Below are 72,089 nucleotides of genomic sequence, written 5' to 3'. Positions count from 1 at the left end.
TTAATTACATTACTATGAATTATTGATAAAGATGGATAAAAGAGAAGTTATTAAAAATTATTTAAAATGTATCCTCATTTTCATTGAAACTTTTCTTTCCCAACTCATTTCCTTGAGAATAAAATCATGAAAAAAAGAGAAGTTATTGAAATGGATTGAAGTATCCAGCATACTCCTTGTTTTTTTTTTTATTCATACTCCTATTTGTTTGCTTATATAAAACTAAGTTGTATTTTAATTTTTCATATGATTCAAAAAAAAGTTTGTAACTTCCTATGCATCGATTCAACTCTATCTAGCTAGTTGCTTAAAAATAGTTAAATTACATTTGATCAGGATTGGGCTATGAAAAAGTAAAAGTTCTAAGTATTTTTTAAATCAAATGGGGTTCATTATGAAAGGAAGAAAGCAAAGTAATATTCTCTTAATTCCCTCCTAAACAGAAATTAAAAATTAAAAATAAGCTTTATTTTAAAGGAAAAAAGTTGTATTCACCTATAAAAAAATAAAGGTTAAGATGCCTATAAATTTACACAATTATCTCACAAGCAATCACTTGATTGGTTATCAATGATCCTTGGAATTATTTTCTTGTTCATATATATTAATTCTAATGCACCATTTGGACAAGTTGTAGATCAAGTTGATATTTTTTTAACTCATTTATTGTAACGTATTCACATTACATTCAATTAATCTAATTAACTCTATTGAACACTATTGGTTCAATTAGCACTAATGGGGTGATTTGAAACATTTTTATATTTGCATCTAGCGTAGTAATGGGAAACATTTGTAACTTTTCTAACCATGGAAGGTACACTATGCCTTAGTTAAAAACTAGACATGTCTTGTCCTTTTCGGTGTTTCAACTTGATAAAAAATCCAAATTTAGGGACAGATGAGTTCCCCACTTTGCAATTTGCATGATATTTGCAAAGAAGATCTCCCATATCAATCTTTAATATTAGGTTTTATTACTTGTAGTGAAATTCTGGTATCACTAGAATGATGTTGCCTAAGATGTCCCAACAACTACTTTGTGTATAATGTTGTTTTCTATTGTTGGCACATCTTATATAACATATAAAAACTGACAGAAAATAAATAAATGACACAAGTAATTGTTAACCCAGTTCAGCCAACTGCCTACTCTGGGGGATACCAATCCAGGAAGGAAATCCACTAATAGCTCTAGTTACTAAGACCTCCAGCAAACCCTAGGATTTACGCCTTACACTAAGACCTCCAGCAAACCCTGGTTTACGCCTTATAACCTCGACACTACTTATGCAACTTCTGCCTAGGAACTCCTAGACATGAGATCCCATCTCACTTCCACTCACACAACACAACCTGTGTTGTTTATAAAATGTTGGGAAAGATGTGGCGACAACTTGCCAAGACAACACTTCACTTTTGCTTAAAAGCTTCAAGTGAATTACACATGGTAAACTCCGTACTTCAAAGCTTAGGAGTAAACTTAAACTAACAAACTTACTTCTTAACTCGTGTTATAGAATCCACAAGCAAGAATTACAATCAAACAATAAAACACTCAACAAAGACTCAATAAAGACTCAATATATGTAACTAATATTTTTCAATGAGATATCTATTCTTGAGCTTGGTCTTCGTATATATAATGATTAGGCACGCTCCTCTTTCTTCACAAATGCTCAGACGCTCCTTGAGAATCATAAAGGATGATCTGATCCTTTTTCAATCTTCATTAAGGATATATCAAGACTTTCCAAAAGTGTTTAAAGGACTTTATATGATAGGATAAGTCATCCAGCTATTCCATTAAGTTAGTCTTATCCTTAAAGCTCCTGATCAGATCAAATCTCCATTGAGCGTGCTCTTTAAGTGGATTTCCATAAATAGCAGATGCTCTCATAAATGCGCGAGATTTCCTTGAATAATTATGATGTTGTAACATGTTTTCCAACATCTTGTTAGTATATTTGTTTTAGCAAAATTTAAGCCAATTCAAATATCCAACAATCTCCCCCTTTGGCAATTTTTGGCTAAAACAATTTCAGGCCATTACCTTTGAGAGATTAATAAGCGCAATCCTTCAAATCAACATGATCACACAAAAGAAGGAATGTTAGAGCATCAGTTAAACAAAATTTCACATATGTGAAAATATATGCATCAGAGGCAGCAGCAGCGGAGTTATCATCAATTAGCCTCGAGCAAAATAAAACGTGGTATCAGAGCAAAACATATATCATATGTCATCCAAGATGTTGTGACATATGGGAGCACATCTCCTAGCACATGTTCGTCCAATCAGGGCAGCATCCATTCAGTAGCAAACTCCCCCTGACTTTATCAGCTTGTGCATCATCTCAGGGTAAAATTTTTACTCCCCCTGAATACTTGCTTACTGCTACTTAAAAACATGTCATAACAAAAGACACAACAACATGTAGCAGACAAACAAATCAAAGTACTACTCCCCCTTTTTAGCCACAAAATGTGCCAAAACAGGAAAGTTAAGTATCCAAAGTGCAGAATTTAAAAGTACAGACCATGCACTCAGAAGGTGCTAAACTCCAGGGCACAAACAACCCACAAAAAACAAATAACAAAGGTGCAGTAAAAAGTTAAAACAGATTACAAAATCATTCATCATCACTACTGTCAGAGGCTTCATCCTCATCTGTAGCAGTAGCATAACCTTCGTCCTCATCAGCATTGTCTTTATCACTTGTAGCAGCCACATTTGCACTTGCTTTGACAGGCACCTCATCAGCCTCCAATCCTTCAATCATCTTCAAGAACACATTCTTCCTTTCCTCAAGCTCAGCCTGCTGTTTATCAATGTCCTGACATTGAACTTTCAAACCAGCAATAATCTCTCTTTTGGTCATAACAGCAGCTCCACCAGCAGATGTCCCAACATGTTCAGTAACATTGTGATTACCAAAAAGTTTATGATGAAAAGTAAAACCTGATTCCCTCTTCTTAGGTGTGTCAGTCACAGCCTTGATGTCTGGGTATTGGGCCAAGATGATTCCACATAATAGTGATGGAAATGCTATTGGCATCTTCACAGCAGTTGATCTAATATGCTTAATGGTTTGATCAAAAATAAAGGTTCCATAGTCATAGTCAAACTTGGTTCCTACAGCATATATAAATCTACCCAGGTTGGTTGCAACATTGGTTGCATGCTTAGTTGGTACCCAATTGGTTGACCCTATCCTATTGAGGATGGCATATTTGACATTCAATTTACTCGTGGGTATCAGCTTCTTTGTAGGCCAGACCTTAACCTTACCACCAGTTATCTCAGCACTCACAACATCATTAGCAACTTCTAATTCAGCCTTAGGTTCTACAGACCTACCTAAGTAATTATTTATCACAACAGGAGAAAAATTGACACATTTACCTCTGACAAAAACTTTGTGGTAGTCCTTGCTCAGTGGGTTATCACATTCTTCAGGGATGTTCACCAGAAATTCTTTCACCAGCAGCTCATAGCAGGGACTGAAGTCACAGACTGTCTTCATCAGACCAGCTTCTTTGATGTAGTCAAAGATGTCTTGACATTTTAGAGCATCTTTGTTCAGTTCCCTTTCAACAGCTAATCTTCTTTGGTAAATATAGTCCCATCTCAGTGCAAATGCAGCACGATGGAAAGATATGTTATCACAGGGGGCTTCTTCAACACCTTGAGGAGCCTTCTTCACAGTAGCTTTCTTAGGATTGGCAGATGAGATGTTAGCAACATCTTCAGCAACATCATAGTCTGAGTCACTAGATGACTCCTTCTTTCTCTTCAGTGTTTCCTTCTTCTTACTCGGAGGGGAGAGAACTTTGCTCCAACCTTTGACTGGTCCAACACCTTTTGTTTTCACTCTTGGTGCAGGAGTCTTGGTTGCAGTGGCCACAGCCTTCCCTGTACAGCTTCTCAATCTCTTTGTTATACCACCAGTTGATTTTTCAGCAGTCTTGGTGGTGACATAATCATCAACATCAACAACATCTTTCTCTTTCTCAGCTTCTGCAGGCTTGTCAGCTTCAACCTCTTGCTCATCTGTAGGGATGGACTGGTTGCTCTCTTCAGATTGAGTTTCCTCTTCATCAGCAGAAACTCCTTCATCAGCAATTTCAGTCTCTTCATCTGAGGTTTCAGATGTTGTGACAGTTGTCTCAACATCTTTTTCAGCAGCAACTTTCACAGGTTCTTTCTCAACAGTTTCAGCATCTTCATTCTCATTTAAGGATGTCTCAACATCTTGCATGACAACCTCTTCAGTAACAGCAGGGGTTGATTTTTCAGCCACCATCTCAGCAATTGTTGGTGATTTCTCAGCAATATCAGGCTCAACCTCTGTAGGAGTGTCTTCCATCTCAGTATCAACAGGCATATTATTCAGATCTCTCTTCTCAGCATCAGACCCCAAATTATCTTGATTAGGGTTATCAGCAATTGAAATGAGTGTTTCAACAACTTCAGACACAGATTTAGGGTTCTGAGATTCTTCTTCAGTTGTTTGCTCGGATGTTTTAACATTAGATTCAAAAACCAGATCAGACATAGAAAGAGGAATTCTAGACTTATAATCCCTTCTCTTCTTCTTAGAACTTCCTTTATCAGATTTATCAATAGAAGGGGAAGTATTGTCACTTACTTTTGGAGCTTTCATCTTTTCAACTGATTTTCCCTTTACCTTCTTCTCAGCAACACTTGATTGAGTTTTGTTTTTGGAAGCACGAACAATTGTAACAGGGACGGCGTCTTTGATGATCCTCGATGGTTCGATTTTTGCTTTTGATCGAGTTGAACGGCCGGACTTAGTAGTTTGTGATGATTCAGACATGTTTTGATGAAGGTTTTTGCGGTTTAGGAAGTTGAGAGGATGAAGGTTGAAGTTGGAAGTGGAAGAATAGGGTTCACGACAGAAAATTAGGATTTGAGTGGAAGTATATTGATTGCGTGTACAGACACATTTAAGGGAAGTTTGTAATGATTTCCCTAAATTAGCGTGCATTGAATGATGTGAGAGAGAACGGTTTCCTTTTGCACGCCTCAACTGCTGTAACTGCTATGCTTCTTCATGCAGGCAAATTCCCAATTTGCCCCTTAAAAATTCAAACTGATTAGCATCAAGCGCCTTTGTAAAAATGTCAGCTAGCTGTTCACTTGTACCAATGTGCTTGAGTTCCACACAATTCTCTTCAACAAGGTCTCTGATAAAATGATGCCTGATGTCTATGTGTTTGGTTCTTGAGTGTTGAACTGGATTCTTTGATATATTGATTGCACTCAAGTTGTCACAATATAATGTCATGACATCTTGGTCGACATTATATTCTTTCAGCATCTGTTTCATCCACATCAGCTGGGAACAACTGCTTCCTGCAGCTATATATTCAGCCTCTGCAGTAGACAGAGACACACAATTCTGCTTCTTGCTGAACCATGAGATTAAATTATCACCCAAAAAGAAACATCCTCCTGAAGTGCTTTTTCTATCATCAGCACTTCCAGCCCAATCTGCATCACAATACCCTATTAAAGTTGAGTTCTTGGTCTGGGAATACAGAATCCCATAATCACTGGTGCCCTTTATATATTTCAGAATCCTTTTGACTTGTACAAGATGGCTCATCTTTGGCTTTGCTTGATATCTTGCACAAACACCCACAGCAAAGGTGATGTCTGGTCTACTAGCTGTAAGATACAATAGACTGCCAATCATGCTTCTGTATAGGCTTTGATCAACATCAATGCCATTTTCATCTTTGGTTAGCTTTAGATGAGTAGCAGCTGGTGTTCTCTTGTGTGCTGCAGTGTCCATTCCAAACTTTTTGATCATGTTCTTCGCATACTTGCTTTGAGAGACAAATATGGTGTCTTCCATTTGTTTTACTTGGAGACCAAGGAAGTATGTTAGCTCACCTACCAAACTCATTTCAAACTCAGATTGCATCTGTTGTACAAAATGTTGCACCATCTTTTCAGACATTCCACCAAATACTATATCATCAACATAAATCTGGGCAATCATCAGCTTCTCTTCTTGTTCTTTAACAAACAAGGTTTTGTCATGGCCTCCTTTTCTGTATCCTTGACTAACAAGGAAATTTGTCAGCCTCTCATACCAAGCCCTTGGAGCTTGTTTTAATCCATAAAGCGCCTTCTTCAGCTTGTACACATGATCAGGATTGGCAGGATCTACAAAACCTTTTGGCTGCTCCACATAAACCTCTTCATGCAAGTACCCATTTAGAAAGGCACTCTTGACATCCATTTGGTACAACTTAAATTTGAAAATACATGCTATACCAAGGAGTAGCCTAATAGATTCTAGTCTTGCTACAGGCGCAAATGTTTCATCAAAATCAAGTCCTTCAACCTGAGTGTACCCTTGAGCCACTAATCTTGCCTTGTTTCTTGTTACAACACCATTTTCATCTGACTTGTTCTTGAACACCCATTTTGTGCCTATGACATTAACACCATTGGGTCTAGGAACAAGATCCCACACATCACTTCTCCTAAACTGAGTTAATTCATCTTGCATGGCTTCTATCCAGAACTCATCAGTGAGAGCCTCTTTTACATTTTTAGGCTCAACCTTTGAGACAAAACATGCATTAGTAACCACTTCATTTGTCCTTCTTGTAGCAATTCCCTGGTTAGGATTTCCTATGATGAGATCCTTGGGATGGTTCTTCTGTATTCTTATTGAAGGAACTTTGCTCACAGGGCGAGGTGTAAGAATGGTTGATTCATCATCTGAATCTGATTCCTTTTCTGCTATAGTTTCTTCAGATGTTGGCGAAGTTGTTGCAACATCATCTTCAGTATCAGATGTTTTAGCAGATGTCAAATCATCTATCACAACATTGATAGATTCTACTATCACCTTAGTTCTCTGGTTGTAAACTCTGTAGGCCCTGCTGTTTGTTGAGTATCCCAGAAACAATCCTTCTTCACTTTTAGGATCCATTTTTCTTCTGTGCTCTCTATCAGATAGGATATAGCACTTACTTCCAAACACATGAAAGTGTTTGACAGTTGGTTTTCTGCCTTTCCACAGTTCATATAGAGTAGTAGAGGTTCCAGTTCTGAGTGTGACTCGATTGTGAATATAACAAGCAGTATGCATAGCCTCAGCCCAGAATTGATATGGGAGATGTTTTGCATGCAACATCACTCTGGCTGACTCTTGTATTGTCCTGTTCTTCCTCTCAACAACACCATTTTGTTGAGGTGTGATTGGAGCTGAGAATTCATGCTTGATTCCTTCAGAGATGCAGAATTCAAGAAAGCTTGCATTCTCAAACTCTTTACCATGATCACTTCGTATCCTAACAATAGTAGAGTTCTTTTCTCTTTGGAGTTGAAGACAAAGTTCTTTGAATGCATCAAAACTTTCAGATTTGTCTTTTAGAAATTCAATCCATGTGAACCTTGAAAAGTCATCTACCATGACAAACGCGTACCTTTTTCCTCCAAGGCTCTCCACTTGCATTGGCCCCATCAAGTCTATGTGCAGTAATTCTAGAACCCTTGTTGTGGTAAGATGTTGCAACTTTGGATGCGACATCTTTGTCTGCTTCCCTATTTGACATTCTCCACATATATTTCCTTCCTCTATTTTGAGCTTTGGAAGTCCTCTGATAGCCTCTTTAGCTATTGCCTTCTTCATGCCTTTAAGGTGCAGATGGCCAAGTTTTTGGTGCCACAACTTTACCTCATCTTTTTTGCTAATAAGACATGTTGGTACATCTTCTTCTTTAGGGATCCAGAGATAGCAGTTGTCTCTTGACCTTACTCCTTTCATTAACAGCTCTCCTTGCTCATTTGTAACTAGACATTCAGCTTTCGTGAAGTTAACTTTCATGCCTTGATCACAAAGTTGGCTTATGCTGATTAGATTTGCTTTAAGCCCTTTTACAAGCAGCACATTATCTAGCTTTGGTAAGCCATGGTTTGCAAGTTTACCAACTCCCTTGATCTCTCCTTTGGCTCCATCTCCAAAAGTCACAAAGCTGGTAGCATATGACTTCAAGTCTTCAAGATAGTGTTCAACACCTGTCATGTGTCTAGAACAGCCACTATCAAAGTACCAGGTTTCTCTTGAAGAAGCTCTTAAGGATGTATGAGCTATCAGACCTGTGATCTTCTTCTTTTCTCTCCATTCTTGTCTTGTTGTAACATTAGGAAAGACAGGAGTATAGAATTCTTGATGAACTCTCCTTGGATATCCGTGCAGCCTATAGCAGAAAGGCCTAATGTGTCCTTTCCTGCCACAATGATGACATGTCCAGTTGTAGAACCTGGGCATAGAATGTCCCATCAGATGTTGCGACAATCCTCCTGACACAAACGTGCTACTGATTGGAGTATGTATAGTAGCATTGTTGAACTTCATCTGCTGCTTTACTCTTTCATGTTCAAAACCAATGGGCTTAGGTTTCCCATAGTTTTGTCTCTGTAACATTTCCTCAAAAACATCAGTACCTTTGGTCATCATTTTAGCCACTTTTGTGACTTGATCTAAATCTGCATTTAATTTGGTTACTTCTACATTCTGTTCAGCAACTTTACACAGGAGGTTAGACTTCTCCATTTCCAGCTGTTGAATTTGACTACTCTGATCTTCAACCTTAGCATTGAGATTATCAATGTTTATGAGTAAGTCATTTTTCTCAGCTTGTAGTTTACCATTGATCTTCTTTTGTTTCTCTAATGCTTTGCACACTTCTATACTTCTAGTATGAAGATCTTTATAAGTAGCAGCTAGTTCCTCATAGGTTACCTCCTCATCACATGACTCTGAATCAGATTCACAGACTCCTGTTAAAGCATTAACATATTTGGCAGATTCTTCCTCCTCTGAATCTGTATCAGACCATGAAACAACAAGACTTTTCTTTTGCCTTTTTAGAAAGGTTGGACATTCAGGTCTGATATGGCCAAAACCTTCACATTCGTGGCATTTCACTCCTCTTTCATCTTCATTTGCCTTTTTCTGAAAGCTGGACTGTTTGTTGTTGTTGAGTCGACCATTTGGCTTGTGCCTTTGATCCACTTTCTTCATCAACTTGTTGAACTGTCTTCCAAGCATAGCCATAGACTCAGCTAAGCTTTCTTCACCTTCAGATTCAATTTGTAAATCATCAACAGCACTTTTCGAAGCAAAGGCTAGATTCTTATCTTTCTTTTCATTTCTCCTGTTTAGACCAATTTCATAGGTCTGAAGAGATCCTATGAGTTCATCTAAATTTAGACTTGAAAGGTCATGAGCCTCCTCAATAGCTGTTACTTTCATATCAAATCTTTTAGGCAAAGATCTGAGTATTTTTCCAACAAGCTCCTCATCTGAGATGGGTTTTCCAAGTGCATCAAACGAATTTGCAAAGTCAAGCACATTCATCTGAAAGTCATGAATGGTTTCTTCCTCCTTCATTCTGAGATTCTCAAAATTTGTTTTGAGCATCTGAAGTTTAGATAGCTTAACTTTTGATGTTCCTTCATGAGCTTTTCTCAGAATTTCCCAGGCATGCTTAGCAGTAATACATCTCTTAACAAGCCTGAACATATTTGCATCCACACCATTAAAAATTGCATACAAGGCTTTGGAGTTGCCAAGTGCCAGATCATCCTCATCTTTAGTCCATTCATCATTTGGCTTCTTGACATCAGTTTTATTGCCATCTTTGTCAAGAACCATTGGTGGTTCCCATCCGCGTAACACAGCCTTCCATGTCCTGCTGTCAATTGATTTTATGAAAGCCTCCATTTTAGCTTTCCAATAATCATAGTTCTCAGGACCTGTCAGTAAGGGGGGTTTAGACACTGACCCTCCTTCTTTATCCATTGTACCAGAAAGTACTCTCCCTGGAGCTCACCCAAAATAACAGAACAGGGTGCCTGCTCTGATGCCAATTGAAATTCTGGTATCACTAGAATGATGTTGCCTAAGATGTCCCAACAACTACTTTGTGTATAATGTTGTTTTCTATTGTTGGCACATCTTATATAACATATAAAAACTGACAGAAAATAAATAAATGACACAAGTAATTGTTAACCCAGTTCAGCCAACTGCCTACTCTGGGGGATACCAATCCAGGAAGGAAATCCACTAATAGCTCTAGTTACTAAGACCTCCAGCAAACCCTAGGATTTACGCCTTACACTAAGACCTCCAGCAAACCCTGGTTTACGCCTTATAACCTCGACACTACTTATGCAACTTCTGCCTAGGAACTCCTAGACATGAGATCCCATCTCACTTCCACTCACACAACACAACCTGTGTTGTTTATAAAATGTTGGGAAAGATGTGGCGACAACTTGCCAAGACAACACTTCACTTTTGCTTAAAAGCTTCAAGTGAATTACACATGGTAAACTCCGTACTTCAAAGCTTAGGAGTAAACTTAAACTAACAAACTTACTTCTTAACTCGTGTTATAGAATCCACAAGCAAGAATTACAATCAAACAATAAAACACTCAACAAAGACTCAATAAAGACTCAATATATGTAACTAATATTTTTCAATGAGATATCTATTCTTGAGCTTGGTCTTCGTATATATAATGATTAGGCACGCTCCTCTTTCTTCACAAATGCTCAGACGCTCCTTGAGAATCATAAAGGATGATCTGATCCTTTTTCAATCTTCATTAAGGATATATCAAGACTTTCCAAAAGTGTTTAAAGGACTTTATATGATAGGATAAGTCATCCAGCTATTCCATTAAGTTAGTCTTATCCTTAAAGCTCCTGATCAGATCAAATCTCCATTGAGCGTGCTCTTTAAGTGGATTTCCATAAATAGCAGATGCTCTCATAAATGCGCGAGATTTCCTTGAATAATTATGATGTTGTAACATGTTTTCCAACATCTTGTTAGTATATTTGTTTTAGCAAAATTTAAGCCAATTCAAATATCCAACATGTAGTTTTTCATTTATTATGCGATCAAAGCTCAGTTGGTTGGAACATTACATGTAAAATGTTGGGATCGAAGTTTGAACTCTGATACTTCCACTGTTTCACCTTAAAAAGTGAAATTCTAGCCACTAAGCTACATGACAAAAAAAAAGAAGATGTAATGTAATTTTATTTCAAACGTCTCATTCACTAAATATGAAGGTCTCTTTTAATTGAAATTTGAACCAAAATATTATGATCAAGTGGTTAAATTAAATGAGTTCCCCTAGAATGAATTGTTTAGAAGAATTCGAGTTTGATTTCTTTTTTTAGTTCAAATTCGAGAAAAATTCGAAAAATACATTCCAAAGTTTTTTTTCAAGAAAAAAAATTCAGAAAACGCGTTCCGAAATTTTTAATCAAGGGCAAATAATGGGAGAACAAAAAAAAAACACGGGGGTTTGAGTTTTTTTTCCATCCCTAGGCGAAGTTCATAGCAACCATCATGGCATATGCCTCCGCCATAGCACCGTCGACGAAAGTTCATTAGCCAATCCTTAAAATTGACATTTGTGGTTGACCTAAATTTTTTAGTGAGAGATGATCCAAACCACACCTTTACCCTAGGAAAATCAATGAAAATGTAATTTAGAGGTTTTTAAAATTTTGATTGTTTTAAAGTTTTTTTCTCTCAATTACCCTTAAAGAGTTGTGGATAATTTACCCAACAATCAATAAAAATCAGCCACGTAAAGAAATATAATGATGTAAAAATTAGTTTGTGTGTACCACTTGTAAATTAATCATATGACTAATTCTCATTGATTATTAGGTAAATTATCCACAATTATTTAAAGGATAATCTATGACATACTCACATTGTTTTGATATAAAATTCATGGTGAGAAAGACATACACATAAGACATCCCTTGAAGAATTATGGGTAATTTATCCAACAACCAATGAAAATTCGCCAAATAAATAAATTTATTAGTGGTACCTACAACTACAAACTAATTTTTACTCCACTTACAATCTAATTTTTATTGAATGTTGGGCAAACTATACTCAATTCTTTGAGATCTAGAAAAAAAATAAAAAAAATTCAATGATTTAATGTAAACCTACCCAAATATAATCATGTTGAAAAATAATACATGCAAGAGTCTTAAAGATAGAAAGTAAACCGAAAAATAATACAAGATAAATTTAGGTAAGACAAGTCGAACACCCATAAACAACCGACAACATTTCCACCTTAAAAGCCTTTTTTTATTATATAAATCATGTGATACCAAAAATAAGATTTGTGAGGATTGCCAAGACCAAAATATTTAAATAGTGTACGACCAATTTTGCAATTAATAACAACAGATTCTTCCTCTTACTACGACAGAGGACGAATATTGTTAAAGATTATATTGATAGCACTTCTAAAAAAATTACCACAACTATCCCTCAAGAAGTTTTACTTAAAAGAAAATGAAAAACTAATCCCTCCTTTAAAAGGCCATTGAGAGCATTTCCATATTTAAAAGAAAGCGACCAAGGGGTTTTTTATTTATTTATTTATTAATGGTAAGAAAAAAATGAGTTGTAACGGTGGAGAAAATTGTCCCCAATCCACCGAGGAAGTCTTATGTGGGCACAAACATAAATAAATAGTGTTTGGGCACACATACATAGAAGTATAAAAATAAAAGATAAAAGAATATAATGATGGATATTTTTATAATAAATAAATAATATGAATGTTTATGTGTGTGCACGTAAGCACTATTTATTTGTGTTTGTGCCTATATTAGACTTTCTCCAATCCACATAACTATGTCTCATTGTAAGTTACTATATATAGAGATTTACTTTTACCACCCTACGAGTTACTCGTGCGCCCTACACTTTTCTTATTTTACCTTTCTGCTAGTTACGTACCAGACGTTATAAAATTTTGTTTTGTTTTTTTTGAAAAATATCGTCTTCTACAAGTACCAGACGTTATAAAGGTAGAGTGTTTTGAGAGTGTATTTTGATAATTTCGTAGGGCGCGCGGGAAATAGGGGAGGATGACAAAAGTAAATCTCCTATATATAAGTCAGCATGTTGGGCTCTCTGAATCCAAAACTAAGTGTTTTTGTTCAAATAAACAAAGAAAGATGCTCATTGCGCCCCAGTTATTTCTTATTCAACACCCTCTTTTTATTCTTTTAAATATGAAAGGAAGATTTTTTTGTCCGAATGTTAATGTTTTTAGGTTGAATTGAAGGTTTTCCAAAAAAAGGTTGAATTGAAGATGGAGGAGGAGAGTATTTCTTTGAAGGATAGTTATTACTCCCACCGTCCCATTTTATAAGAGCTCCCTCCGTCCCATTTTATAAGAGCTGTTTTGACTAAATGACACTATTAATTTATTTTGTTTTGATCATATTTTTTTAATAATATATAAATATAAATATTAGCATATAGATCTTGTTTGATTTGTTTTGATGATTATTTTCAAAATATCAAGTTTTCATAATTTTTACTAATAGATAATTAAAGATATTAGTGATCAAAATTATACATTGACATACATGCATTAATTAAACTAGCTCTTATATTTTGGGACGGAGAGAAATATTATTTATGTAAATACATTTATTTAGTATGCCTTAAAGACAAAAATACTCAAATTTTGCCTAAATGTAGGAAACTATTACTTTAGGACATCTAAATCAAATGTTAACATACGCCCTTAAGACAGATGTAAACGTAGCAGGATTTTCTTAAAACTTATGCATTTCACTTTTTATACATTAAATATATTATATATCATTTAATGTAAAACTACTATTTTTAAATACCTTGATATATGTACCTTTCGAGAAAGAATTATCTCCCGTTAGTTTTTCCTCCAGTTAAATCTGGACCACTCTTTTTCATTTTTTGCAGGCAGATCAAATCAATAAAAAAAGAATAAAAGGTGCAAATTTGCACTGTAATCCCTCCTGTGAGATTTTCACGTAAGAGGATAGCACTTATTATAGTATCATCGCCTTCAAAGAGAGTAGGAATCCTCTCTATTTTCTAAAAAAAATGAAAATATCCGTTATAAACGAATGTCAAAGGAATCAGAATAGGGATGCAAATTATGCAATAGATGTAACTAAAAGTGTGCGTCATAGTTTCGTAGTTAATATTTTTACACTATTTAACTTGGTAATCTGTTATTATATGACTTTATTTTTTTTTTCGAGAAAATATATGACTTTATTTTAAGGAAAATGCTAAACAGTGCCCCCGGGGCACTGTTTAAGGATGCAAAAATAGTAATTTGGCATTGGAGTTTGTGCAATCAACTCCTCAAAAGTTTAAAAAGTGTTCTTTTCTTTTCAAAACTTTCTTTTTTTGGTTTCCTTAACCAGTGCCCCGGGGGGTACCGGTTAGCATGACCCTTATTTTAATTATGAATTTTTATCCTTTATCATTGTACTCTAAGGGTATGTTTGGATGTGTGTGATTCTTTTGTGTCGATTCAATCTATTTTATTTGTTAATCTAGTTTCTTGGAAGTTGCAGAGTTAATAGTTCATTTGGTTTTAATAGGTTTCCGCTAAGCTCTTCAAAGTCTCTCATATTTTTAAGGAGGAAACTGTTGTGTGATATATTCTAAATGTTTTAATTGACGGGATTTAATCTTTTATTTTGCTAAACCAAACATTTTTAGTCAATGTTTCGTGTTACCTTATTTTCAATTTTCTTAATGTTTGTGTTTGTCAATTTAGATTAGCGTTCATTCAAAAGTTTGCTTATGCAATGAGAATGTCCAACCACATAGGTATATCCAACAATTCAAGAACCTTAATAATATAAAATTTCAATACAACTTCAATTGCGACGACTCTCCTTGTATATTGTAACAGCATCATTTTAATATTTTTCAAAAAATAAACATTTCAATCACACATGATTTATTTTAAAAATAATTTAATATATTGTTTAATTTATATAAAAGAAATAAGTCATTCCTTCAATTCCTCCAAAAATTATCCATCCAAACATTCCATAAAACTCTTCATCATACAATTATATATCAAATTATTTTACAGTTTTGTTAAGGAGATAAAAACAAAATACAAAGAGAACCTAATGATAAACACACGACAAAGCAACTTATAAAGAAAAAATAAAGAATTCCACTGTGATTATATTCAAATTAAATGAACCTTTTCCAGCTAAGATTCTTTGTTTAAAAATTACTAGCTTTGATTTAACTTTCATGATTTGAATTCCGTGTGTTTTGCCTGTCAATTTCAGATTTGAACTTTTGATGCATCATAATTTTTAAGACCCTGCACATAAAGTTAACAAAACCTGCTCATATAATTGTTGATTTATTGGGATTCTTACAAAAGAACTGAGATAGCCAAAAGCTTACACGAGGACATAACTCATCAACTTTATTAATTTATTATTTTGTCTACAAAAACTTTATTCTTTGTTTTATCTATATAGGTCTCGAGTTGATTTCCTATTGTTTATTATTTTTTTTCATTATTAATTTTTTTAGATATTTTGGATGTATAAAAGATATGTAGACCAATTTTTTTTTTGTGAATAGATATGTAGACCAATTTAATGTTACATTTTTATATTTATATTTCCAAAACAATATAATAATATTAGAGCAAATGGAAAAAATATATTAAAAAATAAAATTTAATAAAATTTTGATGAAAGATGATAGAATATGGTGTGGACATTTTATTAGAGTCTATGGTAGACTTTTGTGATCTAATTTATTTCTCACTATGGGGAGACCTACATTTCTTTCCCATGCTAGATACCGTAAATATGTTTAAATTATGAGAGATAAAGAAATAGGAGAAGGATTGAGATAAAATTGAAGATTTTTTTTTGTTATTGAATAAAATTGAAGAAGATATTCATACCCTTATTATCACATATATGTTGCAATTCATCAAAAATAAAAACATTGGTTTAAATTAGTTATTGTATTTGTTACTTTATATAATTAGCCTTTCAAATTTTAGAGGAAAGAATCTTTTGATAAGTAAAATTTAGTTAAAAATTGTTCCACCTAAGTTCATTAACCATTAAGCTTAATCACTTAGATAGTTTACATTACTATATTAGTTATACATTAATTTATGAGTAAAATATTAATTTTTGGGTACATGTGTTATATATACAGTTATGCCTCAATTTTTTTACTAAGTTTCATGCCAATAGCTTAATAAACTTGCAGGATAACCATGAAGAATAAGATCAACTATAACCATCAATTGGAAATCAAAAGGATGTAAATCAACATATTCTACATGTAAGTTTGATTTTTAGATTTTTTTTTTCACCTTTGTTATTGTACATGTACACTTTGACGTGAAATATATATTACATTAAAATAAAATTTTGGCATATAAAAATTAATTTAATAATAATAATATATAAATTAAAAAATAATTTTGATGAAAGATGATAGAATATGGTGTGGACACTTTATTATAGTCAATGGTAGACCTTTGTGATCTAAAAGTGAAATTTTATTTCCCACCATGGGAGACCTACATTTCTTTCCCATGCTAGATACCGTAAATATGTTTAAATTATGAGAGATAAAGAAATAGGAGAAGGATTGAGATAAAATTGAAGGTTTGGGCGGCTAATGTTTGAGCTAATTTCCATAAATTTGAGATTATTCCCTTATGTATTGAACATTTATTAGTTAATATGAATTAAGTTTGTTTGGTTAAAAAAAAATCATTTTTTTTTTAATTTGCTATTGGAGAATCCATTTAAAACAATTCAAAAGGTGAGATAAACAAATATAGCGAGAGAAGCAATTATCAAAAAAAAAAATATAGCGAGAGAAGCAAGTGTCCTCTCTCTTTGGGCAAGTGTCCTCTTCTCTCTCTTTCTCACATCACACTCTCATGAGTTCAGCATCATTGTGACTCAAAATTTTTATCTTTCCCCCTCGGAGGTGGAAGAGGAACTTAGAAAGACAGAAAGTTGATTCCTTGAACCCAGAAAGACAAAAAATTTAGTGAGATTGAGATGCCCATTTGATTAAAACTCTAAATACAATATTTGAAAAGACCAAATAAATCATCAAAGGTAAGATTGCATAATAGAAACCATATCACAAACCTTTTTTTGTTGGGGTTGTTAGATAGAGAGTGAATCAGAAAGGATTGGTGTCTGAGATTGAGAATGGCAGAATTGGTGTGTGAGATGAGTCTCATAATAATAATGATCGTGTTGACCAGGAGAATGCGATTGCACCGGCGTTGAAGGTGGTTGAAAGCATTGAAGGTGGTTGAAACCCCTGTTGGAGCGGAGGGAGGTTGTGTACCTGCAGGCACTCCAACGCTCAAGTCAGTTTGTGTGTGAGTAGGTTTTCTATGCTAAAAATATGCGTACCTTGGAATGAAGTGGAGTCACATATATATAGCCCCCAGCGCAGGGCCAAGGCCCTTGATGGCATTAATGGCCATCAAGTGGCTGCCGGAAAACGGCTTGGAAGCCTTGATGTGCAGTAAATGCCCATTATTCCGGTTTACGGCCGTTACGATACGTAAGAGTATCAGACCGTTGGAGAGTCGAGCACGTCTCGCGGGCTCTTCATGGTAGCTAGTTCGGGATGTTGCCTGTTCGACGCTGTCACTGGCTCGAGCATCTGAGCTCGACCCAGAACAGGAGCCCCCCAAGTTGTTATGCTCTTTTGATGAGGATAATGACTTGAAGCTTGAACGATTCATCTTGTGTAATTTGGATCTTTCGTTTGTCGAACATAATTATTCCGAAGTGGCCTGTCGTGTCCCATTCCCTTAAGGTTCCGTTATTCCCTTTGGTCAAAGTCAAGCTTTGGAAAGGAAAAGCGCTTTTTCCAAGGGGTCAACCCTAGGGACTGGTAGTCGCCTTTATGTTTATGGGCCGTTAAACACGATGCTGGGCTTTTTGGGGCGGTAAGTTTCCTATAAATAGCCACTTCTTCCCTCTTTGCTTCTCACAACTGTGCTTTTGAATTTCAACGATGGATAGGAAGAATACCAAGAAGATGGCCGTCGAGAGTTTCAAGTCCTAGAGAGGGAAGAAGGTGGAGGTGTCCACGTCTAGGGTTACTCGTTCCAAGAAGGCAAAAGAGGCTGAGGTGGAGACTGTCATTCTTTCTTCAGATTCCTCCAACTCATCTAGTTCCGATGACACAGATGAGGATTATGCGGTGTTTCTGAAGACTTTTAAGTCTGAGGATTTTTACCCTATCCTCCCTTCCTCTGACGAGGGGGAGTCCCAGATGACGGTGGAGTCCAAGAGGAAGCCAGCGGAGGTGTTGAAGATTGATTCGGATTCCGAGCATGAGGATTAGATGCTCGGGTCCTTTGTAATTTTTCTTTTCCTTGTATTGGCTTCCCATTAATAAAGAACGTTTGAGCTTTAAATGTTTCGAGCACCTTTTATTTGTATTCGCGCTTTATTTATGCTCTTAATTTAGTAACGTCATGAATTTTCCGAACGATGCCGAGCGGATTATTCGAGCGAAATCATACCCTTTCGAGCACGTTTCCGATTTTGCGAGCTTGTCGAAGAACACGATGTTCCAATTTGGTATTTGTGGCCTTCCCCGTATTTGTAGTGAGAACAAGGGGGCGAAATCCCGATGATCTCGCATTTCCCTTTTGGGTTGCGATTTTCTCGGGATGTGGCGTCTTGGATTCTGCAAGATTTACGCGAGCAGGCGGATGTGACTTGAAAGGACGAGTCGCTTCGCTTTCTCTCGCCACGTGTAAAGGCTATTCAAATAGCACTCGAGTGGCTATTACTCTGAGATTTGAATCTCGAGGTCGTCGCGGGCCGTTAGATATTCGCGCCTTTTCGTTTTTCTTGAGATTGAATCTGGGCCGCTTGTTTGCGATTGATCAAATCGACGGTCCAGATGAGGATGGCGTAGATTTTCCTGTACGGGCGCGTTGGCCTATATATAAGAGGGAGGTTTTCTCGTTTGAAACTTTACAGTTTCTTACTTATTTCTTCCATTAGCTTTTCCTGCTTCCAGTCCCTCTGGCGATTCACGCTTCTCCTGCTATCACACTACAAGCTTCCTTTTTCGTCTTCGTAAATCAAGTAAGTAGCTTTATCCATGAATTTTTACTTTGGATTTTGCTTAAACAAGACATAGTTAGTTTCATGCGGTAGGTAGTTTGTAGGGTGTTTTTTGTGTAGCATGCGTAGTTTTTTGAGGGCTATAGGTGGTGATTAGCACACTTTTCCCCCCTAAACAAGGATTTCACGCGTCTTAAGGCGAAAATTCGTTGTTTTTACCCACGGACTTTTGGGTTTTTACTCAAGAACAACGTCGAGCATCGCATGCGTTTCGTGCCTAGTTGCTTCATGAACTTAGCGTTCGGAGGGATAGCCTTGTCATTTCTTTAGTTTTTTCTCGTAATTTTTCTAAGTTACTTGTCGAGATCCTCGCCCTTTCACTTGATTTGGCGGTGCAAGGGTGGATTTGAATATCGAATTCACGTTTCCTTCCTCTGCTTTTTCAGGTTTCTAAATGGCTGAAAGGTCTCAACAAGCCCCACCTTTAAGGCAACAGCCGTCCTCTTCGGTTCGCGTCCCAGCCGATTATTCGTGGGTGGCAGACGAACCCCAATTAACCGAATCGATCTACCAAAATTGCCAGGACGACATTCCGGACTCGATGTGTACGGATATCCAGACCCCTCCTACTGAGGATTTCGAAGTACGGATCCCAACTGCTCGTCACAGGATTTGCAGTAATTGGGCGTGGGGAACGATCCCCATGTACGAGATCGCGTTCAAACATCTGGGCGTGAGGCTGCCGTTTTCGGATCTCGAGGTGTCCATTTTCCATCATCTCCACCTGGCCCCCTCCCAACTACACCCAAACTCTTTAGCCTTTATTAGGGCTTTTGAGATGACTGCCGAACATCTGGGTTTGGGTCCCACCCTGCCCTTATTCTTCTACCACTTTGGTCTTCAGCGAAGCTGTCCTCGCGGGGAGAAGGCGAAAGGAAAGCGCGTAAAGGGGGCCCCCACAGTTGCCACCAAGCACGGTTGGGTTTCTTTGAGGCAACGACAGCGCCTCTTTGACATGTATGCGGAGTCGGTGCGAGGGTTTAAATCCGCCTTTTACGGGGTCAGAGCGATAACGACAAAAGGTTGGAATAATTTTGTCCGCCCAGGACATCGCTTAGACGACCAGGGGCGTGAGGTTCTGAACGAGCAGGGACGCCCTATCGAGGAGGATTTCGCGAAATTTCCCTTTTACTGGCGCAAGGAGCATTATTCTATGCCGTCCAGTGAGTTCGTGTATAAGTTGGGGGAGCTTACTGCTAAGGAGAGATTTGATTATAAAAAGTTGAATGAATTTGTGGAGGGTCTGCCTCCTTACCTCTTGAGCGATCCTGATGGCGAGCCCTTGTTTGGGGCAGATGGTCAGAGGTTGACCTGCACGAAAGTGATCGCTACGAAGGACTTGATCGTTTGCGACACTCCAGAGAAGTTGACTGCTTTTTGGAGTATGCTTCGCAGCTCGCTTTTCTCTATTTTTTTTAATTTTTTTTTATGCTTTGCCTTTTTACTTTGCGTGTTTCGGCTTTTATTTGCTCGTCTTTGTTCGCTAACTGTTGATCTGATTTTTGTGTAGGTACAATGACAAGTGCTTATGCCGCTCTCCGCCAAGCTCGTGCCGCAAAGAACAAGAGGGAAGCGAGCAGTGCCGCGACAACCTCCTCAGCTCCTCAATCCCCGACGGCCTCTGCTGTGGACTGTTCAAAAAGGATGCGGCTGGTTGGGGAGGAAGACACTTCTTCTCGACAGGAGCAGGAGGTGGTGGATCTCGTTGGTCAGGATGACCCTCCAATTCTTGGCCCTCATAGGTTGTCCGCTGGCGTTCCCGCAGATGACTTCGTCCTCCCTCCCATCTATGCCCATGGCACCCTGCTGACTGGAGATACTAAAGTGAAGATTAACCCAGCGGATGAGGCAATCCTCGCAGATATGGGTCCCGAGACTCCGCGGTCCGAAATTGCTACCCAGTCCATGGCTCTGCTCAAATTAGTCGAAGTAGCGACTTTTTTGAATGGCCGGGAGTGCAAGTATTTGAAGGAAAGGGATGAAGCTCGTAAAGAGTTACCAGTGTTGGAGCGGAGGCTAGCAGAGTCTGAGGCCTCCTGCGAGGGTTATAGGGAGGAGCACAAGACTCTCTCGACTAACCTTAAGGAAGCGGAGGACAGGCTTAAGACCGTGTCGGAGGAGAGGGACAGCGCCGTGCAGAAGGTTGAGGAGCATAAAACTATGATTGGTGAGCTGGAAGGGAAGCTAGCGAGGCTCCAAGTCACTGGGGTTGTTGAAGAAGGGGATAAGGAGCTCGACCCTCAGGGGTGTATGCCTCCTCCACTCGTGCAGCCTTAATCGCGAAGATCCAGGAGCTCGAGTCCAACATGGTTGCTGCAACTACCTTCAGTTTCAACAATGCCGTGGCCCAGCTTAGGATCCTCAACCCTAACTTGATCGAGGAGGGTTTGAACGAGGAGAAGGAAGTTATTGATGGTCGAATTTTCTCGCCTCCTGCTACTGATTAGCTGTTTATGTATTTATTTGATTTTGCTTGGGCTTTGTGTTCGCCCTTTTTGGTTTGTAACCTTTGACAATTTACGATCCTTGTGATCGTTTTATTTTATTTCGCACTTTGAATTATTTGCTTGCGCTCTTCACCTTTATCTTCGTACTTAGATTTAGGTTTTATGTGGCAATTTTTGTGCGATGTTTTTGTTTCTAGCCTTGACTGTCTTTGCTTGTAACTTTAGCTTAAGCAATTTTCCAAACATTCTATACGCCGAGCTATTCGTGTTCTTCGCGCTAGTGTGTGTTCGGATGATGGTCATCGTTATGATAGCTGGTACCATTGATGCCGAGCTTAGAAGGTGCGGGGAACCATTCTAAGTGTTTGGAGATGTTTATCCAAACTAGTAACGAGGAGAGGGGCTGTTGTTAAGCTTTCCTCCTCGGGGTGTGAACATCCCATCGCGAGCTGGGGTTCTACCGGGCGTGTACTACGACGATGGCGTTTCGTGGTCTAGAACTTTCCTCGCCAACATCATCGAGCCCCCAATGTCTCGATTTTGTTTTATATTTTAAGATTCGTGCCCGTACCTAAGCACTCCTCCGTTGTATAGGCGCGTTTATCATGGGCGAAGGCACAACCTTCGTCGAGGGATGGCTTCTGAGCTCCCCTCAACTGTAGTATTGTTTGAGCTTTTCGACATTCCAAGGTCGGGGAATTTCTTTTCCGTAAAGATCTTCCAAGTAATAAGCACCGTTTTCGGTTTTGGCTCGGACTCGATAAGGTCCTTCCCAATTTGCTGCGAGTTTGCCCTCGCGGGAGTCTTTTTGATTGCGCCGTAGTACTAATGTACCAACGTCGAATTCTCGCTTGATGACCCTTTTATCGTGCCGTTTTGCTATTTTTTGTTTCAAAGTTGCTTCTCGGAGGGCCGCGCCATCTCGGAGTTCTTCCAAGAGGCCGAGCTCCTCTCTGAGCATTTCATGGTTGTCTTGCCCTTCGAGGGGTATCTCCGTTCGGAAAGAGGATGCCCCGGTTTCTACTGGAATTACGGCCTCTGTTCCGTATGTTAATCGAAAAGGCGTTTCTCCCGTCATAGAATGTGGGGTTGTTCGGTAGGACCAGAGTACACTGTGTAGTTCTTCTGTCCATTTTCCCTTTGCTTCATCCAATCTCCTTTTGAGCCCTCGTAATATAACCCTGTTCGCAGCCTCGGCTTGGCCGTTCGTCTGAGGGTGTTCGACAGAGGTGAAATGCTGAGTTGTGCCTATCTTTGCCATAAACTCTCGCACTTTCTTGTCTGTGAATTGAGTCCCGTTATCTGTAATGACAACTTGAGGGATCCCAAATCTCGCAAGTATATTGCGTTTGAAGAATCGCAGCACATTGAATGTTGTGATGCTGGCGAGAGGTTCAGCTTCGATCCATTTCGTGAAGTAGTCGGCAGCTACTATTAGGTATTTATTTTGTCCTGCTGCCGTCGGAAACGGTCCTAGGAGATCCACCCCCCACCAAGAAAAGGGCCACGGGGACGAGAGTGCCTTTAGCTCGTTTGGAGGGGCCAAATGCATATCCCCGTGGTGTTGGCATTTATCGCATTTTTTGACATGCTCTTTTGCATCTGCTTGCATGGTGGGCCAGTAGAATCCTGCTCGCAAAGCCTTCCTGGCCAAGGAGCGTCCACCAATGTGTTGGCCGTTTATTCCTTCGTGGATTTCGCTGAGGATCGAGCTTACCTCGCTTTCCTCGACGCATCTCAGCAGAGGGATGGAAAATCCTCGGCAATACATTTTCCCATTAAGGATTACGTATGCGCAGGCTCTTCTTTTGACTTTAGCTGCCTCTTTTTTGTCAATTGGGAGGTTTCCCGTGTTCAAAAATTCGAACACGGGGGTCATCCAACTGTTGGCGTTGATTTCGCATATCAGGAATACCTCGGAAGGCTTCGCTATGCTTGGTTTGGATAACATTTCCTGAATAAGCGATTGATTTCCGCCTTTCTTTTTCCTCGTGCTCGCGAGCTTTGATAGGATATCTGCTCTTGCATTGTGCTCGCGGGGAACATGTTTGACTTCGGATTGCTTGAATTTGGTTAACTTTTCTTTGATCAAGTTTAAGTATTCCGTGAGCCGCTCGTCTTTCGTTTGGTATTCCCCGACTATTTGTGATGCGACGAGTTGTGAGTCTGTGAATATCTTAATCTCCTCGGCTTCCATATCCTGAGCCAACCTTAACCCCGCCAAGAAGGCTTCATACTCGGCTTGGTCCTGCCGATGATGCAGTTGTACAGCGAGGGGCAGTCGACGACCATGAACTGTGTCCTCACGGATTTCATTGTTTTGTCCTCGCCGAAGGTGACAATGAGGTCCACGTATCCCCAAGGTTTGGTAGTCGAACCGTTGAACCCCTGGAGGTCAGGTCCTACATATGGAATCAGGTTCTTCTCCGACAGCTGCAGTGTTTTGAAGAGCCTTGAATACATCACGTCGCACGAGCTCCCCTGATCTACGAGGATGCGGTGGACGTCGAAGTTCTCCATGCGAGCTCTCACCAGCAGTACATTTTGTATACTCAAGCAATGAAAGAATCAGAGTAGCATCAGATGATCATAACAATAGCATCACAAGCTTCATGAAGATTTTTAAAGGATGTTGTTTGAATCATAAGAAGTTTCATTTGAAGATTCAAACAAGAAAGCAAGTTTCATGGTTAATAGTCTTCCTCATCACCACAAGGTTCACAATGAGCTTAAAGATTCAAGGAAGAATATGAAGATCATAGTTGATGGAAATACTTGCATCACAAGCTACACAAGAACATATTTGATGTTATCATGTCAAAACTCACATTGAGTTTTGTTACATGCTTTGAGGATTTACTACTACAATTAACATCAATGGAAATAATGCATATGTTGAAGATCTTCAAAACCTACTCAAAGTTTCATCTTAGCTTCTCAAGACAAGAATGATCTAAGAATGATTTTCCATGAATTTACAAAGGAGCTTATGCACCACAAGGCATAAAAGTTTCAATCATTGTCTAAGCTAGAAAATGATAATCCTCATGATGAGTACTCCCACGCCTCCACTTAAAGCATCTCAAAGTACTCAATGAACAAGCAACAATGTGTGCAAAACATCAAGAGGAATTGTGGAAAGTTTTGCAGCAACATGAAGATCCCTCTTTAAGAAAATCTTGAGATACTGTTTCAAGAATGATCTGAGAACATTCTTAACAGACAGACTGCACTTTTGAATATAAGCACATTTTGGATTAAGTGCTTTCTGATTTTATAAGTCAACTTTGGACAAAACAAATAAGCACTTTACAAAGGAAATATGGATCAAATCTCTACAGAAGATAATATCTTTTTGGATCAACACTTTTGATGGAAAATGAGCATATACCTTTCCTAGTCATAATTCATGCAATGAATTATAAGCTTGATCTTTCATGATCTTTTATGGTATTGATCATCCAATAAAAATACCTGATCAAATATCATAGACCAATCAGAATGCAACAACACATTGTGAACCATGAGTTATGATGTACTTGCAAAAAGACTATGTGGGAACATTCTTCAATGGTGGTGTCATAGAAGTACTTTTTGTCTCATATGCTCTTGTACTATTCCAGCTGGTTTATTCCCAAGCTAATGCTATCTCTGAAGTGTCCTCAAGCCTATTTGAACAGCTGCACATCACAAGGAAGGAAGGATGAAGGTTCATCACAATTGGTTGGTGCAGTCAAGACTGTTTCAAGACTGATGCAAGACTGATCCTGCACACAGTTTTTCAAAACCATTTCCAACTGTCATAAGTCCTTTTCTGAGCATCCAAACGGCTATATCTGATACATGACAGTGGAAGGAAGTAAGAAACAACTCATATGTACTTGGTAACAGCTCACACACATTTGGATCTTATGGATCAAAGCCAAATGGAAATCAAGACTGGTTCAAGACTGATTCAAGAACGTTCCTGCACACAGTTTTGCAAAACCATCTCCAACTGTCATGAGTCCTTTTACTGAGGTTCCAAACGGCTATATCTGACCTCTGACATTGGAAGGATGCAGGAAACAACTCATTTGTACTTGCTTACAGCTCACACATATTTGGCTCTTGTGGATCAAAGCAAAATGAAGTTCAAGACTGTTCCAAGACTGAACAGAGAACCTGTCAAATATGCAGAAGTTGTCTGCTGCTTGTGGAGCATTGAGTAACAGCTCTTTTTTGCCCTCTAACTGATATACTTGAAGGCCAAGCTTCAACCTCAAGCAAGCATCTATAAAAGGCAAGCAAATCCAAGAGAAAGAGCAAGAGTTCAAGCTACAAATCATCAATTACTTGTTTTTGTCTACAAGTCCTAAAGCTCTTCTTTCATCACTCAAACTCAGGCTCTTCATTCACATCATACTTCAGAGTTTATTGAGTGTTTCTATTTGCTTCTCAAACAACCTTTGAGTTTCTACAAGCAAATTTCTCAAGAGACCACTTTTCAACATAACCCACTTTTAAGTGGTTATATCTTTGTCTCTCAATTTTACCACTCACACTCCAGCTCTCTATCAACCTATTGGATCACAATATTAGTGAGTGTATTTTGTATAAGCTTCTCAAACTAGTTTTGAGTTTGTGTAAAAGCTTAGATCCAGAACAACTTCCTTTGTAAAAGAAGGTGGCTCAAGTCAATACGTAACTATTGATTGAGTGACACCTCTGTAAGGCTGAGGTAGATCAAGCTTGTAGGGCTTAGAAGTTTTTTGATCTTGGTTTAGATCAAAGAAGATTTGTATTTGAGATCGGTAGCATCTCAAGATCATAGTGAAAAACTCACAGGCGTGGGGACTGGACTAGCCCAGGATTTGGGTGAACCAGTATAATTTTTGTGTGTGAATCTCTCTAACCTTTAACTCTTTATTTTCTGTAAACACGTATCACACGAAACACTTCATTTACAATTACTTTGAAATTCTCACGCAGCTGAGATTGTTCTTAGAACAATCTGATTTTTAATTCACTAACATTTATCCAAGTATACACTTGAGATCAATTTAAGAGATTGCAGGATTAATTTTTAAAAGGGTCACAATTCAAACCCCCCTTTCTTGTGACTATTTCTTCCACTTCAGGGAGCACCCGGGGGAATAGCCATTGCCGGAGTCGCCTGTGGCGGGGTAGCCACATGAATCTGCGGTTCTTCTGGATTGTAGGGCTCATCGTGCATGTTTTGCCCTCCTTGGCTATCTTCCGTTACGGAGGCGAACTGGCCGTCCTGCGGGTGGTACGACGCGTAGTCCATTGGTTGAGCGTTGTTCTCCGCCACGTGCTCCGGGATTTGGTGGTTGTTTCCGCCAGCCATTGGTCGCAAGATGGTTGTTTTGAAGGAAGTTTTTTAGTTTTTGGTTTGAATAAACAAGGAAACTATCGTTCCCACAGACGGCGCCACTGATCGTGTTGACCAGGAGAATGCGACTGCACCGGCGTTGAAGGTGGTTGAAAGCGTTGAAGGTGGTTGAAACCCCTGTTGGAGCGGAGGGGGGTTGTGTACCTGCAGGCACTCCGACGCTCAAGTCAGTTTGTGTGTGAGTAGGTTTTATGTGCTAAAAATATGCGTACCTTGGAATGAAGTGGAGTCACATATATATAGCCCCCAGCGCAGGGCCAAGGCCCTTGATGGCATTAATGGCCATCAAGTGGCTGCCGGAAAATGGCTTGGAAGCCTTGATGTGCAGTAAATGCCCATCATTCCGGTTTACGGCCGTTACGATACGTAAGAGTATCAGACCGTTGGAGAGTCGAGCACGTCTCGCGGGCTCTTCATGGTAGCTAGTTCGGGATGTTGCCTGTTCGACGCTGTCACTGGCTCGAGCATCTGAGCTCGACCGAGAACAAATAATAATAATAATAATAATAATAATAATAATAATAATAATAATAAAGAATTAATTTGCCTCTTCTACTTCTTGCTCTTATGTTCCGATGTTTTTTAAGATTTGCTTTGTTCCATTTATTTTAATTTTCTTTGTTCTTGGCTGATGTTGTTTGTCGAAGAATAGTAACCTCCGTCGGATTACCAGCGACATCGAGGAGAGAGAGAAAGAAGATGCAGTGGAGAATTAAAGTTTGTTGAAGAAGTGATAAAGTGCAGAGGGTGTACCATATTATCTTGAGTAAGCAAATAATCTAATGAGTAAAAATACTTGTACACCGTGAAAGATATGAGTCACTCTTTTACGGTAGAACTCGCCTTTTTAGTAACCAAAAAAAATTATACAAATCTTTGACCATGTTGAAGGTTGAATTATGTGATGACTGCTCCTAGACATTTTTATATTATGAGTTTGTGTATATATAAATCATTGTTAAATTTTTCCCTCAAATTCGACACATTTAATTGTCAACCAAACTCAACAAATTAATCATCACATATGAAGAAGTCTCCAACTAATTTTAAATTGTTTCAATTCATTAACAACAACCCTACTAGTCAATAATAAATATGTCTTCAATATCATAAAATAAAAATATCTTCAAGATCATTATTTTAAAAACGTAGGGTATTCTTTTGACAATAAAAAAAGTATGATATTCTCTGTCAATGTTGTTTTTGCATGGTCACAGACTCACAGTATATCATGTGATCATTACAAGATATAAGCAACAAAATAAAATAATTTCCAAATATATTTTGATGGATCTTTGTCCTATTTGTCACAGTCACAGTATCCACGCACCATTCTGTGAACTGTGAAGTAGTTAGTTACATTACAAACACAAAGTTTCTTTCTGCATAAAAACATTATCATCTTCTTTATTCACATGGGTTTACCATAATATTTGACTAAATATACCAAAAAAAGCATTCAACATAATTTACTCAAAAAGGAAAGGGATCTTTCCAATATACATGTTCTGTTCCAAACATAAGATTTGTTACATACATTCTTAATTTTACAACATCAAAGATATACATATATGAACTATGACCCGACACATTGATACCAATAATAATAATAATTAAATAAAATGCATATTCAATGTAATCATGTGTCGGTATCGGATACCGACATGTGTTTGACACCAAAATGTTCGACACCAAGAAACGCCCAATTTGAATGGCGTTCGTGCTTCATTACTGCTTCCAAACTTTTTCTATTTTTATGAAACATTTTTCCCCTTCATATCATTTCTTACAACCAACCTTTCCACCACTTCTTAGAAATGAAATACCTGAAAAAACACATTCCCTAATCCTATTATACATATAGAGCTATTTTATCACAAGATGGGATAAAAGGCCAAAATTTCTAGACACACACATAAAAACCTCAAAAAAACACTAATCAAGAGGTTGCTGCATTGTCACAACCAAAGGACTTGTGACAATGTGTTTTCCATCAGACCAAATTATAGAACCACTCTTCACTAAAGAACTTCCAGGTGATAGCTTAACTTCCCTAGTTTGTACCCTAACAAGAAAATTCAATTTCTGACCAACCCTTCTGAAAGACAACTTATCTGGCTTCACAGTAACCACCATTCCCTCAGGTGGTTTAATTGTTACTTTATAAACTGAATTTGGGTCACCAACATTGGTCACAGTCCTAATAAAATGTGTAGACATTTTATGTTTACCATATTGTTGAAAAACAGCAGATAATGTTGGATAATTCAAGTTTCCAGAATGTCCAGCTTTTTTAGCACCACTACAATCAGCAATTTTCCTTGTGATCACTTTAATATTCTTGGTGGTGTAATTTGAGTTACACAAGAAATCAACATAATCATAGACTGAAATATCATAAACCAAACCAGGATCCAATGCTTTCTCTGGATGAACATGTCCAGCTCCGTAATCAAACACCGATGAAACGTTACCATTAGACTCATCCAACATTGGATCGCCCTTGTTATCGACAGTATACGCGGTGGTCATAAGTGCTGATTTGATAGCAGCTGGACTCCAATCAGGGTGAGCTGCTTTCAACAAAGCGGCTAAACCGGAAACATGAGGACAAGCCATCGATGTACCGGACAATATGTTGAATTCAGTCCTTCTATGATCAGAAGGAATGCCAGAAGGTCCAACTCGATCGGGCCAAGCAGCTAGAATGTTTAAACCAGGTGCTATAACATCTGGTTTCAAAATCTCAGGCGATTCAGGGTTAGGCCCTCGGGCAGAAAATGATGCCACCACAGGAGCAGGCCTAACCCCAAGCCTAGTTCCCTTAAACACAATAGTCGCAGTCGGTAATGACCCAACCGACAATGACTTATGTGCAGCGATGTAACTCCTGATTACATCGCCGCCTATGGCACCAACCGCCGTAGCGGGCAACACATGGCAATCGGCTACTAACCCTTCACCATCAAACACACCATTAGCCAAAATCATTCCAATTCCACCTGCTTTTTTCACTACTTCACCTTTATCACCTCTTGAATTAATACCTCTATCACAAACAACAATTTTTCCCTTTACAAACTTAGAATCCAAAGAATTTTCCAAACAAAGTGAAGATGAATAACCATCACCACCTTCACCGCTGTGTTCGCCGTTGCTACCGGCATACACAATCGGGTACATCCGACCCGGAGTTAAACCCGGTCCACCATAGATACTAACTCCAGGTATAATCTTACCATTTCCAAGCTTCACATCAGCAGGAAAATCTCTGTCAATTGTCCCTGCACCGACAGTTGCAACCCAAGGAGCTACATTGGTAACAGTAAGTCCTCCCGGACCACCGTTACCGGCGGAGGCAGAAACAAAAACTCCGGCATGAGAAGCACCAAAAGCTCCGATAGCAATGACATCGAGATGATACGGCACAACAACACCACCGACACTGAGAGAAACCACGTCTACACCGTCAGCCACGGCGGCGTCAAACGCGGCAAGAATATCGGAATCAAAACAACCGCCGTTCCAACAAACTTTATAAACTGCTAAACGAGCTTTAGGAGCCATACCGGCGGCGACGCCTTTAGCATAACCTAAAGTAGACGCCGGAGAAACATACCTACCGGCGGCGATTGAAGCAGTGTGAGTTCCATGTCCATCGGAATCTCTAGCTGAACGATACTCATTCGTCTCATTCATCTTCCCGTTAGTAGCTTCATACCCGCCGGAAAAGTACTTCGCTCCGATTATCTTCCTATTACACGACGTCGCCGGAAAATCTTTTCCGGCGATACATTGTCCTTTCCATTTCGACGGAATCGGACCAAGCTCACGGTCATTAAAACTCTGTCTCTCCGGCCAGATTCCGGTATCAATAACTCCGATAACAAGATCCGACCCGAAATCAGTTTCATGGAGTAACCCGGTTCTGTCGGCGGTTTTTAACCCGAGAAATTGAGGTGAACGAGTTGTGTGAAGAGTTCGAATTTGTTCGGGTATTATAGTGATGACGTGGCTTAATGATTGAAGATTTGTTGCTTCTTGTTGTGTGAGTTTAGCTGAGAAACCGTGGAAAACGGTGTCGTATGTGTGGATGATTGTGTTTTGGGAAGTTGTTATTGATGAGAGTGAGGATTCGTACCAGTTTTTGTGAGATGGGAAAATGGACGGTTTGGATTCGTGTTGGATTTGGATTATGAAGGTTTGTTTGGTTTGTGATGATGAAAATGAAGGTGGTGGAAGTGTGAGAGTTGTAGTGAAGAAAAAGAGAATGATGAGAGATGGAAATGGAGACATTTTTGTGAGTGGATGGATTATTGTTTTGGTTTGAAGAAAATTTAAAGAAGATAAAGTAGATTTGAGTGCATGTGTGTGAGAGTGAGAGTGAGAGTAAGAATGAGTAAGAATAATAGTGAGAGTGTTTAAGTAGGGAGATGGATCCAACACAAACACTTTTGTGTGCATTCAAGTTGCAATTAGTAGCTCTCAACCGTTTGATCAGTATCGGGTGGTTTAGATTATAATACAGTTTTAATTTTTTTAAATATAAATATTTTGATTTTAAAATTTAAATTGTTTAATCAAGATCAAATGACTGTGAATATGTGATTATTAAGCTCCTACATTTGGTCTAATGGTAAGGGGTTTGAGTAGTACGTAATAAGTCCTGGTTCGATTCCTAGCTTATTGTAAACAAAAAAAATGGCTGTGATTATTTCGACCGGATACAGTCACAGGTACTAACTGCACCCGATCCACATATGTGAAAGTATTATGTGTGAAGGAGGAAAGGTTACTTCGGTGTCTAAATAGAAGACTTATTTTAGAGAGAATCACGGTTCAATCCTCCTATAAGACTCATTTTATTTGTTATTATTTACTAAAAGATTTCTTTCAAATTTTCAAGAGCATTAATTATTTCTTTATCAACATACTCTTAATAAAAGTACACACCGCTTGGTTGAAGAATCACTTTGCAACTAGAGATATTTGGTTCGAAACTTGGAACTAGCCAAAAATAGTACACCTTTTTATTACTGTTAGTAATAAATAGTCTAATTCACCAAGAAAAGAAAATAGTCTAAAAAAATCTGAACTCATTTTCTCTAAATTAAAGGATAAAATTGTAAATCTATGTGATTTTTTCAATGAGGTCTTAATATTATTATTTTTGTTTGTTTTTTTAATTGCATTAAAAAATAAAAAAAAATAAAAGGAGTTTGGCGCAATAAATATCCATAATCGCTCATCTTTCATAGATTAAGGACTTGCCTAACATGAATATCTTGCGGGCAGATAAAAGATATATCAATCAATTTTATAAAGAGACGTGTTATATAAACACATTCCGGCCGACAAAAATACGACATCTTATTATAATATAAAAGAAAAATGTTATGCACGCAAATTGATAAGCATAATGTATTATTAAAAAATAAAAATTAGTATATTTGTTCAATTTGTGTTCAAAAAATGTGTTTAACATTTCTGTTTTATAAAAGATAAAAAAAATAAAGAGAGGTATGATTATGTGTTTATAATGATGACTGGTAAGATATGCAAGGTGTAAAGACAGATGTGGTACTGTAGCTGTAGTAGGAGAACAGTGAGGTGGAGTTCTGTTGTGAATGTGTTAGCTGGTAGTTGGTGGATTTGAAAAATAAATCATTTTCCAATTAACTCTAAATAGTGATTTTTGTAGGAATTCTACAATTCCTTTTACATTTATAATAATTTGTGTACCTTTTAATATGTATAATATATAATATTTGTTTGTTTATTGAGAAATGTGGGAGAATCTTTATTTTATATCCCAGTCTCAGTAAGCGCTATTGTAGACGTAGTATTGTTACAGTGTAAAGAAAGAGTGTGCTCGTGTTTTTTCTGCATAAACAGAAAGTAGAAAACATGTGTGGTACCGATTCTTTGTCATGTCTCGGTAAAAATTAAAATACAATCCAGCTGTTCAGATAACAATGGTACATTTTAAAAATACTACTAGTTGAGAGGTAAAAGTTAAAAGTGTCCTCAAAATATCAGTGAATATATTTGTAAAAATAGTGTTATTAGAAATATAATGTGAATGTTATTGAAATGTGTCAAATGTTATATACTTATATTTTTAAGCACATAACAATTAAGTAACAAATATAGATGACGAGCTGACTCCATAAAACAAACACGCAAAATGAACACGAGATAACACTATAGGATCAACAATTACCGTTTGTCTAAGAAAATTTTGTCGGATTAGAATCCTATCATGGATGGAAAACATCTATTCGATTCAGTTCATTTTCGAATTTCGATAGAATAACTTGTAAAATTATTGTATTTTTGTTTTAGTCTATTTATCGAGTGCGTTGACAAAAAAAGATCTATCTAACGCATAATTATACATGCTGAGACTCTTCCTAAGTGATCATTTTATCAAACTTTGCCAATGACATGGAAGAGTTTTATTAATGTGTTTGATTTGATTTTGGCTGAGATTATTGTAAAGCTGAACACAAGATTGAATAAAAGAGTTACTTGCATTCCAAGCCATCTAACTTCCATAACTAATTTGTTACATAGTTTGTTAGGATTAGTTTCATTTTGTAACCACCAATTAGTTAGTCAGAAGCTGATCATCACTTTCTATAAATAGATGATTCACATTGTAAGATAATCACTTTTGTGGTTAATGCATTTTCTCTACTAGCTTTAGGATCAAGTTGCGTCTAAGCTTTGTGCACAGTTTTGCTATATGCATATTATTTCTCCTAGTTGTTCAACAATGATGTTTGAGTGTTTCATCTTATCTTTTCACAAATATTAAGATTTCTTTTGGATAATTTGGCATTCATGTCATAAGATTCAAGTTGATTGGCTCTCCTCTTTTACAACTACGATTAAGTGTAATAATGATGGTGCAGCTTGTGGCTATCGATCCAAAATTTGTAGCTTGTGGGGATATTTTTCAAAGGTAGTCTTACTTTGTAAATTATTAAATAATAAATAAATCTTATATAATTATATATATCTATAATACATAAAAATTCATTGATTATTCAATAAATCTAAAAAATTATTTTTTTCTTCTTATATTTAAAAATCATAGGGAGTAGTTATTATTGTAGTCCTTTTTGACATAATAATGTACTACTACTACTATATAGTACCACTGGTTTGTTTGAATTTTCAACCGTGATCCTGCAGTAGCTAGCTTTTTTTATTAATGCACTAATATGAATAATATGGGACCATGAGTTACGTCAACAATCTTTTGTAAATGTGTTTATTGGAGTACTGGAGTAGTGCCTTAACTCTTCAAGACATTGAAGACCCACCCTCTATAACCTACCAGTCCTATAGTATATCAATGCTTGACTTTCGGCTGAATCCAATTATCCAAACTAGGGATGTAATTAGTGGAGGGAAAGAGATGCAAAGACATAATAGAAGAGAGAGGAGGAGGGGGAGAAATAAAAAATATAAAAATGTAAAACAAATACTGTAGAAGTTAATAATTCTTATAAATTTTAATGGCAAATATATTTATATACTCCCTCCGGTCCTTTTTATAAGAAACACTTTGTAATTTTTATTTGGTCCTTTTTATAAGAAACACTTTGACACAATTCCATTTGTACCCTTATTAAATACAACCAAATAATTCATTATAATGCTAGTGCATTAATTAGAGAAGTCTATTTCTCATGCTAGTCAAAGGTTAGTTTTGGAATATAACATAAAATATTAGAATTATTAATGAGAAAATTTACCTTTCTTGGTCTGTGTGATTTTGTCAAAATGTTTCTTATAATAAGGACCGGAGGGAGTATAATGTAAAAAAAAAAAAAATAACCCTGTCACATATGCATATGATACCATTTGGTCCTGGATTCGATTCATGGCTGGTGCGTATGGAAAAGTATCTGTTGGAGGAGATCAACCCCTTAAATAGATCTCAGTTACCTCGAGGGGGTGCAGTTACGTGCGGAGGATACATTTGATTTTAAAAAAATACATACACATACAATACAACTAAAAGATAGACTATTTTGTACCCAAAAAAAAAGATAGACTATTTTTTTTTTTGCCGACAAAGGTAAGATAAAGATCTAAGTACAAAGTTTTTTTTTAGTTGATAAGATAGACTATTTTTTTAAAATAAAGTTTACACCTCGATTCTAAACGTCCAAAGATAGGATAATATTTTAGTGGATTGGTTTTTCATACAAAAAAGTTAGCGGCGCATCTTATTGTCCGTTTACCTTTATTCAAGTGTAATTATCTTATATATATATATATATATATATATATATATATATATATATATATATATATATATATATATATATAACAAAAATATCTTGTTCCAAGATAGGACAATATTTTAGTTGGTAAATCATCTTTTATTGCTCCTATGCTTCATATTGAGTGACGAAGATGTATCCTCACCTTCTAAATTTGTGACTATTTCTCTCCTAATTTTCTCTCTCCTTTATTTTTATTTTTTTTCCTTGATCTTCTCTCTAAATTTTTAGAGAAGGATAGGAACAAAATATAGAAGAGAGATGGAGAGAATAAAAGAAAGAAGATGATCCAAGTCCGAACCATCTAATTATATAAATTATATTCTCAAAACATTATACTTCACTTTACATTTATAAATGTGAGAATTAGAAAAGCACACATTGGTAATTATGTTAATTTAGTAAAAGGATAAGTCTTTTAACAACTTTACTGCATTTCATAATCATATATAGTTTGCTATAGTATTTGGTTAGAGATGAATGATATTTTTTTTAATGAGAAAGTGCAAATTTGATGGAAATGGTTGGTGAAGTCAAAATGATGTTTTGGTCTTGACTCAATTAGTAGGGAAGGTAGACATTATAAAAAATTTACTTTGTCATATTGGGGGAATATATAACCCCTTATCTTACTTAGAAAGTGTGAATTTTCATTCTTCTAATTAAGTTCTAACTTTGTAATTTGTTTTGAGATCCGTTTAAGTTTCTTTTGAATCCTTGTTAGTTTCTTTTTTGTTTGGAGTATTAAAAAAAATTGCTCATTAAAAAAAAACTGCTCCCATAAAAAGAGAAAGAAAAAGAAAAAGATATATGTTGTGATTGACAAGAAAAAGATTGTAACAAAAAAAAGTTGTGATTGAAGCCAATCAATGCAAAATCGCAAATCTAAAAGTATGTAAGATTGTAACATAAATTTGAAATTATTTTTTGAAATGGACATAAATTTGAAATTAAGACAGCAAGTCCAATTGTGGAGCCATGAGCAAATGTGCAACTAGCTAGCTTCGCATGCATGTTTGGGTCCTGTTAATTTGGACGTGTCACCATTGACATTTTGAAGAAATAATAGAAAAAATCTAAACCTAGGTGACAATGTGCTCATCAGTTAATATCTTTTGGGAAAAAATGTTGAATGATAGACTTTTGAAGTTAATTTAGAATAAATGGGTTATACGCTCGCAAGTACATTAGTATATCGTACATCGTAATAAAAAAAATATCGAATTTATAGGACCGTACGCTCGCAATGTGCTGATGTGCACCAGACCACCGTGGCTTTTTTCCAGCAACATTTTCAAAGTGCAGATTGGGACCGTCCAACTTTAGATGGTGTGCAGTTTCCGATACTGTCAGATGATTGTAATAGCGAGTTGATAGCTCCGTTTACTAGTGAAGAAATTGAGGAGGCCATAAATGTGTGTGATGGTTCGAAATGCCCAGGTCCGGACGGATTTAACTTTGCTTTCATTAAGGAATTTTGGAGTCTAATGAAGCATCAGGTGAGAATTTTCTTTGATCAATTTCATGGCAACGACTGCTTTCCCAAGTGTCTGCTGTCCTACTTTTTGACGCTCGTTCCCAAATTCAAATCACCACATGGATTGGGAGATTTTCGTCCCATTTCTCTTCTTGGTTGCTGGTATAAACTTTTAGCAAAGGTGTTGGCTGGTAGACTTGCAAAGGTAGTTGGTAATTTGATTCCAAAGACTCAGTCTGCTTTTTTGAAGGGGAGACAGTTAGTAGAAGGGGTTGTGGTGGTAAATGAAGTTATTGATTTTGCAAAGAAAGCGGGAAAGAAGTGTCTAATTTTAAAAGTGGATTTTGAAAAAGCATACGATTCAGTGGACTAGAGTTTCTTGGATTACATGCTTGACAGATTTGGGTTTAGCGTAAAGTGGCGGTCTTGGATGAAAGCTTGTGTGTGTGGGGGAAATTTATCGATTTTGGTAAATGGTAGTCCTACACAACAACTACCCATAAAGAGAGGCCTTAAACAAGGCGATCCCCTTGCTCCGCTTCTTTTTCTTTTAGTAGCAGAAGGTCTCGGTGGTCTAATGCGACGAGCGGTGGAAATTAATAGATTTCAACCCTTCTTGGTGGGTGGTGGGTGTGTGTAACACCCAAACCCATTATTTATATATTTCTACCTTTAGTAAAATTTTTCTCAAAATACGCAACGGAAAGTAATGTTTGATATTATAAAAGTTGTGGTTCGAGTATTACATTCTTCAATCAAAATAATACTAATGTAGTTAATTAGTAAAAATACTTGTTTATACAAATCTTAAATCAAATAATGTATTTATTAACTATACAAAACAACCTAGATAAGGAGACTCTATATACAAATAAAACCCTTTTTTCCCGTGTCACAATCAGAGCAGAGCTTCACCGACGACTCGACATCGAATACCACAAAACCTGTGAATCTGGACCCCCAACGGTCCAGCACATAACACATGAAAGAGAGTTAGACAACATACTCAAATATATAAGTGTAAGTAAATGGTACTTAAACACTTCTTCATAAAACATGCATAATCATACATTATACACATACATCATCATCTATCATTCAATCATAAGTTCTAGATCATTATAATCAACATCACTTCAACGAATAGAAATAAGCACACTTAGCAAAATATGCGTCACTTAACAATTATCACATAAATGCAAACATATGTGTCACATATCAAATATCAAATAATGTACACATATCCTAATGCAATCTAATGCCTCAACTTCATGCTATGTCATCCTAGACATTTCTAATGCATGTGGTACCATCTTCTTTATTAGAGTATCTCACATCTAATATCCTTCTTTATCGGATAAATATAATCCGATATCCTTCTTTATTAGAATATCCAATATCACATATATTCATGAATGCATGTATGTATTTCATGAATTCACTCACAATTAATAGCATTAAGCTCTTCATTTATAATGTGGAACACTATCCGACATTTCGTCTTTATTAAGATAACATTATACCTTAATATACGTCTTTATCGAATAACATAATTCGATATACTTCTTTATTAGAATAACATACTCTAATATCCTTCTTTATTAAGTTGATCAACACCTTAATATACTTCTTTGACATTTAAACAAACATCATCAACACAATCAATAACAATTATATTCCACACATAAAATCAACAATTCGTCAACACATCATCACAATACAATTAATCATGGTTATAAACACCTAATTGTATGTTAGAATACTCTAATCACATGTTACAAACCTTTAATTGCACTTAGAAACATCAGCAAAATAAGTTCTAGTCTGTCATGGTGGCTGAGCAATAGAAAGCCAGAGAAATTTGAAGTATTTTTCGCCTGGGGCGAAATATTTTCGCCTGGGGCAGAAAAATTGCTGAAGCAACTGGTTTGCTCTCTTTTCTGCCGTTTCAGGCGAAATTCTGGCGCCTGGGGCGAAACTGCTTGCGTTTTCTACACCAAATCACCCAAAAATCCCATTTTTCATGTTATAAATCCCAAAAGAGTTTGTATTCAAGCATAACAAACATGGATAAACACAAAAGGACAGTCCATTTCTCAGATCTACATCATAAACATCGAAAAAGTAAAGATTGAATACTTTTTCATCAAAACTCTCAAGAACACAAAGTTTATGAGTTTAATCTTTCATAAACTCGTTTTTTAACCATTAAATCCGTTCATTAATCATGTTAAAAGCATGTTAAACATATTAAGAACCTTAGGAACGATTTCCATCAAGAAGATCCGATCTAAGCTAAAACGAAAATGGGGTGGAGGAAGTTCGGGTGAGGAGAAATCGACATTCTCCCCTTCCTCGAGTCACCCACGAATATGAAATCTACTCTCTTACATTGGATCGACGAACTCACGAAGATTGCTCCTCGAATCCCTCCTCCAAGCTCTTGCTCTAGCTCTCCTCTTGCTCTCCCTTCTCTCTACTTCTCCCAAGAACAAGAAAAATGAAACTTTCTCTCTCTAATGGGCTATAAGTAGCGCCCCCACTCATGAGACAAGGCCCATTGGGCCTCAAGCCCACTAACTTGGCCCAACTCGCGTTAACTCTCACTAACTCGCGCGTTAACTAAAACTCTCGATAAATAACTTAAAGTTACTATCTTACTTAAAAACCACATCACCAAATAATTAAACACTTAAATAGTGAATAGTAAATTTGGGTCGTTACAGTGTGCACCGGTATCGTTATTACAGTATGCCGATGACACTCTGTGTATCGGGGAGGCTACGATTGGAAATTTATGGGTATTGAAATCTATGTTAAGGGGTTTTGAAATGGCATTCGGGCTCAAAATCAATTTTTGGAAAAGTTGTGTTATAGGGGTTAATATAACAGACGAGTTTCTTGGTATGGCTTCAGATTCTCTAAATTGTCGAATTGGAAGGACACCGTTTAAATATCTTGGCCTACCCGTCGGTGCAAACCCCCGAAAGATGTCAACTTGGGAGCCTATGTTGGATTTGATTAGGAGAAAGCTTGGTTCTTGGAGGAATAAATATGTCAGTTTAGGGGGAAGAATAGTGTTGATAAATGCTGTCTTGAATGCAATACCAATTTTTTTCCTATCTTATATGAAGATGCCAGTGAAGGTGTGGTGACAACTAGTGACGATGCAACGGAATTTTCTGTGGGGAGGGTCATCAAATCGAGCTAAAATTTGTTGGGTGAAGTGGGATGATATTTGTAGACCAAAGAATGAAGCGGGACTGGGAATTCAGGACCTATGGTTAGTCAATATAAGCCTTCTTGCAAAATGGAGGTGGAAATTACTGACACATGAACCCGATGTGTGGAAAGATGTCGTGATAGCAAGATATGGTAGAGATGTTATTGGTAAGCGTATGTTGGGGTAAGTGGATGTACCAAGATTAGCTTCATCTTGGTGGAGAGATTTATGCCATTTGGATGGGGAAACTAATTGGTTTAGCTCGGCCTTGGGAAAGAAAGTTGGCAGAGGTGATTCAACGACTTTTTGGAACGAAGTGTGGATCGGTGATCAATCTTTACGACAACGATTCCCACGTTTGTTTGGTATTTCTATGCAGCAGCAGTCGATGATTCAAGATGTTGGTAGGATGATTGAAGATAGATGGCAGTGGGATCTGGTGTGGCGAAGAGATCGATTTCAATGGGAACAAGACCTTTATAATGAGTTTGTCGAGATTATTGCCCCGTTTGTCCCTGTGGATAATATCGATAGGTGGTTGTGGCTTGGTGATGGGATTCAAGGGTTTACGGTCAAATCAGCTTATCTTCGGTTGGAAAATATGGTGAATAATTGTCGAACTCTGGAACCATTAGAGGATTTTGTGTTTAAAAGATTATGGAAGTGTGCAGTGCCGTCCAAGGTACGTGCTTTTGCTTGGCAACTGTTACTAAACCGAGTCCAGACTAAGGAGAATCTATTTAAGCGCAAGTTGCTGCAGATGGATCAACAACTATGTGTGTTGTGTGGCAGGAAGACAGAAACTGCAATTCATCTCTTTCTGCATTGTGAGTGTGTGGCTAATATCTGGTATAAAATCACTGGTTGGCTGAGTTTTAATTTAATTATTCCACCAAGTCTTGCTATTTCTTTTGCTATGTGGGCTACTTGTGTTACGAATAAGAAAGAAAAGTCAGGGATGTGCTTGATCTGGAACGCATTTATGTGGACCGTTTGGAAGCGACGTAATGACTCCGTGTTCAACAATGTAGCAGTTACGGTGGAGGAGGTGGTAGAGCAAATTAAGGTTGTATCATGGCAATGGTTCATTGGGAGGATGGCGAAGGGTCCGTGTATGCTGTATGAATGGAAATGGAGTCCGATTAATTGCATGAGAAGATGAATTGTGTGCTTTTTGTATCTGTGTTATGGATGGTTTACTGCTTTTTATGTGAGCAGTAACTGGCTTTTGGTTTAGCCCTATTTCTAGCTTTTGGTTTCTTTCCTCTGTGCTTATCTCTTGTACTCTTTTAGTCCTCATAATATGCCTTATGTTATGCAGTGGCTGTTAATAAAAGTTTTGTTGCTCAAAATTTTTTTTTATAGGAACTCATGTTATAAAAAATATAAGTTCTTAAAGTTTATTAGGACGGAACGGAGTTTGATTGATTTTGAAGAATATTGGTTTGTTTTGATGAAAAGTTATGAAATTGATAGTTTTGAGGATTATAATAATAATAACCAAGACACCTTAGAGTAACGGTTCGCGTCAAGGTATCGATTATGCTACTTCCCTTCCTTATCCTATAAAGACTTCAATTGTATCTAAGAACGGGGTAGTGATTTGTTACTACGTACTTTCTTGAGTCAATTAACTAATCGAACGTTCCACATAGTGTATTCATATCTTATCCCAATCATTCGGCTAGAGGAATACTTTTTTTTTGAAGAAACTAAAATGGAATATATTAACACAAACAGCCTCCCCAGCACAAGGCGTACCGAGGTAGACTACATAAGTTTACAATAGAGTTAAAGAGATACAACCACAATTAAATCAAAGCAAAGCCCAAACACAACAATGGACTAGACAACCAGCTATGGTAGTTTAAAGCTAACGTGATACTCGTCATCCTCAACCACCTAAAAGAGAAAAGCTTGATCTTATCCAATAAAAGAAGAGGTGTGTCTGTTGAGCCTTTGAACAAACGATGATTTCTCTCTGTCCATATCACCCAAGCACAAACGAGCCAAAGAAGCTGCATAAAGGATCGCCGCGCTCGAGATACACCTGCAGAAACTGTAAACTGTGCAAAATGATCACGCAAAGTAGTAGAAACCACCGGAGAAACGTCAACCCAATCGCGAACTAAGTCCCAAAGAGATCCAGCGAAGCTACATGAAAGAAATAAATGGTGGGCCGACTCAGCCACTCCACAACCAAAAACACAAGTATCAGCTGTAGAAGACAAAACACCACGATTGACCAGATTGGCTCTCGTGGGCAGTCTATCCCGCAATAAACGCCAAACAAAAATAGACACCTTCAACGGAACCTGAGGGTGCCATATAAGGGTCTCCGCAGTATGCAAAGTAACTGAATCCTGAGAAGTCAAAATCTGATAAGCTCCCCTGACAGTATAACCTGTGTCTGGATCTGGGCGCCACTGCCACCTATCCAAAGTCTGATCCTGCAAAGAAATGTCAAGAAGTAAAGACTGACACTCCCCCAGCAACTCCTCCTCCCACGCCCTCAACTGCCTCCGCCACCTCCACGCCTCTCCACCTATCCCCCAACCTAAAGCAAACATCTCTGCAACCGAAAGAGTTTTGGTCTCTGCCAACTCAAAAAGACGCCCAAACCGCTCCCTCAACGAGATCCCATCCAACCAGGGTTCGGTCCAAAACAAAGTGTCAGAACCGTCCCCCACCCTCCTCAAAACATGATCCCCGAACCAACTGCCTCCTGACTCACTCACACCCTCCCTAATACGCGCTAACTCCCTCCACCACACCGAACCTCTCTGACCACCCTCCCGAAGTCTACCGCCCTCAACCCCATACCGCGCTACCAAAACTCTATACCACAAACCCTCTCTGTCCACCAACAACCTCCAACACCACTTACCCAACAATGCTAGGTTAAACTCCCTCAACTGTCTAACCCCCAAACCTCCAAACTCCTTACGCGAACAAATGGATTTCCAATTAACCCAACAGATTTTCCTAGAATCCTCACACCCCCCCCAAAAAAATTTAATGAAAAGAGATTCAATAGAGGAAATGATACCTGAGGGAGCTTTGAAGAAAGAAAGAGCGTAGACAGGTAAAGATGTCAAGACAGACTTTAACAGAACCAGACGACCACCAAACGACAAGAAGCGACTTTTCCACCCAGACAATCTATTCTTTATGCGAGACAACACCGGTTCCCAAAACACCAAACGCCGCGGATCACCCCCAATCTGAAGACCCAGGTAAAGAAAAGGAATTTTTCCCACTTTGCAACACAGGGCAGACGCAGCTTCGTCTAACCAGGACTCAGGAATATTAACGCCAACCAACATGCTCTTATTAAAATTCACCTTCAAGCCTGACATAGACTCAAAAAGCACTAACACAGCCCGAAGAGCCCGAACATTCGCCCAGCTTTTAACCCCCATCAATAAAGTATCATCGGCAAACTGAAGATGCGATACCATAATCGACTCTTGTCCACCAATTCTGTACCCTGTAAACAAATTACGCGCTACCATAGCTTCCATAAGCACATGAAGACCCTCAGCCGCCAGAAGAAAAAGGAAAGGTGAAAGCGGATCACCCTGCCGAAGCCCTCGCCTAAGAGGAAATTCATCAGTCGGACTACCATTAACTAACACAGAAGCTGTAGCCGTGCAAACACACTCTCTAATCCACTTCCTCCACAAAGTTGGGAACGACATTCTCCCCATAACGTCATCAAGATACCCCCAGTCCACCGAATCATACGCTTTCTCAAAATCTACCTTAAACAACATAAGATCCTTTTTAGACTTACGCGCCTCATCCACTATCTCATTTGCAATTAGAATACCATCAAGGATTTGTCTGTTCTTCACGAAAGCAGTCTGGGCCTCGGAAATTACACTGCCCATCACTTGACGCAACCTATTAGCTAGAACCTTCGCCAGAATTTTATAAAGGCTTCCCACAAGCGAAATAGGCCGAAAGTCATTCAACCGTTGGGGACTATCCGTTTTGGGGATCAGAGCAATGAAAGTGGAATTGATACCTTTAGTCAACCTACCATTCCGATGAAAATCAAGAATGAAACGCATAACATCGCCCCGCAAATCGGCCCAGAAATCTTTTATAAAACCGAAATTAATACCGTCGGGGCCCGGACTTTTATAACTATCACAATCCCACACAGCTTGTTTCACCTCACCCTCCGTGAAAGGTTTGATTAAACCACCAATCTCCCCCTGGCTCAACCGTTTAAACTGAAGGTCGTCAACCCCAGGTCTCTCCACAAAAGGTGCCTTAAAGTGAGACTCAAAATGAGTAAACACCGCCTGCCTAATCGGACACACGCCTTCTAGCATTACACCATCGACCTGAATAACGGACAAAGCATTCCTTCGGCGGCGGTTTGCCAAAACCGAATGAAAGTACTTAGAATTAGCATCCCCTTCCTTGAGCCACAACGACCGAGATTGTTGCCAACTGATGCTGGCATGCAGCTTAGAAAGCGAAAGAATATCATACGAAACTCCATGAAGCTCAGCTAATTCCGCCTCAGAAAGTTCATCATCCTCCCCCTTCTCATCAAGAGCTGAAAGCCTGACCTTCAGAGTATCAATGCGACTAGGAAGATTTTGAGCATGAGACGTATGCCACTCTCTCAGGGCCTCCTTTATCATCTTGAATTTTTCCTTAAGCACATATCCACCCCAACCATCAACCTGAAACGAGTTCCACTTTTCTCTAACAAACGTATTGTAACCGGGAATATCCTTCCAACACTTAAGCATCCTCGAAGGACGAGGTCCCCAATCTTCCTCGTTTGCAGACAAGACCAGAGGGCAATGGTCTGACAAACCCCTCAGCTTGGCTACTTGCTTGCAATTAGGCCACGTCAAGCACCACTCCTCCGAGAGAAGAAATCTGTCAAGACGGCTCATCGAGGAACCATCCCCTTTGAACCACGTAAACTTACGTCCAATTAAGGGAAGATCTATCAAAGAGTTATCTTCAATAAATCGATTAAACGGGATATGATCCGAAAATCGATGCCCGTTCCTAACCGACCTTCTTTCATCAAGGTGTTTGACAGCATTAAAATCCCCACACACGCACACCTTTTTACCCACCAGCAAATCGAGACGCACCGAGAGAGAATCCCACAAAACTTGCTTAGCCCCATCATCACAAGGCGCGTAGACATTTGCCACATGAAATTCGTCCCCCGTCCTAGAAAACCGACCGTGACACCACAGAACATGCTCTCGACTCTCAGTCGACCAAACCTCCACCTCAGAAGAATCCCACAGCGTTAAAAGCCCTCCTGACGCCCCAACCGATGGACGATAAGAGAACCCGAGAGATGAACTACCCCAGAGAGTCTTACAAAGCAAATCATCACAATTTTGCAATTTCGTCTCCTGGATACAAAGAATAAAGGGTTTCAAATCCCCCACCATCTTACGCACATCCTTCCTTTTTTCAGGGCCTCCCAACCCTCTAATATTCCAAGAGATAATCTTCATCAGAACACAACCCCCCACCCCCACAAACAAAGACCACAACACTAGCACCCGTTAACCTTCCGGGTCCCCCCCGCACCAGACATCTGCCCTGAAAACTGTTTCTTACCTTTGCTCACCCTAGAAAGAATATTGAACATATTCACATTATCTCCCTTAAACTTGACCCCAATGGCTTTCCCGATCCCCCACACGTCATCTACCGCCATTTGGTCATTGCCTTGAACCGCCACCCAATTCTCCCAATCGTTATTGACAGAACCCGGCGAGGATGAATCTCCTGAAGAAGCTTGACGACTCATAGAGCAAGATCGATTAATCTCATCCCCGCCCCTACGCCGGCGAACGCTCTTTTTTAAGACCTTTAGCACCTCACAACGATCTTTTCTTGGCATCCTAGCAACTTTTTTAATGCTATGAAGTGGATGACGAAGCGGCCCTCCTGCTTTCCTTCTCCTCGGGTCCTGTCCTCCCTTTTTAATAAAATTCGGCCCTTGATGAAACACCTTTCTGCTCCTCTTGCTTGCTGAAAAGATTACTCCCGCATCCCCATGATTCTGATCCTGCAGCCATTCCAAGCTCCAAGGCCCAGACAAAACGGAACGTCTCGCTTCTGGAGGGCAAGAACTGGTACGCTTGCTAAAAAACGGCCGTTTAGGAGGACGCATAGGAGCATCCTTCATGGGGGTAGACGCCTCTTCCTGACCTTCCTGGATTTTGGACAGATCTTGGGAGCCCTTCCTCGAAACTGATGGGGTCCCGGCTCTCGATAAAACTGGTCTAGCATCAGACTCTTCAAAACTCTCCTTATCCCGCATACCTTGAACTTCAACGGGCTCCTCCTCCTCCGGTCCTTCCTTAAATTTGTCAACTAACATATCAACACTTCGGTAGACCTCCGGATCCACATAAACTTCACCACCATCAGCTTGGGATTCCGCTGACTCGCTCTCCTCTTCAAAGAGACAAGAATCATCTCCCATAGTGTAACCCCCTTCCTCCGCAATCTTGATCTCCACTTGAGTTCCATCCACAAGAACGGTCACACTACTTTTGATTAAATCAAGTTCGGGTGTAGCAATTAAAACTCGCGCAAAATCTAATCTATTCTTACCAACAGAACAACAATCCGTTCGAAGGAACCGTCCACTTTCAAAAACACATAACCGAAAGAATTGCTCATTCCAAGCGTGAAGAGGAACACCGTACAAACGGACCCAAGCACCTCTCCGATAAGAAGATGACTCCTTTTCCCAGCGCGTCCAATTTGCGAAAACAAGTTGGAAGAAATCCTTAGCATTGTTGATCGCAGCCATAGCATCGACTTTCTCAGTGCTGCGAACAAAAACCTTATCGGCTCCCATTGGAATGAGAACCAAATCATTGAAACCCGCATCCAATATTCTGTTCTGCACCACAGAAATCGACTCACCGTTAAAGACTGTAGCCACAACCCCATTGTTAGCCCATTCCACATCTTCGGGCTTCGAATGATAGCTTCGCATGAAGACTCTACATTCCTTAACCAATTCATTTTGTTGAGCAACCTTATGCGGAGTCGGCGCTTTCCCCTTAAAAGATTCTGCCTTTTTAACTAAATCCTCTTGACTAGCCCCTAGCTTGATAATCACCTCCCCCACCTGCACTCCTTCCAATGGGTCACTTTGTTCCTTCTCCACAGTAGGAGCAATGACATCATCAGAATTATTAAGATTCCTCGGCGACTTATTACTTTCAGCACAGCCTGTGGGCGTTACATGCTTCACTGGTTGTTGCTTCACCTCATTCAGCAATTGCGCATCCACCCCTTTTATCATTCCATCCTTTTGCCTCTTCGGAAACTTTCCTGCCCTGGAATCATTGCGTTCGAACATGGCTACACTAGCATTAACTCGAAAATAGCCAAACCAGACATTGTTTAGGGCATTCGTCAATTTTGTCACATTTTTTACATTTGAAAATTTAACGAAACCATACGGTTTACCGTATCTATTTCTTTTTTTTGCAACGAACACATCCTCCAGCACACCACACACTTCAAAACCCTTTCTCAGATAAAAATTTGACATTTGTGCTGGAAAATTTGTGAAGTAGAAAGATACGTACCGTTTAAGGGCGGATCCCAAAGCACCGCCATCACCCGTCTTAGTATCGGAACGCACACCGCCGCCATTTACGAACGAACTCTCCGGACACACAACGCCACCGTTGTTAACCAACACCTTGCCAATGTCAAGAGCATAGTCATTCTTCTCCTGCTTCTTCTGGAAACCCTCTCTTTCCTGCAAAACACAGTTCCTGCAAAAACCAATTTTTGCATTGTCACAGGCTGCTCGTTTCATACCATTCCCAAAACCCAAACGATCTCTTCCTTCAATCCTGTGATCGCGAAACTGGCCGGATCTTGACCGTCCATCAGCCTCCACACTCAACCGCCGGCGATCATCTTCCTCCCTTACCTCCAAATCCAATCGCCGATCAAGCACACAACGCCGATCGTGAACGGACGATGAACGTGAACGGGAAAACAGAGACGTGGAACGCGCGCGATTCCTAAATCCCAATTGATGAATCGAACCTTGCCCTCTGTTGCAACGCGACCTGCTCCTACCTGATCGTGAGTAAGTACGAACGTGATGATGATGAACGTGGCATCGATCGCAAGAAGGATAGCGTCCAGGTTTAGAGGACATTCTGTTGAAGGATTCGTTGCTCTGTTTCTGTCTGTCAAGTCTTCCTGCATCCTGTCTTGGCTCTCTCCGACGTCGCCGTCTCACCTCGGTCCATCCTTCGCTATCACTGATATCACCCCCCCGTTTCTGCCTTTCTTCCGGTGAAGGCGATGACCGAAACGGCCGCCCTAAGCTTGCCCTAGGTGCAGCCGTCCGCTCTCTCTCTCTACCCCTCTCTCTCTCTCTCATCGAAGTTTTATTTTCTTTTTTACTTATGGTAGTAAACTTTTTTTTCGGCTAGAGGAATACTAAACCTTATTAAGCCTAAATTCTTAAATCCTTTAATTTCGTCCAAAGCCCCAAAATTACCTAGGCTATTCTCATGTTTTTGGTAATTTTGTCTAATCCTATTTGTGTGACAGTGGCCTTCACATTTCGATACTTCGATCACTATCTACATACATATGAATATAGGCTATGTTTGGCAAGACAAAAGAGCTATATTATAGTTTATTTTACTGACTTATAACTTATTTTTCTATCCAGACGCTATTTCAAGAAGCTCGTGAGCTTATAGCTTATCATTTTTTCTTTCACTTTTACCCTTATTATTTTAATTAAAACCCACTTTTACCCTTAAACTCCAAACCATCTTTCCGTAAAAAAAATTAAATAAAAAGAATACAAACCATTTTTTTTTACGCAAAATACAAACCCATTTTAATTTTTAAACCAACACAACGTCTCACATGTATATATTCTTGTTTATGCTTAGTCTAATTTTATACAATTAGACTCACTCGGTATTATTATTTTTTATTTGACTAAATATTCACTCGTATTATATGATCTACCTTTTATATTATAATAAATAGAAGAGTTTGATGCATAATCAATTTTTTTTGTCCTCTAGTGGCTAGAAAATCCGCTTAAAGGTGAATAAGTGGAGTGTCACGAGTTCGAACACGAACTCCTACACATATAGTGCGATGTCCCTACCAACTGAACTAAGCTCACGAGTACAGATGCATAGTCATTTTTAACAATGTTTTAGTTTACACTATCACATATCATGATGGACACACTTTTATCTAACTTTTTAACAGGATTGTATTGGATATATTACATCAAAGTAAAAATAAATTTTAAATTAAATTAAATTTCAGCATATACAAATTAATTTAATAATAAAATATAAGAGAGATATATTACATTGATAAATTTAAATTACCATGTTAATTAAGAATGTCATTTTATGTCGTTTAACTTTTATCAGCTAGTTGAACCGCTAATTTTACCCAACACTTCAATTAACTTATCAGCCATCAGATAATTGAGTTTTTCTATTTTTTGTGCAAAGATGATGCCACATAAATTGTGTGGATGTGTGAATATTTAATGTTCTCATTTTTCACAGTAACCGAGTGTTCTCACTTCCCCTATTGGCCTGTATACTTATAAGATCAAATCAATTAAATCATAAAATAAGGTAAGGGGCAGAATTCACATAACTTCAATCATATGAACTCCCTGCCACCCTAAGATAAATGTGACTACTCACTCATAATCATGCTTATCATACACAAATTGATTGAATAATAAAAATAATAGCAAGAACAAATAAAAAACCTTTAAGAACAACTATGAGAAACTACAAACTATTTTATTGAGAAAATGGAGTTTTTGTTACAAGCGAGGCACACCCTTTGATCCGAATTCGTGCCCTTATATAATACAAAAGAGGTTACAAAGTCAATTAAGTGCAGTGGCTGATCATTTCACAAAAGAAAAACTGTCAAAATAGTAACAGTCACTAGTAGAAAAATGACTTTTGGTTTAGAGATACCACTACTGGTATTCACATACCAGTAGTGAAATACATTTGACTAAAGGATTCTACTACTGATATTTTAATACCGGTAGTGAAAAGTTCAGAGACAAAGGATTTCACTACTGGCTTTCTTAAATCCGTAGTGAAAAGTAGACACGGTGGCAATGTTGTAATTACATTAAAATTTGTTTTAATTGGATTTCACTACCGATTTGGATTTCACCCGTAGTGGAATCCCTATTAGTGTTCATTAATTAATTAATTTGTTCATATCGTTCCCAATTTCTTCATTCTTCATATCGTTCCCAATTTCTTCCCTCGAGAACACACACAGCGCCGTTCGTCCCTAATTTCTTCATTCTTCATCGTTCCCAAATTTCTTCCCAATTTCTTCCCAAATCGCCATCGTCCCTAAAGCGCCATCGTCCCAATTTCTTCAATCATTCTCCAAACCCTAGACGGCGACCCCTTTATCATTCTCCAAATTTGCTTCAATCTGCGGTGACAAGCTTCAATCTGCGGTAACAATCCCTTTTTCTCTCTATTCTTCATTTTTTTATAACCTAAATTCAATTCATATTTTAAATTTTTATCTTCAATTTGGTTTATTAGGTTACCAGTGGAGTTGGGTTGCTTCTGCTCGATTTGTTTGGATAGAAAGAGTTGGGTTGGTGTTTAGTTCCTCAAGGTGCTTTTTTTCACACTTTTTGTCTTTTATTTTCATTCAAATTCAATTCTTTATGCCTCTTCCATTATTGCGTTTGTGTCAACTGCTGTAGGTTATTTATAGGATAAATATATCAACTTGTTTGCAATTTGAACTTTTTGAATTCAATTGTATTCATAATTAACCAACCCCGTTTGGTTTTTGTTCAATTTTGCACTGTAGAAATAGAAGGGTAAGAAGTTTAACATTACCTCAGCATTCCATTACTGAATATAGAGAAACTCATTCTGAATTTGTGTTATCAATAGTAGATTGCGAAAAATAGAGGTATCCCAAAAATCCATATCAGATAGGGTTGCATGAAGATAACAGATGCTGCATAGCAATGAAAATGAGTGTAATGATCTGAAGCAAAGACACTCCTCGGATTAGGTGTGTCCCGGTGTCGGACACGCGTTGGTGTCGGACACCGACACACACCGACACTTATAATTATATTAAATTGTGTCATTTTCTCAGATTATTATTGGTGTCGACGTGTCAGTTTTCGTGTCTGTGTCTGTGCTTCATACTAATGAATAAGGGAATGGCTGCATAATATAGATAATGTATTGAAAGGTTTATGTAGTATGGTAAATATAAGAGTAACACTCACTCTTCAGTTTTTACTTTAGGTCATGTTTGTTACACATGCAAATTCTTTAGTTTTGTTATTTAAAAATAATCATAAAATTCTATTTTTCCGCTAGTGCCTCTAGGACAATGTTGCAGTTTTCATACCAGATTTTGAAAATTTTATAACATTGCAAAACCCTTATAAACCTTAACAGTTTCTCTCCAAATTAGATCCTTGATATCTTGTTCAGTGAAAGATGGTTTCTCAAAATCAAAATTGAAAGGTATAGAGCAAACAGGTTCCTCATTAATATCATGGAGAGGTGCCAAGTATTGGTGGCGTAGAGCCTCATCAACTATATAGCAGCGGTCGTTGCTGCTGTGCCTATGTGTTTGTTTTTTTTTCTTTCCTTTTTGTGTGGGTCTGTGATGTTCTGTTTCTTCTGCTTCTTCTGCTGTAAGATGGATTAAATCTCATTATAGCTTATTTACTAGGGACAGCTTTAGATGGTCATGTATGATTATAAGGATGATTTTTTTTGCATTCTTTAATTTAGTTTTCTATCCAAGCAGTTACACAGTCAGCTGCAATGTTTGATTTGCAATGGATTCAAAATTTTCGCACTATACAAGCCATTCCCTCAAGGAATGGATCCTCAAAGGATAGCACAACCATTAATTTCTGCCCTAAACTGAAGAGAATTTTATTAAAAATTTAAATTAATGTGGATGCTTTTCTTAGATCATGTATGAATTGAGGGTTGATGCTTTTCTTAGATCATGTATGAATTGAGGGTTTCAATGCTTGTGCTGTGCAGGGGTGGAGCTGTTTTCTGTGTTAGGCGGTGGTTGCTGCTCCTGCGTGTTGCCTGCTGCTGTGCAGGGGCTGGTGTTGCTGTTTTTTGGTGTTGTCATCTTTGTTTGAAGTTAGAAGGTTCAATCACGGTCTCATCTACAGGTACCGATTCTATTTCAAAACATATATAGAAGCTATAAACTTAGATGCAATGCAAATTACTATGTAAAAATTCTGCTATATGCAAATTCTGTTATAGGCTATGAATTTTTATTAAAATAGGGCGAGAGAATGTTTCGTCATGATGGAAGATGTGATGGTGTGGGCACGCAAGGTTTAAATGTCAAGAGCATGCATATTGATATAATTCTTCAAGCTCATTTGTATATATTGAATAACACTGATGAAGTTCAACCTTACTTGTCTGCTCACAAAAGCATCATAAAGAAAATGCACGATAAGATGAATGAAAAATGGGTGTTAAAAGAGCATAATAAGAAATTCTCAGAGTGGTTCATAAACTTACCAAATAAAATAATGAGACTCATAAATTTCATCAAATTAGAAAGTGAATATTAAAAATAAAATGTTAAAGTGGGTGTATTGCTTATAAACATTCAACTAAGTTTTCAATCTAAAGTGTATGTGATACATGGATTATCATAGTATAAGTTACAATGAGTAGATGAAATGATTGAGTGTGTTGATTAAAATGATTTATGTACATGATTTGATTATAGGCTGTGATCAATAACTTGGAAGATGCACATGAAATGATTGATACTGCAATCTCAACAGCATTGAAAGAGAGCAAGCCTGTTTATATAAGCATAAGCTGTAACTTAGCAGGTGTTCCTCACCCGACTTTCAGTCGTGAACCTGTTCCATTTTCCTTAACTCCAAAGTAAGATTAATTTTACTCATTATTTATAATTTGTACCGAACGAGTTTATAATTCTGTAACAAACGGATCATATTTCGGTCTTTATTTGGATTTTTCAGATGGAGTAATCAAATCGGGTTGGAAGCCGCAGTGGAAGCAGCAGCTGAGTTTCTAAACAAAGCAGTAAAACCAGTCCTTGTAGCTGGTCCAAAAATAAGAGTAGCAAAAGCAGGTGATGCTTTTATGGAATTAGCTGATAAAAGTGCTTTTATGTGTTTTGATGAAGGATTTTCTTAGCGCGCTCGCGAAGCGTATTAAGAAGAATAATACTGCTTATGAAAATTATTATAGGATATTTGTTCCTGAAGGTTTGCCTGTGAAATCTCAGCCTAGAGAGCCTTTGAGGGTTAATGTTCTTTGTAAACATATTCAAAATATGTTGTCTGGTGACACTGCTGTTATCGCCGAGACAGGGGATTCTTGGTTTAACTGCCAAAAGCTGAAATTGCCAAAAGGATGCGGGTAAGTAGTAGTCGATAGAATATAATGTGCGTCGCGGTCTTTGATATTGCATTGAAATGTTTTTGATCAGTATGCAACCTTTATTGCGGTCACAAAGGCATCAAAAACCTTGATTTTGCAGTCTAAATCGCTGTCGCAAACCTTGTTTTAAAACCCTATTGACCATTTTATGAAAAACTTATTTTTGGTATTGGTCATCTAATTTTAAATCACAGGTGTGTCGCGATCGCGTGCCTTTTGATAAAACATGGCTATGTAACTATGTTATTAACTTTGTAGCATTTTTTTTTTTGCTATACAGTATATTTATTGTTTGTTGGCTGTCTTTATCTTTCTCACACAAGTGTACAAGCAGGTTATCTATCGATAGTAAATTTGAGTGAAGTTTTAGCTGGGTATGACCAGTAAACATTGGGTCTTGCTGTTGTGAAATTCTTGTGCACATATTTGAATGTTATAACCTGTTTCATGGTTAATCTTGATGTTTTTGAATATTACATTCTGAAATGTATTTAACAAGTTGATTTGTAGTGACTTTGAAACTTAAGCTGACAGAATTTTATCCTGGTTTATGGGACTATAATTCTGAAGTCTGCATTGGTTTCTATCTTGCAGGGCATTGAAACATGTTCAGTTTAATCGAGCTGTTCATATACTAAATTCAGTTACGAATTTCATTGGAAAGAGGAATGCAGTCTAGAAAATTGGGAATAGGATATTCAATGTATTGTAGTAGGAAGGGAATGGGGTGTGGCTTATTTGGTGGCCAGCCTTATGGCTGGTTCTTTACAAGGTTACATTAGAGTTATAATGCCTAGTTTTACAACTAAGGTTATATGTTATACGGATAGTTTTTTCAACTGCGATGATTGAAAAAATTGCTTAAATTATTCAAAAGTCATGTATCATGGATATATTACTTCTTTAATTTGTTCTTTGTGTTTTTTGGATTTACCCCTAGTAAGTAGTAAATGAAGAGTATTCATTGTCATAAAACAACTGCAGTTGTTGTGGTTATTGGTTGCTACTGCAACTGATTTTTAACATATAGCTTTAGCACTAGCAGCAATGGCTCATTCTTTGGGGTCTGTGATGAAATTTGGTCATGTTACAAAACTACACACCACTACTAATATGCAGGCACAGGATGCTACAAAAAAACGAAAAAAAAAATAAAAAATAAAACTAACATACCACTACTGATATTTATAACAATCAGTAGTGAAAACTACACATACCACTACGGGTAAGAGTAATGACCCGTAGTGGAATCCTCAATTCTAAAAAAAAAAAAAGGAAACCATACATACCACTACGGGTATGCGTAAATACCCGTAGTGGAATCCCCAATTCTTTAAAAAAAAAAAACTGGAAACCATACATACCACTACGGATATGTGTAAATACCCGTAGTGGAATCTCATACATACCACTACGGGTATTTGTAAATACCCGTAGTGGAATCCCCAATTCTTAAAAAAAAAAAAAAACTGAAAACCATACATACCACTACTGATATTGTAAATACCCGTAGTGGAATCTCATACATACCACTACGGGTATTTGTAAAAACCGACGTGAAATCCCCATAATATTAAATAATAATTACAGAAGAAACTACACATACCACGACGGGTATAAAAATACCCGACGTGGAAAGTTGTACTTACAACGTCGACTGCATTTACTACTGGCCGCGGCCAGTAGTAGAAAGTCAGTTTGGCCAGTAGTTGTATCTCCTTTCTGCACTAGTGAGTCAAGCTGTCACAGCCGTGACAAAGCCCACACGGCCGTGACAACACTTGGTCACTAATGCTCTGGTTTTATAGCATCCGGCACGGGCGTGGGAGGCTGGCTGATCAGTTTAGCTTGCCTTCTCTTGCTTTTTAAGTGACACTAATGCTCATAAGTGCTTCCTAGATGCACGACTTCATCAAGAGGTAAGCTTTGTTGCCTTAATTGCCTAAAATCCTCATATTTCCTTCAATTTCCAACACTTGGTCCAATCTCCACCTAGTAGATAAAAACAAAATATAAAGGTAGTAAAATATCCAACATGCTTAAATTAAATATGAAGTTACTAATAAAAGTGCTAGATAAAATAGACATAAAATATGCTTGTCAATAGGTCCCTTAAAAAAGATATATGTTCGAATATTTTGTGATATTCCAAATAATATTATCTGGGCAAATATCTTTATATAATTATATTAGCTATTTATCGATTATGAGCCTTAATTGATTAAGTGATCAAATAAAGTTATAAGGCTAATTAGATTTCTATTTAGAATTATTAATTAATTAATTGGACATGAGCTCAATATGAGTGGATGTCAGGATGACCCATTTCGGAATAATGGGAACCCTAATTGGCCATCACACTATATATAGGCTATTGTCCCCAATATACCAGACACACTGCATATTACCTCTTCTCCCCATCTGAAGAGTGCTTAGGGCATATGGAGTCCCGGTTGAGGAAGAACCACAAGCCAACGGGTGCTTGTCATTCGGCTAGCTTTCTTTGTGTTTCAGGAGTGTTTATTTCATGGATTCGTCATCCAGGTATTCCTATTTCTATAATCTTGATAAATTAACATGTCGTAGATCCTGTTTTATATACATACTCATATGGTTATTTGGCTTCCGCACTAAAGTAAGATTATAGATTTAATCTTTATTGTTGAGCATGTTTTATACGATGAATTAGTAAATTAATTCCAACAATATATGGCTATAGTTTTGTGGCATATGAAAACCAAATTGATTTTCAAATTTTTTATTTTGTATTGTGTGCAACTTACATACTTTATCTCAAATTCTTATTAAATAACTTTGCATCATCATATTACATCATACAATAATACTAAATACTTACTTACAATATCAAAGTAAGTTCTGTCAAAAAAATAAATATTAAAGTAGTAAGTTAGTACATTTTAATTAATTCTATCGCATACTTTAATTACGAGCTAGCTTCCAAAAAAAAATTTCCCTGGCCAAATGAAATAATGTAATCATCATCTTCCATGAATTGGGTTGATTGTGACCCCTCTTTGCAAACTGTTGTTTTTCATGTGTCCCAAAATATTGATGAACTTAAATACAAGTTGGCATGGTGGGGACCTAAAATAAAATAACCTTCTCTTTATTTTTCTATATCTTCCCCCAATCTTGAAGACCTTAACTATATGTTTTCATAGTGGGGACCTAAAAAGACAAACTTCTCATTATTTTCAATCATCCTCCTCTCCCTCCCTCCAACATTAAGTTGAAAATTTTTGGACAAAGGAGAATCCAAGTTCAACTCACTTTGCATATATAGTAAAAGGAGAAATTTATTTTATATCATTGTTTGCACTTAAAAAGTATAGGGCCATTTGGGGGGTGGGGATGGTAAAAAGTGGCTCATTTCTTGTAAGGTGGAAAAAAAGTTTTGAAATATAAAGCATGTTGATATTGGGCTTGCGGCCCCATGACAATGTCCAAGGAAGGAATTAAGGAACTAAAAGAAGTAAAAATAAATTTCCAAAAGAGAGAGGGAGAGAAAAATAAAGTATAAAGATCAAATTATTGGTACTTAAATTAGAGAAAACATGTGGGGTTTATAATGCATGATGTAATCCCTTCGTCCGAATTTGATTGACACAGTTGACTATTTCAGAAGGCTCCATAAAACCATAGCTGAACCCATCAGAAAGAAATGATATTTGACCAAATTTTTTGTATCCCACGTTCGAATTTTGAATTATCAGAATGACATTCGTATGAAAACAAAAGGTTAAAAATAGATATCATCAACTCATCTTCATATGGGAATCTGAATGACAATCTATTGATAAACCTTTAATATTCGTGTTGAAGATTTGTGTTGGCCTCATTTTATTAAAACAAATATTCAAACTAAATGTTGGACTAAATGTTTCAACATCAGGTACAAGCAAGATGTTGGATGAAATGCTTCAACATTGGATACAACATCCAGTGGCCGGGCCTTGCGTTTTCTTAATCTCGCGCGTTATTTTATTTATGGAATCCACGATATTTTACTTGTGCGCCAAGTAGCGCCTTTCCTAATGTTCTAGAAGGCGGCCATGACCTAGTTTTGTTTCAGAATGCATAAACTATTTTAGGAAACAAAACATTTGATTGAAGAATATTCTTTGAAGAAACTTTCGAACCTGCTGCGTTTTTGAAGCCCAATTCAAGACATAGCCAGTGCTAGCTCGGGCTATTTATAGGATGACTGAAACCTTGTGCAAATCACAAAAGCCGCAATTGTGTTTTACAAAACGTGTGTTTAGGGTTTTAGTATTGGTCATTGTGAGCCTTTTCTTGTATTGCCTTGATGCAAGATTAAGGACTGTGTGTTATTGTGTTGTAATATCTCTGAAGCTTTTAAGCAAGGAGATATGTTGTGTGGACCATTCCTAAGATTTGATGTACGGAATTGGTGAATGTTTAAGAAGTGTGTCTTCATTACAAACTGTAGCGTATACGATCACAGGGGCTGTGATTAAGAGGAGGTGAGGTGGGACCTCATACCTAGGTCTGTCTTAGGTAGAGTATAGCACGATTAGTGATTAAGTGATAAGTCATAAACAAGTCGTTTATTGAGGGCTTTGAAATAATACTATCATAGTGGATTCACTCATGGATTAGTATCCCAGAGTAGGATTTATGCTAAACTGGGTTAACAAATAACTGGGTTAACAAATAACTGTGTTATTTTGTTATTTATGTTTCCTTATTGTTCATCTAGTACTGTATTGACAGAGTGTTGGATCATCGAATCAAACATCACAATATCTTTACAGTGTTAGAACATCGTGTTCACATCGTGTTCACGATGCTAGTGTACCAAAATTTAAATTCATTTCATGGAAGAGAAACTTATCTACACACTTACAACTCGCATGAAAAGTTTAGTATATAAAATTCAATTAGACCATTGTCACGGCCCGTTTAAAAAAAATTGTTGTCAATTTAAATTTATTTATAGAGTACAAATATAAAATTTATTAATCTCAAACAAGAAATTAAATTCAAAAGTCATGTCCCCTTTTGCCCAAAAAAAGAAGTAATTAACACTCTGCACCATTGGTTAGAAACGATTGCATATATATAATATTTATTTTTTTATTTTAATTTTAAATGAAATCAAACTTGATCTATTTTCAATATAAATTTATCCTTCAAATCTAAAATAATTTAAATCAATCTAAATTAATTGGGGTGGGATGGGTAGCTCAACTAGTTAAGCTAGTTTAACTAAGACTTAAAGAGTTGGCCAGAGTTCAAGTCCTGGCATGGAGAAAAATTAACATAACAATATAATATACTAACAATCGTAAAAACAAAATAATATAATATACTAACAATTTAAATCAATCAAATATAATCGTATCCTTAAATCAAATCTAAAATAATTAAAATACAATTTTGAATTAAAATTTTAAAATATAGTAATAAAATAAACACAACAACATTATGAGCTCGTTTGGATTTGACTTATTTTTGAGCTTATGAAAATAGTTTATATAAAATAAACTTTTGTGTTAATTCATAAGTTTTCACCGACAAAAATTGTATCTTTAAGCTGTTTCATCATAACCTACCTTAAAAAACTTATAATAATAAGTAAAAACTTATTTATTTGCATAAGATATTTCACATAAGCTCAAAAATAAGTCCATCCAAAAATACATAATATTTTTGTGAAAGAAGACAATGATCTTCATTAGAGAAAGACAAACGGCCATATCAATATTCACTGGAACAATTTTTGTGTCAAAAAAACTGGAACAATTTTTGAAAAACAGATATAAATTAAAATAAGGCTTAATTAGTATATTGGTCCCTTAAAGATATTTTAGGTTTCACAATGGCCCCTTAAAGAAAAAAAGGTCCGGATTGGTCCCTTAAAGATACATCTGTTAGTCATAATGGTCCCTTCCGTTACTTTTTAACTGTAAATGTCTAAGGTGAACCAATATTATAGATGGTCCACCATAAACCTCATTAATTTTTTAATTTTAACCATTTGATGTTAGTATTAAAAACAACACCATTGGATCCTTCAGGTGCATTGTATCTAACTGTGAACTAGCAACACTTAATATTATTTCACTGTTCTTCATCTTCTTCACTCCCCTTTTTCATCATCTTCATCAAACAATCTCATATCTTTAAACATCAAAACCCAGAAGAAGAAGAAAAAAAGAAAAAAGAAAAAAAAAATCACAAATCAGATTCTTCTAAAAAATCTCTAAAAATCGCAAGGGATACGCCCGGTAACAACAAAGCAACTCTCATATTTTGATTTGGGACCAATTTCTATCTTTGGGATTTAAATTCAATTTCCTTGTAAAAAATAATAATTAAAATTTGTTTCCTTTGACAAAAAAAACTTGTTTCCTATAATTAGATTTTGGAGATCTGGAACAATACAAATGCAAGCTTTTGAAGATCTGGAAAAATTCATTTCCTATGATTAGGTTTTGGAAAAAAGAATTTTGTTAAGAAGAACTTAGCAAGAATTTGATTATCTGGAACAATAGCAAGCCTTTGAAGATCCGGAAGAATTTTGAAGATGTGTAACTCTTGCTAATGGTGGGTTGAAGTGTGTATTTTGAGTTTGTTTGAAGATTTGAAAATTTTGTTGTTGAAGTTTATGAAAATGTTGATGAAGATGAAGAACAAATGAAGGAAGAAGATGAAGGAAGGAAAACAGAATTGGATGTTGGTGGCACACCCTTAGTAACAGTGGACCTCTGCAAAACTAACGGTTTTTGAAAAAATTGACGGAAAGGACCATAATGACTAACGGGTTATCTTTAAGGGACCAATCCGAACCTTTTTTTCCTTTAAGAGACCATTTTGAAACCTAAAATGTCTTTAAGGGACCAATTGACTAATTAAGCCTTAAAATAAAGAAGATATATAAAAACCAAATTTCACTAAACCCAAAGTTATAACATTGCTAGCTGTTGCTATATTCTACTACCATTCTACTACCATGCTCTTTACTTCTATTTATAATTTATAATGATAAATTAGGTCTATTTTTTAAGAAAATAATTACTACATTATTACCAATTATGGTAAATCATATAATATGATACTACTACTACTATAAAATATTTTTATGTTAAAATTAAATCAAAATTCTGCCCCCTTAAGCTAAATTTCTGACTCCGTCCCTGGCATCGAGTATATGAGTTTCAATTGAATTCAACCTTGTGCAATTGATTTGAACTTTTTCTGAATTTATCTTCTGATTGTTGCCGAATTTTCTATTTCTATTCAGATCCATTAAATTCCTTAAGTAAAATAACCTTTAAACTTAATAAATCCATAATTCATTCAATTAGAATAAGCAACTAAGAAAAAAATATATTCTAAATTAGTTCCAAGCATCCTTGGTTATTGCTAGATACAAAAAGTTATTGTTAAACTCAAAGCATTCAAAGATAAACTTACATTAAGAGAAGCAAATAGAAATAGAAAATTCCTGATAAACTTGCATTAAAATTGACCAAGTCAAAGAAAACATTAAGAGAAGTGATAATAACACAAACTCGTGATATGAATTCATATAGTAGTAAGACTTACTCTATCCCTTAATCATTTGAGATATTTATCGAACAATTAATAGAACAAGTCAGATAAGTAAATTTATACGTGGTACCCACAACTAACTTTGTAACCAATTTTTATCTCACTTACAGGTAGTTTGTACGTTCTAATTAGTCGGTCAATAAATATCTCAAATTAACATTCTTAGAGCTGCACTGCACATTTATAATGGCAATTACTCTTCCAAGTGGATCCACAGCCATAGCAAAAGTGGTGACCACACCTGCGGATAAGTTTGATTAAAAGGCATAAACAATGAGGAAAATGTTTTGTACCTGCATAAACAATTCTTAACCAAAGAGAATGGTCTATACCTGCATATAATGCGATTACATCCTTTATTTCTTTCCACATAAAAGCTGCATTTTGGACATCTTTTCCAATTGTTGTTCTTAGCAAGTTCCATTACCATTAGATCTTCCGCTCCTCGCTCGCCAACTTCCAAGCTTCGAAACTCTTTACAATCAACTCCGGCGTGCCATGAAACCTTACATTGTGCACAAAACAATCTATGACAATGTGGACATTCCGAAACCGTCACAACTCCCTTTACATCATTCACCAACATAGCTGAACAATCATTATAAGGACAATAAAATTTTTGTGATGCTAACACCAAATTCTCACATAGTGCATTTTCCCATCTTTCAAATACTTCCTTTGGTATAATTGAAATACAATCATAAGGCTCCAAAATATCATTGCATTTTGGATCAGGACATTTTACCATTGCTATATTCTCTTGAATTTTTGTAGCTAGATAACTTCCAACACAATCTTCACAAAAAGAGTGTGAACAATTTCGGTTTTCGAACATTTCTTCAATAGGTTTAGCTTCCATACAGATAGCACAATATGAATGTTTCAATTGAGAAGAAGAAGAAGAAGAAGAAGAAGATTCACCATCTTCAAAAGTCTCTTTCTGTTTGAGGTTTCTCAAAAGGGTGTTATTGTCATTATCAATTTCACCATCCAATATAGAGGAATATAATACTTCTTGGAATTGTATTTCCTCTGCACAAGTCTGATAAGATATTTTTAATATTTTTAATTGATCGTCAAGTTCCATTTTTGCTTGTATTAATTCTCTGGCTTTTAGGTATTCGAACAGGAAGACTTCATCTTTCACGAAATCCTTCTTGCATAGGAATTTTGAAAAGAACTTGCTTAATTTTCCCATGGTTCTGTTTTAAAAGAACCAAAAGAATAGTAAATGTCTGAAAAATCAAAAGAATAGATAAAAGTATGTTTGTACAAATTTAGAGATATAATTATACACTCATAGAATGACAAATCAATAAGTGATCGAACCCTCCTTCAAAAAAAAAAAAAAGTGATCGAATCCAAGTGATTAATAAATTTCCTAAAAATGTATCATTCGAAAAGACACAAGTTTAATTTTGAAAAGAAATAATACTTGACCAAATTAAGTTAGACCATTGTCATAGCCGATCATCCAAAATAAAAAATTGTCAAGTAGAGGCAATTACAAACCAGAAATCAAATTCAAAATTCAAGTCAAGTTAACACAATTACGAATAAGATATTAACACCATGCACTGTTAGAAACAATTGCATATATATAGAATATTTATTTTTTATCTAATCAAATAATTTATATTTTTTCTAATTTTAATTTTTATTTAAATCAAATTTGATCTATTTCCAATATAAATTTATTGTTTTTTTTTAAACAATATAAATTTAAATCAATAAAATACAATCGTATCCTTAAATCAAATCTAAAATAATTAACATACAATTTTGAATTAAAATTTAAAAATATAGTAATAAAATAAAAGCAATAACAGTAAATGATAGAATGTTCAACCAAAGCATCAAACTTAATATTTTTGTGAAAGCCAACAATGATCTTCATTAGAGAAAAGCAGACAAACGGCCATATATATATATATATATATATATATATATATATTCTACTACCAAGAAGAGACTACAAAATAAAATAAAACAAATATATAAAATAAAAACTAAATTTTCACTAAACCAAATATTATAACAGTTCTAGCTAATAATATACTCCCCTATCTTAAATATATCATAAATATAAGTAAAAGTCAAAACGTATTTGGTCTAAATTTGAGCCAAACATATTTTAACTTTTGCTTATATTTAAGACCGGATTGAAGACAAGACTGAATCATTACTTAAAAGAAAATAAATTATATATAGAGGACAGGAACGTACGTACCAAATTCGGAAACTCTTTCGTCTCTTTTTCTAAACTTCTCTTTTTACAATGCTCTTGACTTCATATTTATAATTTACTTATAATGATAAATTCGGTATATTTTTCAAGAAAATAATAACTACATTATTGCCAATTAGGGTAAATCAAATAATTTACTAACGAGACAAATATAATATTATTACTATAAAATATTTTTATGTTAAAATTAAGTCAAATAAGTAGATTGTATCCAAAAAAAAAATTGTTTCAAAAAAACAAGTAGATTGTATAAAATTGCTTAAAAAAAAAAACAGTAGATTGTATAAAAAAATAACACAAATATCATGTCCTACATCTAATAAAAACAATCTCACAACATTTAGGTTAACAACATAAAACAAAAAAATATCTACAAAAATAACAAAATTAGTGTCCAAAATACACATGTCTTTGAATCTATAAATTTGATGCTCAGGTCATCATGGATTGAATATGTAATGGATTGATATTGATTTGTCGTTCTAAATCGAACACACCTATAAAGAGAAAGAGAAAAATTTAAATACACCATCCCAAAGATGGTGAACAAATCAACAACGCCGCACTATGGACCGACTGTTTCGCTATATACAAACAAACCAACAACATAGGGCCCAATAATTAATTAGCCAAATTTTGAGTTCTTGGTGCTTAGGTAATTTTTTTTTTTTTTTTTTAAATAGTTAAGGGCTCAATCACACTTTATTTTTACTAGAGGCTCAACTTTTTGTTGTAGCGGATGGCTAGAAACAAATTAACTAGAAGCGCATAATCACTGCATTAAGGAATTATTCACACTCTATTGCGCAACTCCTCCAAAATACAAACGATTATTCTCGAACATAGTCATGCCGAAGACACGAGAATTACCACAAGGTGGATAAGTCAGGCATTAGAAATACTTGTTTTGAAGATTGGATTAAAATAATCACAATAGTTTTGGCATGTATATACTTGATTTTTTTTTTTCTTCATCTGTTAATAAAATGCATGCGTATAGAATATCACGACCAAGTAAAAAACATGGCTCTCATGTAAAACATATCAATACTATTAATTAGTATTTTTCCAAATGGTTATCAATACTATTAATTAGACCTATAAATAGAACAAAATGGTATCCAATCTTAATTATGAATTCAAGAATAGAGAGACGAGACAGTAACTCAGAAGAATAAGTGGCACTTTAATTATGATTAATTCCCTAAATTAAAGCAAAAGATGTAACCATATTTGATCCTGACCCTTTAAATATGTAACTTTTGTGTCATTTGATCCTGACCATTTGATATTAGTGTTACTACTCCCTCCGGTCCTTATTATAAAAAACACTTTGACAAAATCACACAGACCAAGGAAGGTAAATTTTCTCATTAATGATTCTATCATTTTATGTTATATTCCAAAACTAACTTTTGACTAGTATGGGAAATAGACTTCTCTAATTAATGCACTAGCATTATAATGAATTATTTGATTGTATTTAATAAGGGTACAAATGGAATTGTGTCAAAGTGTTTCTTATAAAAAAGACCAAATAAAAATTCCAAAGTATTTCTTATAAAAAGGACCGGAGGGAGTATAAAATAAGGAATCCCATGTGAAAAGACCAAGTCAATTTAGGGGGGTGTATTGGATTAAGATTTCATAAGACAATTTTAGCAAAAAAAAGTCTTGAAGATTTAAATGATTTCGTGGGAGTGTATTGATTTTAAAGGATTTTATAAGACTTTTTACAATCAAGATTCTTAACACAAGAATTTGTGAGACTTTATATCACAGACTTTTGAGATTTCAAATTACTTTATAGACTTTTAAGATTTAAATGACTCAATAAATTCAATATAAATATTTTCTAAAATAATAATGAATCAATCAATGAAATAGAATCATTCCTTAAAAAATCAAACAATCATGAATATCAAATAAATTGATATTAAACAAAAAAATGTAAAAATCAATAAAAAAAAAAAAGATGAATAAACGTTAAAAAAAAAACAGGTTGATGAAAAAATAACCATGAATCATAAAAAAAAGTGAATAGTTGCATAATCATTTTTTTTGGTTGTAAAAAGTTACAAAATTATGTTACAGAATTTTTCAAAGTTGCAAAACTATGTTACAGAAATTTTTTCAAAGTGGCCTATATGTAACAACGATGAAGAGAAAACCATATTGAATAACCAGTATGCATATAGCTTATAAAAGTGAAATCATGAATCAATGAATTATAACCAGTATGTCTATAGATACTCCCTCGGTCATTTTTATAAGGAACACTTTGAAAAAATTACACAGACCAAGAAACACATTGTAAATAGGTATTTTCATTTAATACTCTTATACATTTAAATTTATTCCATGTATACCCTTATTTTATTACTCTTAATTCAACTAATATACTTATTTTTAATATTTTCTCTCATAATAAATAAGGGCATAATTGAAATCAAACATTTAAAACATTTGAAAACTGGTCAAAATTTCTTATAAAAATGACCAATTTTATTTTCTCAAAGTGTTCCTTATAAAAAGGACTAGAGGGAGTATAATAGAAAATAAAATATTTTTTAATAAAAATATATTTTTATATTTCTCACTTGAAATTATGAGACACAATATAATTTAAACTTTTGAAATATATTCAAATTTCCAACACTTTTAAGGTTAATTTTTGAGTTTTTGTTGCTTCAAAGTATAATATTTTGAAATGGTTAGGGTCTCAATTGTATTCTTTAAAGTGTTTAAGATAGCTCAAACAATGAAATTACAACAAAAAATACTCAAATATATTTGAGTAACATTTATTTACATCGTTTTCATCCAAGTTAATCTTTGCAGCACCTTCACTTTATCGTTTGTCACCAATGGCGGGGCATATACAATCTACAAGAACCGAGTAACATTTATTTCCAACCACCGTCATCCAAATATCGTACCTAGCTAGCTCTAGCTCCTCAGGTTTGCACCCACCGGAACTCCGAAGAACTTAAATGGAATTGAGTCAGTACAACAAGAAAGGAAGGATGATGCTGCCTACATAACCTCTCATCTAAATTTATCCCATAAAACTTGCTTTTTAAAAAATTAATGCCAAGTTTAAATACTAATTCAAAATTTCTCAAAATGGTTTAGCGTGGAGACATTGCTACTATAAGCTTGGTTTAGTTGCTTCTAAAATTCACAATGAAACAACCATTAGGACATGATGAGACAGAGATGCCAAACCACTTCAAAAAACTTATAATAATACATAAAAACTTATTTATTTACATAACATATTTCGTAATACTGACAGATACAACTAAAAATATATTTATTAAAAAGACAACATCATATGGAATAGAATTTCCAAAAATTGTTGTCCAGTACCATAAAACATGATCAACAAAACAAAAATAAAACTCCTACACAAAATTATATACCATACCACAATCAGATTTTTAAATAGATTTTATCAAATTTCTTTACAATCATGATGCGACGGCTTCCAATCGGATCCACAAACATAGCAAAATTGATGACGACACCTGTGGGACAAATCCAAAAAAAAAATCAAATGTACAAATTTTCATCGAATTTTTATATACATGCATGTTTGGCATCTTTACACCGATAGTGTATATTAACGTCAAATTAAAAATATAAACATTTTATAAGCTATTTAAACTTCTAAAAATAAGTAGAATTCATAAGAGCATATTGTTTAATACCTGCATGTAATTTTATTACATCCTTCACTTCTTTCCACATAGAAGCTGCATTTTGAACATCTTTTCCACTTCTTTTTCTTAGCAAATTGCAAAGCCGTTAGATCTGATTGGCACCCCTGATCGCTATTTTTTAAGCTTTGAAACTCCGTACAATCGACTCCTGCATGCCATGAAACTTTACATTGTGCACAAAACAATCTATGACAATGTGGACATTCCGAAACCGTCACAACTTCATTTCCATCATTCACCAACATAGCTGAACAATCATTAAAAGGACAATAAAATTTTTGTGATCCTAACACCAAATTCTCACATAGTGCATTTTCCCATCTTTCAAACACATCTTTTGGTATAATTGAAATACAATCATTAGGCTCCAAAATATCATTGCAGTTTGGATCAGGACATTTTACCATTGCTATATTCTCTTTAATTTTAGCATCTAGATAACTTCCAACACAAGTTTCACAAAAAGTGTGTGAACAATTTCGGTTTTCGAACATTTCTTCAATAGGTTTTTCGTCCATACATATTGCACAATAGGTTTGTTTCAATTGAGAATCACTCTCCTCCTCAATCTCTTCTTTCTCATTACAAGTCTGTTTCTCGATCTGTTTGATTGTTCTCGAAATTATTGTCATTATCAATACAAATGGTAGGCCATGGCAAAGTAGGAATGTGCCAATTTCCATGGTTCTTCTGTGAAAAAATAAAAAGAAAAGATGAAAAAAAGTATTATAAGATTTTAGAGAAACAAATATACATTGATAGAATGAGAAAGAAATATAGACTAAGCTAGAGAAATTGTTAAAGAAAATCAATGTTAAAAAAGTGAAAAGTGAAAAGTTATAATAATAATAATAATAATAATAAGGGTCATGCTAAACAGTGTCCCGGGACACTTGTTAAACATACAAAAAAAAAAATTAACGTTGAAAATATAACTTTTTAAACTTTTAAGATGTTGAGTACACAAGTTTCAAGACAAAATTTCCATTTTAATAAGCTTAACTAGTGCCCCAGGAACACTATTTAGCATTTTCCTGATAATAATAATAATAATAATAATAATAGATGTACATGTCCCTGACCTAAAGGGAAACATGCAAAATGCCACAACCGTAAACCCGGTGGCGGCCGGTACGGCGAAGGGAGAAAGGAAACATGGCTTCTAGTGGGTTAACTCCTCTCCCAACTGAATTTTCTTCATACGTACTAGGTATGAATCGAACATCTGACCACGTGTTTAAGGGGATAAAAATCCATACCACTTGGACCAATTTATTGTCGGTGGGTATTCTATTTTTATTTTAGAACTAACTGCTCTAATATTGTTGCTATATGTAAAATTGCTTGCTATATCATCCTTTTCAATAGTTTTAACTTGCTCAAAGTTTTTTTGTTGCGTATTATATTCTATTTGGTGTTCAAATTTCTTGTTATATCATTTTTTTCATTTTTTTTTGTTAAATTTCCCTCATGATTTTGAACATAGGATATTTTTTGTTTTGGTGTTAATCAACCCTTCAGTTTTTATGGATTGGAAATGAACATGATAATCCGTAATTCAACCATAAAATGAGTAAAATCTGGATCGATCTTAAGTTCTCTCAAATATATTAACCAAAGATCAACATTTTAATTTAACATTACTATATTCTACCAAGAAAGAAAAAAGCATATCTAAAAAGAAAGAAGTTATGAACATACCAAAGCCGCCGCTGAAAACTTTTTCGTCACTTCTGTGTTTTCTTTGTTGAACGATGCATCTACATCTTCTCTATTTAAAATGATAAGTTCTAAAAATCAAATAATTTGAAAGCCCTCTGCAAACCCCAAGTTTTACGATAGTTTAGTTTTAATCTCTCAACTTTTAATTGCTCATTTTAATTCCCTGAATTTTATTATTACTCAATTTTGATCATTTAAGTTTCAATTGTTCAATTTTGGCCCCCAATTTACTCCACTTTGTATTTGCTAGGGTTTCGTTGACTTTGTTTTTTACTAACAACTAGACTCTTACCCGTTGGCCCACAATTACTCTTGTGCCTTATTTTATACTATAATGTCAAAAAATTATTCCCTCTGGTCCTTTTTATAAGAAACTTTTGATTTTTTAGGTTCATTGAATAATTAGTGTATTTGATTTATATTATAGACCAAATACATTGGTCAAGCAATGTACCAAAAAAATTGGTTGTTTCTTAAAAAAAAGGACCGAAGGGAGTATTTGTAAAGGTAGAAATTTTTTTTTATCAAATAGTATAGTGACTAAAAATTCTAGATCTATCTTTAAGATGAATAAGTAGGATGGCCTAGGTTCGAACACTGACCCCTTGCATATATAATGAGTGGTCCTTGCCGACTGAGCTAAGCTCACGTGACAACACACAAATTTTATTTGACCTTTATTTGGATCAACTAAGCTCATCATTAATTTTACCATTTATTTCCTTATTTAATATGTTTAACTAGTGTCTAGGGCACTTTTAGCATCACCTATAAAATATATTTGAGAAAAAAAAGTAAATAAAATATTTAATTTTCTTCAGAAGTCCTGGCTCAACTAGCAAAATATGCAGAAATTGTTAGGCTGAACGTTATGATCGGGATTGAAATCCCAATTCTCTCACTTATGCGTGTGAGTTTATGATGGCTTTATCATTTCGTCTATGTATAAAAAAATATTTAATTGTGTGTTTCTCACTTGATTCTAACATTAGATAGGACAATTTTTCTTACCTGAAATCAATTAAAAATTTGTTAGTGTTAACTCTCAAGCTTTTAGAGGAAGATGGTCATAATTAGTAATTTGAAGTTCGGCCAATAAAAACTTATGACATATAATAACAATAACTTCCAATACAGTAAAACTTGAATGTTAAACAGTGTTCACGAGACATTAGTTAAGCATATAGAAAAAGAAATTTTATTTTGAAACTTGTGTATTCAATGCATGAAAAACGTAAAAAAATATCTTTCATGCATTAATTGTGTCTTTTATTTTCTTTTTTTGGTATGTTTAACAACTGCTCGGGGACACTGTTTAGCATGACCTAAAAAATATTATCATGAGCATCAACTGTATGTCTTGTTGTTTTGGCTACCTGTGGTTGATCATTGTCTCTCTCTTCTTGAGGAGTTTTCTTGTTCTCGTGGTGCCTTTGAGAGACTCTAGTTTGGTCGTGGTGTGCCTCATTGTTTCTTTGTAATTTTATTTACCTTTTTTGTTTTCGTATTTTACCATAGAGATTGTTTGTTCCGATGGAGTGTACTTCTGATACCTCTTTATTTTCTTGAACTTTCTCTTGTATTGTTTTCATTAAAAAAAAAAAAAAAAAAAAAGAGGATCAACGGTATGTGTAGTCACTTGAGCTAGATGATGAACCAAAAAGTGTTGGGTGTAAGCCCTAGAGGCCAATAGTTTTATTAGATTGTTGGTGTAAGCCCTAGAGGCCAATAGTTTTATTTGAACTTGGTACTTGTATCGAATTATTTATTATTAATAATAAGACATTTCTTTATTATGTTTGTTTTGCAAAGTAGTAAAGTCCCTAGAATAGTTAATATGTTTAATGGAACGTTAAGTATGACTTAATTGTGAGACCCAATTGATCCTAAGGAAACTATTTTTAAAGTATATTTAGTCAAGACTTTACTGTGAAATGGGATAACAGTAAAACATAGAGACTATTATGTGAGTAGACTGATGACCACATCTCACAGGTCATGGATATGAGATATCAAGTCTTCACATAATTATAAATATTAAGAGTAATATTTATATTGGATTGACCCGCCATGAGAATACTACATAGTGTGTTATGTAAGTGTCATAAGTTATTCTCATAGTAATAGTGGTGTATACCACCCTTCGACCTGAAACCGCTATGGACCCTAGATGTGGAGTCGAGTACTTTGTTGCCATTCAAACGTTGTCCGTAACAGGACGATTATAAAGTCCGTTGATGGGTACTCTACGAATCATACTGAGGGTGATCAGTGTATTTATAATTCACTTTCTTCTATCTTATGATACGGAATTTATATGATTTCTCCACTTATTTCTAGTGTTTTCAATGAGTTTCCTAAGTTTAGGATAGTTTTGCTTTTATTTTGTTTTCAGCACTTATTTCATAAATAAACAGCAGTATGACCTCTTCTCACTCTTCAGGCCATAACTGGAGCTACGAGTATCTGATTGAGGCTTGCGAGCATGAGTTGGAAAGCTAAGACAAAGATATACAACTTTTATGTTGGAGCGAAATTCAAATTCCGAAGTTTACGTCGTGCCACGATGGGTTGCATCGTACCATGATGAGAATGGAAAAAATGTGCACAGAATCTGCAAATCTTGAGGACCAAGCAGCCATCCCATCGCGCCACGATCAGTCCAACGCACCACGATGCTGCTTAGAAATTAAGTCGAAAAAGCCTATAAATAGAACCTTAGTCTCTCATATTTTATTCATTTCAGTTTCTGAGAAACTCTTGTAGCCTCTAGTATTCTATGACTTGCTAAACCACTAGGGTTGATCTGTTGTAAGGGGATTTCTCCAAGACCTTGAGGTTATTTATATTATTCAGTTTTATTTAATTCTTTTCAATTATGTTCTTGTTCTTGTTTGCTTAATTCAAGTTTCATATACATGATGGTTAGTTTTGATTGATTTATATTTCTTAAGGTAATCGTGTTTAACTTAGCTTATTCGTTAATTCACGTGTTCTTAACCGTTTGCTTAATTCGGTATACCATTTTCTTAATTCGGTATCTAACAAAAGGAATATAATTCATATAGAATCGAATACGCTTGTTAATCGTTTCTATAATCAAAAGAGAATTAAATCCGCTTAGGGACTGATAATATAATGATCGATGATAAGTCTGAAATCTCCGAGCAGTAGATTAATCTGTTTCTCACAACTGTTTCTAAATATTTAGAAACAGTTGTGAGAAACAGATTAATATTGGGACGGAAATTTTAAATCTGTCACAAATTTTGGGACGGATTGAAAGATTTATGTCAATAAAATTTATATTTTCCGTCTCACATTCCGTCCCAAATGTGCGACGGAGTGAAATTTTCCGTCCCGA

General features: G+C 36.2%; 5 protein-coding genes and 1 pseudogene across 8 annotated transcripts; 2 read left to right on the top strand and 4 right to left on the bottom strand.

Annotated features, from left to right (window-relative positions):
* Positions 1–28,388: 28,388 nt before the first annotated feature.
* LOC123884378 (subtilisin-like protease SBT1.5) lies at positions 28,389–31,365 on the bottom strand. The gene has a single exon (XM_045933464.1). It carries the CDS (start codon positions 31,214–31,216, stop codon positions 28,856–28,858), a length of 2,361 nt encoding a protein of 786 aa, XP_045789420.1. The 5' UTR covers positions 31,217–31,365; the 3' UTR covers positions 28,389–28,855.
* A 5,018-nt stretch (positions 31,366–36,383) lies between these two features.
* On the top strand, positions 36,384–41,082 carry LOC123886703 (annotated as a pseudogene).
* A 2,984-nt stretch (positions 41,083–44,066) lies between these two features.
* LOC123886701 lies at positions 44,067–45,361 on the bottom strand. The gene is made up of 2 exons (XM_045935993.1): positions 44,177–45,361; positions 44,067–44,072 (listed from the first exon to the last, which is right to left on the bottom strand). The coding sequence occupies exons 1-2, from the start codon at positions 45,359–45,361 to the stop codon at positions 44,067–44,069; spliced, it is 1,191 nt and encodes a 396-aa protein (XP_045791949.1).
* Positions 45,362–50,196: 4,835 nt separating this feature from the next.
* Positions 50,197–54,370, top strand: LOC123882921 (pyruvate decarboxylase 2-like). Of its 4 annotated transcripts, XR_006800028.1 has the most exons (7): positions 50,197–50,448; positions 50,540–50,615; positions 52,028–52,167; positions 52,746–52,909; positions 53,008–53,120; positions 53,240–53,410; positions 54,026–54,370. XR_006800028.1 is itself a non-coding variant. In XM_045931574.1 (2 exons), exons 1-2 carry the CDS (start codon positions 53,169–53,171, stop codon positions 54,108–54,110), a joined length of 327 nt encoding a protein of 108 aa, XP_045787530.1. In that variant the 5' UTR covers positions 53,132–53,168; the 3' UTR covers positions 54,111–54,370. The 4 variants fall into 4 exon arrangements, 1 of the variants encoding a protein (XP_045787530.1); XR_006800027.1 differs by having other exon boundaries at positions 53,008–53,410; XR_006800029.1 differs by lacking the exons at positions 52,746–52,909; positions 53,008–53,120; positions 53,240–53,410 and having other exon boundaries at positions 50,289–50,448.
* A 6,822-nt stretch (positions 54,371–61,192) lies between these two features.
* LOC123886700 (E3 ubiquitin-protein ligase RSL1-like) lies at positions 61,193–62,228 on the bottom strand. The gene is made up of 3 exons (XM_045935992.1): positions 61,363–62,228; positions 61,303–61,323; positions 61,193–61,271 (listed from the first exon to the last, which is right to left on the bottom strand). Exons 1-3 carry the CDS (start codon positions 62,226–62,228, stop codon positions 61,193–61,195), a joined length of 966 nt encoding a protein of 321 aa, XP_045791948.1.
* Positions 62,229–66,735: 4,507 nt separating this feature from the next.
* Positions 66,736–67,686, bottom strand: LOC123886699 (E3 ubiquitin-protein ligase RSL1-like). The gene is made up of 2 exons (XM_045935991.1): positions 66,992–67,686; positions 66,736–66,808 (listed from the first exon to the last, which is right to left on the bottom strand). Exons 1-2 carry the CDS (start codon positions 67,684–67,686, stop codon positions 66,736–66,738), a joined length of 768 nt encoding a protein of 255 aa, XP_045791947.1.
* Positions 67,687–72,089: the final 4,403 nt, after the last annotated feature.

This window comes from Trifolium pratense, linkage group LG5 (assembly GCF_020283565.1).
Source record: "Trifolium pratense cultivar HEN17-A07 linkage group LG5, ARS_RC_1.1, whole genome shotgun sequence".
Classification (NCBI taxonomy): domain Eukaryota; kingdom Viridiplantae; phylum Streptophyta; class Magnoliopsida; order Fabales; family Fabaceae; genus Trifolium; species Trifolium pratense.
The sequence above is the reverse complement of the archived record's forward strand: the minus strand, read 5'-3'. Positions and strand labels throughout refer to the sequence as shown.

Excerpts from the sequence above, each read along its gene's own strand:
- LOC123884378 (XM_045933464.1), bottom strand. The coding sequence starts at position 31,216 with ATGTCTCCATTTCCATCTCTCATCATTCTCTTTTTCTTCACTACAACT.
- LOC123886701 (XM_045935993.1), bottom strand. The coding sequence starts at position 45,361 with ATGGTGGGGGATTTGAAACCCTTTATTCTTTGTATCCAGGAGACGAAA.
- LOC123882921 (XM_045931574.1), top strand. The coding sequence starts at position 53,169 with ATGAAGGATTTTCTTAGCGCGCTCGCGAAGCGTATTAAGAAGAATAAT. Across the intron at positions 53,411-54,025 it reads AAATTGCCAAAAGGATGCGG|GGCATTGAAACATGTTCAGT; the intron begins GTAAGTAGTAGT and ends TCTATCTTGCAG.
- LOC123886700 (XM_045935992.1), bottom strand. The coding sequence starts at position 62,228 with ATGGGAAAATTAAGCAAGTTCTTTTCAAAATTCCTATGCAAGAAGGAT. Across the intron at positions 61,324-61,362 it reads TGTAATCGCATTATATGCAG|GTACAAAACATTTTCCTCAT; the intron begins GTATAGACCATT and ends TTGTTTATGCAG. Across the intron at positions 61,272-61,302 it reads TACAAAACATTTTCCTCATT|GTGTGGTCACCACTTTTGCT; the intron begins GTTTATGCCTTT and ends ACTTATCCGCAG.
- LOC123886699 (XM_045935991.1), bottom strand. The coding sequence starts at position 67,686 with ATGGAAATTGGCACATTCCTACTTTGCCATGGCCTACCATTTGTATTG. Across the intron at positions 66,809-66,991 it reads TGTAATAAAATTACATGCAG|GTGTCGTCATCAATTTTGCT; the intron begins GTATTAAACAAT and ends TTTGTCCCACAG.